Source organism: Neovison vison, chromosome 2, assembly GCF_020171115.1.
Source record: "Neovison vison isolate M4711 chromosome 2, ASM_NN_V1, whole genome shotgun sequence".
Lineage (NCBI taxonomy): Eukaryota > Metazoa > Chordata > Mammalia > Carnivora > Mustelidae > Neogale > Neogale vison.
Window position 1 is genome coordinate 26,730,479 of NC_058092.1, and position 63,133 is coordinate 26,793,611.

The following is a 63,133-nucleotide window of genomic DNA, read 5'->3' on the forward strand; positions in this document are numbered from 1 at the left end:
CCTAAGGGTGCCAACTTGTCTGAGGTTCCTAGTTCTTCATGTCAGAATGGAAATTACCATTCTGTAGTGCAGATGAAATGGACTAATGTACAGACTTCACTCCTGTGGGCTCCCAAAAGCCATTGTCCCTACCTCCAAAGTGATCTGTGTGTTGATGGCTAGAGGAGTTGCACAAATAAACTCTTTTCCTATATCCCATTATGGGATATAATTTATCACTTTCCAAAAGGCCCCTAGTGAGGTGAAGATAGTTGACGATATGATAGTAGGGACTCTAACATGGTCACTTTCTCTCAATAATTCCTACACACACACACACACACACCTGGCTCTGATCCCCTAGGATCTCTGGGATTCATCCCAGGCTCCGAGCACTTTACCATGCGGCATCCCTTGGAGTTGGGAGTCTGCCTCCATGTCGATATCCAGGAAGCACCACACCAGGTGCCCTACCTCGCTACCAAAGGCTGGCAGTTTTAGAGCCTGTGAAACGATGACTCTGTGCTCATCTTTGTTAGCTCTGCACACAAGGTAAAAGACTAGGAAGGAGTATCTCATGTGGCTTAAGAACCCAGGCAGAAGAGTCTGCCATACTAAATGTGTAAATTATAATGATTTCATAAAAATTTTAAAAATGTGAGTGCCTTTTGAAGCACCACTCTCTCTTCTAGGGAAAGACAGTTAAGTATGCAAAGGTGATTTACTATGACATTTACGATAGCAAAAAAGGGGGAGTAATCTAAGGGTGCCTGGGTGCCTGAATCCATTGAGCATCCAACTCGTTTTGTCTTTTTTTTTTTTTTTAAGATTTTATTTATTTATTTGTCAGAGACAGAGCACAAGCAGGGGGAACAGCAGGCAGAGGCAGAAGCAGGCTCCCTGATGAGCAGGGAGCCCAGTGCAGGACTCCATCCCAGGACCCTGGGATGGTAACATGAGCCGAAGGCAGATGCTTAACCAACTGAGCTACCCAGGCAGCCCATGGCCCACTCTTGATTTCAGCTCAGGTAGTGATCTCAGGGTCAAGCCCCCTGCTGGGCTCCTTGCAGGGGATGGAGCCTGCTTAAGCTTCTGTCTCTCCCTCTGCCCCTCCCCATCCTCTCTCTTTACTTCTAAGGAAAGACAGTTAAGTATGCAAAGGTTTACTGTTAAGTGTGCAACAGCAAAACACAGGGACAATCTAAATGTTCCTCAGTGGGGCCTTGAGTAAATACATTACAGTACATCCTTACGGTGGAATATTGTACACCCATTAACAGCAAGGAGGTAAAAGAGACTTGGAATCATGTTACAGTATGAGTTTTGAAAAGCAGGTAATAATTTATTTTGTCTCATTTTCATTAAAAAATATCTGTATAAAGAAATATCTGTAGGGGTGCCTGGGTGGCTCAGTGGGTTAAGCCGCTGCCTTCAGCTCGGGTCATGATCTCGGGGTCCTGGGATTGAGTCCCGCATCGGGCTCTCTGCTCAGCAGGGAGCCTGCTTCCCTCTCTCTCTCTGTCTGCCTCTCCGTCGACTTGTGATCTCTCTGTCAAATAAATAAATAAAATCTTTAAAAAAAAAATCTGTATAAAGGGGTACAGTTACTAAAAGGAATTAATAGTAGTTATTTTAGTGCATCATTAAAATCTGGGGTGATTTAAATTGCTTTTCTCTTTATTTTCAATTTTCACATGACGTGAGGAATGTTAGTATGTTTAACACGTATCCTTTTAAAAAAAGAGCAGTAAATGTCCAAGACAGAAAGCAGGGTCAGGGAGATAAGATGTCTGCTTCAATACTGGCCAACCCCAGAGGTACTGGTAACAAAGCAGTAGACTGTGTTTTTCACCATGTTCCTGCCCTGACAGTGACATGGCATGAAGAGGCAAGAAAGAGGCCCTCCCAGGATCCCTTGGATGCACTCGGAAGAGTCTTCTTCCTGATGGGTCTGATCACCTTCTTAGTTTGGATTCAGAGCTGGCAGATATCCAGCAGCAGCAGGAGCCCCAGGCAGATGATAGCTGGGATGTAGGTGTTCGGTGACTCTTTCAGAGATGCCAAAGTGAAGATAGCCCCTGGAATGGAAAGTGAGGTCCCTGAGACTCCCTGACCCACTCTAGCTCAAACCCTCCCATTCAACACCCCCACCCCCCAACACATACACAGACACACACACACATCCCCTAAACTAGTTGCACTCATCTTTCTGGCCTCCAGAAGAGAACAGAACCAAGAATCAGAGGCCCCTTGAACTAATGTAGCCACTCTCAGAGGGCGAGAAAGAAAGAGGAACAAGCCTGCCAAGTAGGAAGGGGAGGTAGGTAGATGGGCCTTTTAGAACAACTTCTGATCCTTCTCCCTTCTTAATCCTACTGGAGAGGAGGCAGCGCAGGGGTTAGTGGTGTAGATATGGGAAAGATCTGTAGATGAGGAAAGCTCCAGAGATGGAAAAGAAGGCCTGGGAAAGGGGTGGCCATGGTGACAGCAACGGTGACACAAAACCAGGGGATACAGACATGGCTGAAGACATCTGACCTTTTAAGCAGCAGCTGTCATTGTACATCAGCAGTTTGTGTGAGCCGAGCTGCTGGGAGGGGTTCCTCTAGTACTGCCTGTCACAGGGAAATACTCTGCCTTTTTGTTCAGGGACCCCAGTTTCCTTGCTTTCCCACCTGCCAGACACATAACTCCACGGCAGCTGCTGCTTCATCCCCTCGCCTAACGGTAGGGGTGAGGAGAGAGGGGTAGGGGCTTTTAAGTTACAAGACATCCTCACCATGGGGATACCCTGCAGCCAAATGCATCAATGAGGTAGGAAGTATGTTTGAGACAGAATCATGTTATAGTATATTAAGTTTAAAAAGCACCTGTCCTAGTCTAAAGACCATGGAAACTATAGTAGAGCGGGGAGTGTTCCTGGTTCCAGAAAAAAAAAGGTGACAACAGTAAAGGGAACAGCCAGATCTTCTATTACCCTCTACCAGAAGTCCCCATTTCCCCAGCACAGTTGCACCCCCTTACCCATCATGAGCACGGTCAAAAGCAAGTTACTGATCTCTTGCAGCATCGGTGGGCCCAGGACCAGCAGCAGCCCAGCCAGCAGTTCAAGCCAGCCCACAGCCTCTTGGTAGCTCATGGGATCCGGCTGGTAGCCGAACACCTTCAACGGGAATACCTCAGCGAACTGCACAAACAGGGCTTTCTAGGGGTGGCAGGGAATGCCTGTCAGCCACACTCAAAGGTCCACCGCCTGGGCACTCCACGGGGGCCTTCTGTGTCTGCCTCCTCAACTCCCCCAACAAAGGAGCTACCCTGCTAGGTCAGGCCCAGGGCTGAGGTCAGTCTGGAGAGGAGAGGGCCTCCCTGAGGGACTGAGCTTTGGAATCAGGAAACAGGCTTTACGCTCCAAGGAGAAGGGCCGGATGGTGGTGCAGAGGACTAGTTTTCTCACCAGCCTCTCACTGGACTAGACCCCAGCCCCAAATTCCAAGACCTGGAAGTTAGGCATGTCACAGCTTCTCCTTCTTGCTGCCTGGCCAGATTTTCTTGAGGATACTATGATGGGAATATTGGGAGGCTGGGGAGAGGATGAAAGGTTAATTGTTGCTTATTCAACAGATTCCACTCTGAATATGGTATGCTGGGCCTGGACCCCACTGCAGTAGACACTGAGCAGTTAAGGCGCGCAAAGAGGCTCATTGTGCTGAGTCAGGCTCTGATCTGGGCCATATGACGACCACCCGCAGGCCCGCTACCTTTCCCTGCACCCTTACTCCCCACCTCAGCTCTACCCTCCCTACCCTGCTACAACAAAGAAACTTTAAGCCCTCTGGCTCTGGGGATGTACTTCCCCAAACAATCCACCATCCTAAACCAGGAAGGAAGGGCAGAACCCAGGCCTGGGAGAGGGAGGCTGCAGGGATATCCAAGTCTGCTTTTTTGAGAGGCTAAAGAGACTGATGGGCCTAACCACAAGAAAGCTTTTCAGGAGTCTGGAACCAGCCAGGAGACAGGAGGAGGACTTGTAGACGTTCCTCTCCACCTCCATGGTAAGGGCTCTCCAGATTCTGATTCGGGAGAGCACCTAGATTGGCTCCTGCGTCTTGACTAGCTGTGTAACCTTTAGCAGATACACTTCACCTTCAGGGCGACTTTCCTACTCCACCAAGCGGGGAATAATAAATATTAAACCCGCTCCTCACGACCCTCCTAAGAACGCAGGCAAGCGAAGGAGGAGAAGGGGACGGAGAGGGTGCTGGGTCCCCCGCTGCATTCTATCTTCCACCCACAGGGTCCGGACGCATTCCTCTTCCCGCCCTAGGTTAGTGCGGGGCCCCCAGGGCTCTGCTGGAAGATCCGGCCCGCCCTTTCCGTCTAGGCAAGAGTCGGAGGACTCCGAGGAGCACCCTAGGAAGGCGCCTCCGTCTCAGTCGACGTGCTCTCCCCCTGCTCAGCGCCGTCTCGCCGGAAGGCAGTTGGGTCCGCGGGTCACCGGCTCGGGCAGGCGGGCAGACGGGCCGGAGACTGGCCGGGCGCCGGGGCCAGGGCCGGGGTAACTGCGGGGGACGCGGCACCCGCCGCCGTGCAGCCGCCCCCGCGTCCATCCGCCCGCCGCCCCCGCCCCGCCGCTCACCATCTGCTGAGACACGGGAGCCGAGATCTGCTCCGAAAGCTTGGCTGCCCCCGTTAGTGCAAAGAAGCCGCCCAGCAGGACGCGCAGAGCCGCGAGCCCGAGCGCCATGGCCGCCCAGGCCCTGCGGGAGCGAGTAGAGGGAAGAGGGCGCAGCAGGGACGGGAGGGGAAGAGAGGGGAGGGCAGGGCAGGGCAGGGCAGGGCTGGGCAAGGCAAGGCAGGGCCGGCCGAACCCGCCCCCTGCCGCCCGCTCTGTTCCTTCTTCCCCAGGGCTGGCAGAAGACCCGCGCCAAAGCCTCTGCTCCTCGCCTCCCGAGGCTGTTGCCACCCTCTTTTCTGGCGGGGCAGTCCCATCTCACAGATGGGGACACTGAGGCCCACTGGCTCAGCTGACTAAACGGGCCCCTTTGAATTCAGTCTCCTGTCTCCCAGCCAGTACGGAGTCAGTCCAACAGGAGGATCTACACGTGCCTCGCAGAAGACCGGGACTTCCTTCCGGCCTGAGCCTCCCTAGCTTTGCCAGCTGACACCTAACCTCCACGGGCCTCAGCATCTGTATCTGTGAAGGCAGAGGAGCCTCTTCGTTCTGAAGAACAGGCCTAGCACAATGCCTGGCACATGGAAGAGCTCAAAAGTTGTTACTAAGTTATGGAATCATTAGTAATAAACCAGTAACAAGTGGCTATAAATTGTTCTTTCCTATCTTTGTGTAAAATACATTTTCCCTTGAATTTCCCTCCGCTGAAATTAAAATGTGAAAAGTGTTTGAAAACTCAGACACTTGCAACTGCAGGAAGAGAGGCTTCCACTGAACAAAACCCTACAGGCCACTCCTGTCCCATCTGCTATTACCTGAGATCTGTCTAGACCTAGATGGACAAACTTGGTGGTGCGCCAGATTAAGTCAGCTGTCTGGTTTTTTCACTCCCTCCCCGTCCCCAGCTAACAATGTTTACATTTTTTAATGATACAAAAAAATTTAAAGGCCGCTCTCATGACACATGAAAACTATATTGTTTCAATGCTCATAAATAAAAAGTTGTACTGAAACAGCCACACTTGTTTGTGTATTGCATACAGCTGCAACCGCAGAACAGAGTAGTTGACACTGTATGGCCTGCAAAACCTAAAATATTGACTATCTGGCCTTTTATAGAAAACATTTGCCCAGCCCTGGTGGGGAGGGCCATAGAGACCCCTACAGGGGGCCTCAAATTCTCCTGCTGCTTCCATTTCTGGTTAGCCAAGCAGCTTGGATCTGAGTTTTTTACCTCCCCACAACAGGGCTGCCTGGCTGAAGACTGCAATGGCCCATGTGTTTCTAAAGGCCAAGAGGTTTTAACATCCAGGTGTGCCGAGACATTATAAATGCCTTTTGTTACCCTCATTTTTGTCCCTAATCCAGATTATCCAATCAATCAATCAAATAGCTAAATTTGCTACCTTGGACTAATAAAATTATATATAACTATTTATAAATGCATAATTATTAAATTCCTCAACAAAAAGAAAAAATATTACAATGCTTATTTAATCACTGAAAGCACATATCCACATTAGGAAATTATATTTTAGGGTACTTATACAAAATTTAACACAAAATTTTATAGACTCTGGTTAGAAGCAATAGCCATGTTACTATTCTTTCTCCTTTACTAATTTTTCTATCCTTGGAATTAATGATGTGACTGCAAGTCTTAGAGCAGGACCAGAAACCAATAAATTTCTTTGTTTTGACTCCGTCAGAGCAGAAAATGTAGCATCACATAAATAAATAGTTGAAAAGGGCAACAAAAACTTCATTGCCTTTTCATGGAGTTCTGGGTAAGATGTCTTTGCATTTACCCAAAACTGAGTTACAGACATTGATTTAAATACTGATTGTAATTCCAAATCCGAAGATAACTGTACTAGTTTTTCTTCTTCAAAGTCCGTGAGATTACTATTTTGGTGATTCATAAAAGGATTAATTATCCACAAATTTCCTGAACGCAAATCATCTTCTGGTGGATAACAGTCGTGGAATATTTGAGAAAGTCCTTCCAGGTGCTCAGAAATAATGCTTGCAATACCGCTCATATTTAAGTCTGATGAGTTTAAGAATTCAGAAAATGAAGGGAACATGTCAAAATCATTCTCTTGTGCACGCTTCAACCACATTTTTAACTTTTCCTTAAATATATCCATTTTATTATACAAATTGAAGAGGGTAGTCATAGTTCCTTGGAGACTTGAATTGAGTTCATTTATAAGTGAAAAAATATCTGATAAATAGGCCAGCTTTGCAACCCATTCCTCATCAAGAAAATACTTGGCCAAATCGGAATGCTTCTGATTTAAAAAAATTTCAATTTCATGTCGTAATTCAAATAATCTTGTTAAAATTCTCCCTCTCGATATCCAGCGTACTTCAGCATGAAGTGGTAAATTCACATGCTCAGACCCCATTTCTTCACACAAAATTGTTAACATTCGTGAATTCAAGGCATTGCTCTTTATAAAACTTAAAATTTGTGCTGACTGTAAAAGAATTTCATGTAAGCATGGTGACAACTTTGCTGCTGCTAAATGTTCACGGTGAATAAAACAGTGTGTAAATGCCACAGTATTCGTGGCAATTTCTTGAATTTTCGCTCTGAAACCAGAACACCTGCCAGCCATGCTTGCAGCCCCATCTGTACAGAGACCAACACAATGTTTCCAATTCAGAGATTTACTGTCAATGTATTTATTTATTAGTTCAAATATTTCAAATCCAGTTATTTGAGAAGGCATTTCAATGCAACACAGTAATTCTTCCTTTATATCACTGCAATCATAATCAATGAAACGAATATAGCACAAAAGAAGGGTGATATTTGATATTTCTGATGATTCATCTACCTGAAGGGCAAACCACTTGGACTTTCTGACTTTTTGAATCAGCTGGTCTTCAATGTCTGCAGAAAGTTCATCAATCCTGTGTCCAATAGTATTATTAGAAAGAGGAATGGTTTTCATTTTGTCTCCTGCACTTGAACCCAAAACCTCTGAACACATCTCTACTAAATATGGTTTAATTAATTCTTCAGCAATGGAGAATGGCTTCTTGCTGGCAGCAATTTGAAAAGCAATTAAATAAGAAGCTTTCACAAGTGACTTTTCAACTAGTAAACACTTTCTTAAAGAACTATTTTGACATTCCATTTCAAGAGATTTTTGTTCAAAAAAATCTACTGGTTTGTTTTCTAATTCTGAATGCTTTGTCTTCAAATGATGAGAAAGATTTGCTGGTTTCATGTTTTCAGTGGATAAAATTTCTCCACAAATGACACACTGTGGCCTTGGTGAACTTTCTTTTGATCCTGGACAGATAATAAAACCAACTTTTAAATATTCCGCATCATAAGTCTGGAAAAAACCTATTCTTTTTCTCTTTGCAGGTGGAGACTCAAGTTCCGCATCATGTTTCTCATTAGGCATAGGGAAATCTGCATGAAATATGTGAATCACTGTTATTTTCAAAAAGAAATAAGCCATATCTTTATGCCTTCCCCCACACATTTAAAATTTATATTTTATTACTATTTATATTTGTCAGAGGAATACACTAATTAAAGTTGAAACCCAAACCCCAATACTTCCATGGTGCCACTAAAAACTGAATTTCTCCTTGCCCAAAGCTTGGTCACTAAGTAAAGCAAAACTGTAGGCTGTAGTACATGAACTAGCAATGCTATGTATTCAATAGATTACTGGAATTAGGACTGAAGTCCACAGGATACATCAAATTAAGAAAAAATTATTTTACTTTTAAAATTTTCAGAAAAAGGGGCATCTGGGTAGCTCAGTGGGTTAAGGCCTCTGCCTTCGGCTTGGGTCATGATTCCAGGGTCCTAGATCGAGCCCCACGTCGGGCTCTCTGCTCAGCAGGGAGCCTGCTTCCCTTCCTCTCTCTCTGCCTGCCTCTCTGCCTGCTTGTGATCTCTGTCTGTCAAATAAATAAATAAAATCTTTTAAAAATAAATAAATAAATAAAATTTTCAGAAAAAAAGGAAAACAAATGTTTCAAAAAGTTAAATCTGATGAATCAAGATGAAGATATTGATATACTAATATTCATTGTGCCGTATTTTCAATCTTTCCGAATTCTGAAATTTTTCCAAATTAAAGTTGAGGGAAAAAGTAAAGGTTAATTGTTAGAATACCCAGTGTCAATGAGGGCAAAGAGAAATGGGTGTTTTCAAAAGCTGATGTAATTTTTCAATTTTGTTGAAAAAAGCCTTAAAATTCTGTGATAGTTTTTGAATCTGAAATTCTACTACTTAGGATCTATCCTAAGGATATAATTAGTCAAGTGAACAAAAAACCATTTACACAACTTAAAACTGTTTATAATATTAAATAACTAAAAGCAATCTCAATGTCCAATCTTAAGGGACAGATACGTTGCAATCTATGCATCCATTAAGAATCTCAATGTATATTTAAATGTACATTGGTATGGAATGTTTCTGAGGAGCACTGTCAAATGAAAAAGTAGTTCACAACAGTTTATTTTAAACAATCCAATATTTAATCTAGAAATTTTTAAAAAATGTGTAACCACCCACATACGCACATATTACTACCTTCCACATGCAAATGTGCATACAGTATAAATTCATGTACACAAAGAGTGCACCATTTTAACAGGAATATAAAGCAATCAAATTTACTCTGAAAAGAAAACAGGATTCCCCCTGACTCCTACCAAAACAAAGGCACCCTACATCAAAACTCATGATTATGTGTTGACAGACTATGCTTTTAAATACAGTATATTCTGGGTAGTAAAATTATTACTAAAAACAAAAATAAAAAAGTGCTTCGGGGGTGCCTGGGTGGCTCAGTGGGTTAAGCCGCTGCCTTCGGCTCAGGTCATGATCTCAGGGTCCTGGGATCGAGTCCCGCGTCAGGCTCTCTGCTCAGCAGGGAGCCTGCTTCCCTCTCTCTCTCTCTCTGCCTGCCTCTCTGTCTACTTGTGATTTCTCTCTGTCAAATAAATAAATAAAATCTTAAAAAAAAAAAAAGTGCTTCGGGCAGAGTAGGCTACAGAATTAACTGAAAATATAAAGGTAGTGGCAGTTAACATGGACTGGGGCAATAGTTTACAACCATTCCAGGTATGAATTAAAATAATTTCCCTGATCACCAGTATCTCAGACACATAGTTATACTTTTAGTAAATGACAAATCAACTTACAGTGTTTTTAAAAAGAGAACTAAGGTTAAATCACAAATGCTTTTAAAATCACTAATGCTTTTATATAAATATATATCTTAGTAGTTATAATAATTTGTACATTTGAAAAACAGAAGTACACACACAGAGGAAATGTTTGTCCACTCTACACAAAATGTTGTTTGTGTAGATAGACTCAATTTGGTAGTTATTAGCATTAATGAAAATAATTATAAAAGGAATAAATTAGATTTTCAAAGTCTGTGATCCAAGAATGAATGTTTTTACATTTAAGACTAAATGATTCTTTTTGCCTTTATTAAAAAAAAACAGAAACAAACAAAACAGAATAACTTTCTACATATAAAAAGCATAAAGATACATACCTGTCTGACATTCCTTGTGCTGTGTATGTGGTTTGCAAGAGGTGGCCTTGGTCTGTGTGACAGGCTTGCACAACACTGCTTTGTTTTTTAAAAGCCTGGAAGACTGGGAAGATAGAAGTTTCAAGGCATCTGTCTGCGTGATTCCCTAGTTAAAAAATTCAGAAGCCAAAAAGAGAGGTTTTTTAGTACCTTATCACTGATCATAACTCTATCAATTGAAAGGTGGCACAAAACAAAAGAAATATAATTCCTCTGAAAGAGCAATTGCAATGAAGAAGTTACTTTAGAAAATATATACTTATTCCTAATACTTCTAATCAGTATCTGTCCCATTTATTAATTTAAAAAAAACTCTGCCCATAGTAAGGATAATCAAAACAGTGAAAACAATCTTTGCTGATTAGCAACTGGCAATTCAGAAAAATTAGATCTAATCTCAAGCCATATGCAAAAATATATTCCATATTGATTAAAGACCTCAACATTAAAAAATAAATAAATAAAACTTTAAAATCACTGGAAAGGGGCACCTGGCTGCCTCAGTCAGCAGAGCATGTGACTCTTGATCTTGGGGTTGAGTTTGAGCCTTACATTGGGAGAAGAGATTACTTTAAATATCTTTTAAACCTTAAAAATAAATCAAATCAAAGCACTGGAGAATTTTCAAATAACCAGAACAAGGAGAAAGTATTCTCTTTTTAAAGATTTTTTTTTTTAAGTAATCTCTTCACCCAACATGGGTCTCCAACCTACAACCCCAAGATCAAGAGTTGTATGCTCTACTGACCAGCCAGGAGAAGGTATTCTTAAACAAAACAAAAAAGAGTTAAAAACAAAATAGAAAAAACTAATACATTTGACTACCTTGATTTGTTTTTAAAGAAGGTCTTTATACAAGAGCGTTGAAGGATAAGCAACAGAGTTGGGAGAATGTACTGAAAACATGTTTTCCATTCAGTAAATATTTACAGCATGTTTACTATAAACTAGGCACTCTTGTAAACCCTAGGGATACAGCAAAAAACAAGACAAAGAAAATCCTGCTTTTATGGGCTCTACATTCTGTAGGGAGACACAGAAGATAAACAAGTAAAGCAAATATACAACGTATAATTCCAGGTAGTGATTAAGTGTTATGAAAGAAAGAAAGAAACCAGGATAAGGGAATGGAGAGTGATGGTGCTGAGGAGAGGTATTTTTGGAAGAAACACTGGAGCAGAGAGCTTTTGAATACTCAAAAAAGCAAACCATGCAAAGGCCTGAAGTCAGAGGACTCCAGGCAGTGGGATTATAGATGCAAAAGCCCTCAACTGGGAAAGAGTTTAGTATGTTTTAGGAAGAGAGATGAGTATAAAACTGAAATAAAGTAAGCAGGGGCTAGAATGAAATGTTTGAAGGAGGCAGAAGCCAAATTACATAGGATCTGGAAGGTCTTCGTTTTAAAAACAAGAAATTAGGACTGTATTTTAAATGCGAAGGCAAGCCACTGCAGATTTTATTTACATTAACTTTTTTTTTTCTTTAAGATTTTATTTATTTATTTGAGAGCAAGAGCAAGAGCAAAAGCAGAGGCAGAGGGAGCAGCAGAGTCCCCACTGAGCAGGGCGGCTGATGAGGAGCTCAATCCCAGGACCCTGGGATCATGACCTGAGCTGAAGGCAGATGCTTCACCTTTAAGAGAAGGTGCCCCTACATTTACTTTTTAAATAGGCAACAGATGTAATAATTTTGAATTATGTAATGACAGAAAAGGTATTAAAACATATACATGAAGGGACACCTGGGTGGCGCAGTGGGTTGAGCCTCCAATTCTTAGTTTCAGCTCAGGTAGTGATCTTGGGGTGGTGACACTGAGCCCTGTCTCAGGCTCCATGCTCAGAGCAGAGTCTGCTTAAGACTTCTTTCTGGCATGCCTGGGTGGCTCAGTCACTTAGTGTCTGCCTTTGGCTCAGGTCATGATCCCAGGAGCCTAGAATCGAGTCCCACAATGGGCTCCCTGCTCTTGCTCACTCTCTGATAAATAAATAAAATCCTAAAAAAAAAAAAAAAAAAAAAAAGACTCCCTCTCCCTCTGCCACCCCTCTCCGTGTGTGCTCTCTTAGATAAATATCTTTCTTTTTAAATATATACATGAAAATTAAGTTTTCCATCTGTCTGTCTTCTCTATCCAGACTCAAACTTGAACACAACCACGTCCCCAGTTTCTTACACATCCTTCTAGAGATGCTCCCTGTAATTAAGTAAGTTGCTTCTGACTACAAATTGGCAGCATATTATCGGGGATAATATGCACTGTGCTTACAGCAAGCTATCATAGAGGTATATTTACATAACTTTGTATAAAGCTGCCCTAGGAGCAGCTTTACACACTGAATGTACCACAGGTAACCCGAAGAGTCTCTGCAGCTCAACAGTGAATGTTAAAAATATTTGCTATTACAAAGAACGCTATAATAAATATCCCTACATATAAATTAATCCTACATGTGCTAGTATATTTATAGAATAAGGTATTCTAAGTGCAGTTTGGTGGGTCAGAAGATTTTAATTATGATGGTACAGCCAAACCGCTTTCCACAGAGGCATATTGTATCAAATTATATGACCTTCAGCAATGTATGTGAGCCTGTTTCTCAACACTCTAGTTAACACAGTACTGTGAAACTTTTTGCTATTTCTCAAGAAATGAAAAAGTACCTAACAGTAGTGTGGCTAGGCATTTTGCATGTTTAAGAATTACTAGTTTTTCCTCTTCTGCGAACTATCTACTCCTGTCTTGTACCATGTTTTCCTCTAGGTTTTAAAAAAATTCTATGTGATGGGGCGCCTGGGTGACTCAGTGGACTAAAGCCTCTGCCTTCAGCTCAGGTCATGATTCCAGGGTCCTGGGATGGAGCCCCACATCGCATGGGTGGGGGGGGGCGGTGTCTCTGCTCAGCAGGGAGCCTGCCTCCCCTCCTCTCTCTCTGCCTGCCTCTGCCTACTTGTGATCTCTGTCAAATAAATACATAATATCTTTTTAGAAAGACCTTCTATGTGCATTTTTTGAATGAGCACTGTAACATAGGACGTAAAATTCAAAGATTTAAACAGGAAACAATGAAAAAACAGTAATTTCCCTTCTTAAAATTCTGCCTTGGTCATTCAGTTCTCCTCAGAGGCAACCAGTATTACTATTTACTGCCTGACTTCCAGAGTTTTTCTATACATATGTACAGGCATGTGGTGTGTGTGTATGTGTGTGTTTAAAATATAAATGACAGTATGCTGTATCATTTTGTCTTTTTCATTTATTATATATGAGACTGCTCTATGTACAGATATAGCTACCACATTCTTTTTAAGCACATAGTATTCTACTGTATGGATATAGCATATTTATTTTAACTACAGTCCCCAAAGAGTTGCTGCATATGCTTGTGAAGGGAACTCCACTTACCAGCCCACGTGACTTAAGTATGATCTAGGAGAGGGGTATATTTCAGGCCCTACCCATGTAGGCCTATTTTTTTTTTTTCCCTAGTTCACACAGTAACTCAGGATGAACTCAAAGTGGCTCTGACTACTGATGAAACAATTTGGTTGTTTTCAAGCTTTTGCTACTACAAACAATTGCTACTGCAATCATCCCTGTATATACTTCATTTCATAAATGTGTGAAATGTATCTGAAGGATAAATTCCTAAAAATGGAGTTCCTTGGTAATATGGTATTTACATTTTAAATTTTAACAAGTTTTACTAAATTGCTCTCTGTAGCAGTTTTACCAACTGCTATTGACAATATGTAAAAATGCCTTAACAGTGTTATCCATCATTTTTATCTTTGCCAATCTGATAAAACTGTAGTTCTAACTGGCATTTCTCTAATTCTGAAGTTGAATATATTTGCATATGTTTAAGAAGAATTTTTATTTCATAGTCTGTAAACTGAAGGATCATAGTTTTGCCCATTTTCCTAATGGGTGCTGGGTCTTTTTGTTGATTCATAGAAGCTCTTTACATATGAAAAAAAAAGCCTTTTATGACATTAATTGCAATCTTATAATGTTTTCCATGTCTTTTGATTTTGAAATGTAGCTGAATTTCCCTAAAAAAATCTTTTATGGCTTCTGGGTTATGTGACATATTTAGAAAGACTCCCCACTTCTGCATTTAAATTCTTTCCTGAATTTTTCCCTACTTTATTATTTTTTTATATTTAAGTATTTTCTCCATCTGGACTTCCTTTGGTGTAACTTGTAAGGTAGAAATCAAACTGCATTTTCTTCTATATGTACATTCAATTGTCATAACACTATTTACTGAATAATCTAAATCTCCTACTGATCTAAATGCCATCTCTATTATTTCTAAACTTGCATATATATTTAGGTCTATTTCTGGACATTTTTTTTTTAAGATTTTATTTATTGGTTTATCTGACACAGAGAGAGAGCACAAACAGGGGAAGCAGCAGGTAGAGGGACAGAGAGAAGCAGACTCCCCTTGGAGCAGGGAGCCTGATGTGGGTCTCAGTCCCAGGATGCTCAACCAACTGAGTCACCCAGGATCCCCTGGACTTCTTTTCTATTGAGGTGTCTGTCTGTTCATGGCTTCAGGATCAGTTGTTTTAACTACCTACCTTTACAAAATTTAGAGTTTTACTATTGTTTTGGAAACTAGCTCCTCCCCCTTTTTTACCCTTATTTTTCAGCATTTCAGTGAAGGTTTTAAGGAGTGGAGTGACACAATCTGATTTGCTTTAAGATCATCCTGCTAACAATATGGAGGGAAAAAATGCAAAGGGCAAGAATGGAAGCAGGAAGACAAGTAGACAGTCACTGAAACGAAGCAGAGAAAAGATGATGTTGCCTCAGACAAAGGAGGTAGCACCATAGTGGTAAGGAGTAAGGAACATTAGAAGGGAAAATAAAAGTGTTCTGAGGGAAAATAAAATTGTTCTGATTTAGACGTATTTTTGAGATGGCTATTAATCAGTTAAGTGTATATGTCAAGCAGGCAATTGGATATATGAATCTGGAGTTCAGAGGTCATGGCAAGAGAAATAAATCTAGGAGTAAGCCACCATCTACATGGTGTTTAAAACCACAGGACTGTATTGAATCTCTGGGAATGATGTTGATTAAGAAAAAGGTCAACGGAGGAATGGATAAGGAAGATGTGGTCCATATACATTATGGAGTATTATGCCTCCATCAGAAAGGATGAATACCCAACTTTTGTAGCAACATGGACGGGACTGGAAGAGATTATGCTGAGTGAAATAAGTCTACCAGAGAGAGTCAATTATCATATGGTTTCACTTATTTGTGGAACATAACAAATAACATGGAGGACATGGGGAGACGGAAAAAGGGGAGTTGAGGGAAATTGGAAGGGGAGATGAACCATGAGAGACTATGGACTCTGAAAAACAACCTGAGGGTTTTGAAGGGGTGGGGAGGGGGAGGTTGGGGGAACCAGGTGGTGGGTATTAGGGAGGGCACGTATTGCATGGAGCACTGGGTGTTGTGCAAAAACAATAAATAATGTTACACGGAAAAGAAATTTAAAAAAAAAGAAAAAGGACTAGTATAGGGGTGCCTGGATGATTCAGAGGGTTAAGCCTCTGCCTTCAGCTCAGGTCATGGTCTCAGGGTCCTGTGATTGAGCCTCGCATCAGGCTCTCTGTTCAGCAGGGAGTCCTGCCTCCCCCACTCTCTCTGCCTGCCTCTCTGCCTACTTGGGATCTCTCTCTCTCTGTGTCAAATAAATAAATAAAATCTTTAAAAAAAAAAAAAGAAGAAGAAGAAGAAAAAGAAAAGGACATGTATGCTGACCTGGAAATTGAAGAAGGTATTTTAAGAAGAAAGGGGAGATCAACTGTATCAAAATGTTACTGAAAGGATAGGTAAAATGAGAACTGAAAATGACCACTGGATTTGCAAAATAAAGGCTGATAGCAACCCTGACAAGAGCAGTTCCAGTGGAATGGTGCAGACAAAGCCTGACTTACGAGAGCTAAGGAAAGATAACAGGTAAGGGAATTGAGGCAGTAGGTAGAGGCCACCCTTAAAGATTTTCTAAAATGGAGAGCAGAGAAATAGGACAATAGCCAGAGCTCTATGCTGTTAAAGAATTTTTCTTACAGATATTAAGTATTACTGCATGTTTTTGTATCAGTGAAATTGAGTAGAAAGAGGTGTGGAGCAAATCCAGAGTATATAAGGAAATTCTATAAATCGATAAGAAAAAAAATTCAACATAAAAATAATGAAAAATAACAAGAAATTCAAAGAAAATTCAAATGTTCAAAAACTTAGAAATATAAGCAAACATGCTAGTAATTAGTGACCTGCAAAGTAAGACAGTAAGATATTACTAAACAGATTGACAAAAAAAAAAGTTTAAATCTGACATTAAATGATAGTGAGGTTGTGGGAAATGAGTACAATCATAAACTGCTGGTGGTAAAAGACTTCAATAGCCATTTTAGATACTAAAAATGCAAATACTCTTTGACTCCAAAATTCCACTTTTCCATATCTACAACTAGACAAACAACTGTACATGTGCACATGGAGACATATGCAAGGATGTTCATTGTAGCAGAGATTTTTTAGGTTAAAAACTGGAAGCAACCTAATGTTCTTCAATAGGGCAATGATTAAATAAAATGTGTTCTTATACAGCAGTCAATAAACTAATAAACAAATTCAGTAAAGTCACAGGATACAAAATTAACATACAGGAATCAGTTACATTTCTACACACTAATAATGAGCTATTAGAGAAAAAACAATCCCACTTATATATGCATCAAAAAGAATAAAATACCTAAGAATAAATTTAATCAAAGAGATAAAAGATCTGTACCCTGAAAACTATAAGACACTGATAAAAGAAACTGAAGAAGCTACAAATAAATGGAAAGCTATACCATGCTCATGGGTTGGAAGAATTAATATTGTTAAAACACCCATACTACCCATAGCAATCTACGAATCCAATGCAATTCCCATCAAAATATCAACAACATTTCTCACAGAACTAGAACAAAGAATCTTAAAATTTGTATGAAACCACAAAGTTCTTGACTAGCCAAAGCAATCTTGAGAAAGAAGAACAAAGCTGAAAGTATCACACTCCCTGATTTCAAACTATACTACAAAGCTATAGTAACCAAAATAATATGGTACTGGCATGAAAAGAGACACACAGATCAAATAATAGAACAGAGAGCCCAGAAATAAACCAGCCCATATATGGTCAATTACTCTACATCAAAGGAGACAAGAATACACAGTGAATAAAAGACAATGTGTTCAATAAATGGTGTTGGGGAAAACCCAACAACTACATGTAAAAGAATGAAACTAGGGACTCGTGAGTGGCTCAGTTGGTAAAGCATCTGTCTCTTAATCTCAGCTCTGGTCTTGATCTCAGGGCTATGAGTTCAAGTACCACAAGAATGAAATCAGACCACTATCTTACACCACATAGAAAAATAAATATGAAATGGATTGAAGACTTGAATGTAAGAGCTGAAACCAGGGGCGTCTGGATGGCTCAGTGGGTTAAAGTCTCTGCCTTCAGCTCAGGTCATGATCTCAGGGTCCTGGGATGGAGCCCCACATCGGGCTCTCTGCTCAGCGGGGAGCCTGCTTCCCCCACCCCCTCTGCCTGCCTCTCTGCCTACTTGTGATCTCTGTCAAATAAATAAAGAAAAAAAAGAGCTGAAACCATAAAACTCCTAGAAGAAAACATAGGAAGTTAGCTATATTGAAACATTTTTTTTAATATTAATATTTTATTTATTTATTTATTTGACAGACAGAGATCACAAGTAGGCAGAGAGGCAGACAGAGAGAGAGGGGGAAGCAGGCTCCCCGCTGAGCAGAGAAGCCAATGTGGGGCTCGATCCCATGACCCTGGGACCATGACCTGAGCTGAAGGCAGAGGCTTTAACCCACTGAGCCACCCAGGTGCCCCTATTGAAACATTTTAAACTTATTTATTTGCGAGAGAGCATGAGCAGGGGAAGGAACAGGGGAAGGGAGAGGGAGAGAGAGAATCTCTTAAGCAGACTCCTTGCTCTGCACAGAACCCAACAGAGAGGGCTCAATCTCACGACCCTGGGATCACAACCTGACCCAAACCAAGAGTTGGACACTCAACCGACTGAGCCACCTGGGCACCCCAGGAAGTTAGCTATCTAACATCAATATTAGCAACATTTTTTTGGCAAGAGAAACAAAAACTAAAATAAACAAACAGAATTACATCAAATTAAAAAGCTTCTACACAGAGAAGGAAATGATCAACAAAATGAAAAGGTATTCTACTGAAAGGGAAAAAATATTTGCAAATCATGCATCTGATAAGAGATTAATATCCAAAACATATGAAGAACACATAACTTAGTATCAAAAAAATAAGCAACCCAATTACAAAATGGGCAGAGGACTTCAATAAGCATTTTTCCAAAGAAGACATACAGATTGTCAACAGACACATGAAAAGATGATCAACACCATTCATCATAGGGAAAGACAAATAAAAACCACAATGACTTATGACCTCAAACCTGCCAGATTAGATATCACAAAAAAAAAAAAAAAAAATTACAAGTGTTGGCAAGGATGTAGGGAAAAAACCTTCATGCACTGTTGGTAAAGATGTATACTTGTGTAGTCACTGTGGAAAACGATATAGAGTTTCCTCAAAAAATGAAAAATAGAACTACCATATGATCCAGCAATTCTACTTCTGGGAATTTATCTGAAGAAAACGAAAATACCAAAGTAAAGAGATAGATGCACCCCAAAGATCACTGCAGCATTATTTACAATAGCCAAGATATGAAAGCAACCTAAGTGTTCACTGATAGATGGATGGATAAAGATGATGTGATACACACACACACACACACACACACACACACACACACACACACACCAGGAATGTAACTCAGCCATAACAGAGAATCTTGCCATTTGCAATAACACAGATGGACCTAAAGGGTATTATGCAAAGTGAAATAAGTCAGAGAAAGACAAATAAGTGAAATGAGTCAAACAGAGAAAGACAAATACCACAGGATTTCTTTCCCTTGTATATAGAATTTAAAAAACAAAACAAACAAAACAAAACAGAAACAGACTCATACATAAAGAAAACTGTTGGTTATCAGAGAGGGTGAGGTGGGGGGGCAGGCGAAACAGGTGAAGGGGATTAAGAGGTACAAACTTCCAGTTATCAGTAAGCCATGCGGATGCAATATACAGCATAGGAAACATAATAATACTGTAATGACTTTGTATGGTGACAGATGGTAGCTAGACTTACTGTGGGAATCATTTTGTAACGTATAAAATACCAAATCACTATGATGTCCCAATAAACTCCTGAAACTAATAGGATACTGTACATCAATTATACTTCAATTAAAGGAAAAAAAATTTAGGGGCGCCTGGGTGGCTCAGTCGGTTGAGCTTCTGATTCTTGATTTTGGCTCAGGTCAAGATCTCAGGATCATGGAATCACTTAGCAGTGAGACTGCTTGAGAGTCTCTCTCTCCTTCTCTGCTTCCCCCACCCTGTGGCTCTTGCTTTCTCTCTCTAAAATAAACAAATCTTTTACAAAGAAACTTGCTTTTTTTAAAAAGATTTTATTTATATTTTTTGACAGAGAGAGAGAGATAGTGAGAGAAGGAACACAAGCAAGGAGAGTGTGAGAGGGAGAAGCAGGCTCTCTGCTGAGCAGGGAGCCTGATGCAGGGCTGGATCCCAGAACCCGGGGATCATGACCTGAGCCGAAGGCAGATGCTTAATGACTGAGCCATGCAGGTACCCCATGAAACTTATATTTTAAAAGAAAAATAAAAAAGGTAAGAGGAAAAAAAAAAAAAACTAAGCAAGTAAGCCCAATCTAACAATGGTTAATTCTCAATGGTGTGACTACAGTAGAGCAGGAATTAGCAAAGTATGGAGTGGACCAAGTCCTGCCCACCACCTGTTTCTGTAAATATGATTTTTTTGGAATACAGTACTCACCACTCATTTATGGACTGCCTGTGGCTACTTCTGCTCTACAATAGCAGAGATAAGGAGTTGCAACAGAGTCTGTATGTCCTGCAAAGTCTAAAACATTTACTACCTAGATCTTTATAGAAAGTTTACTGACTTCTGCAGATTTTCTTCTTTGTACTGTACTGTATCTCACCTTTCCCTGAAATTTAAGACTATTTAAATAACTTGAGGGAGATTCACACTAAAGTCCCACAGAACCAAAGAAAAGATTCTAAACTATCAGGCTTTTAAACATTGTAAGAGTACTACATTACTTATCACTATACTTGCTATAGAGTAAACTGAAAATATTAATCAGAGCTAAATTGGTGAATTATAAAGGTACTCCATATAGGGGAAAGAATATATAGGGCAGTCATATTTAATACAAGAGATGAATTCCTGAAAACCCTGAATAATTCAAAACTAACTATCCCATACATATAGAAGAGGGATGCAGTCTCAGAACATATAAATCTACAGCCAATATAGAATGCTCTTATTTTTTTAAAGATTTCATTTATTTATTTGAGAGAGAGAGATGGAATACGCGAGCAGTGAGGAAGGACAGGGAGAGGGACAAACAGACTCCCCGGCCAAGCAGGGAGCCCCACAAGGGGCTCAATCCCAGGACCCTGAGATCATGACCTGAAATGAAAGCAGACTTTTTTTTTTTTAATTTTGAAGAGTTTTATTTATTTGTCAGAGAAGATAGAGTACACACAGATAGGGAGTGGCAGACAGAAGGAGAGGCAGGCTCCCCACCAAGCAAGGAGCTAGATGCAGAATTTGACCCCAGGACCCCAGGATCGTGACCTGAGCAAAAGGCAGTGGTTTAAATGACTGAGCCACCCAGGCATGCCTACAGAATACTTTTATAATGCATACTAATAACATATTAAGCATAGTATATTAGTAGAGTAAAAATGTAGTATATTAATACCTTAATTAATTATATGGTTATAATGGTTAATAACTATTAATTCTGTAACACAGCAACTTACTGGTTATGTAATTTTAAAATATAATGTATAATACATAATATACTAAATACAAAGTTAATTGTATTTCATTAACTAATGTAGTATTCTGCCTGAAAATAAATATTAGTTACCACTAACAACTTCCAACAACACAAGTAAGGACAGAGTTAAAAAGTATCAAATTAGGAGAAGCTCTCTCCCTATCAGGGGGAAGGCTAGTCTGAGTCCTTGAAAGACTTCTACTAATGAATGGATCTAATGTAGCTGGTTTTTTTTTCTCTCATTTTTTTTTTCACATAAGATTTTTTTTATCACTGAAGATTTCCTGATATACAGACACACTGTCCATTTTTCACCTTGCCACCATGAAACAGCAATCCACATTTGGATCATTTCCTTTAATATTAGCAACTGTTGCTGGAATATGGTCAAAAGCATATGCCAGTTACTTCACTGTTGGCTGTTGTGCTGAAGGCCCAGGCTAACTGCTGGGGCCCTGTTTTCCTAATTCTAGCAAGTTTTCCCTTATTAATCCATGGAGAACAACCCAAGCAAAATGTCAACATCCCTTTCACCAACCTTGCACAAATGCACCTTCTTTACCACTTTCACAGGTCCTCTATTAGGTGTGAGGCTGTCTTCCAAGTTAAAGCCTCTTTAGGTTATGATAAAGCTGAAATGTTTCTGATAGCTTCTGTTAGCAGATATAGTTGGCCTGCTCATTTTTATTTTCTTAAAACCTCAGTAGGCTTTAAAATTGGAAAGCCAGCCATGACTTGTAGTAAACCTTTTTGTCTCACTTTCAATTCCTTTCAAATCATCAAAAACACTTCATACCTTAACACAGGCGATGGCTTGGCCTTAGGGACACATTACGGCAGCACTGATCTTGCAGCCGTGTTGCTGGCATTTCTTCCCATTTATTCCATTATTTTTGTAAGGCTATATTTTTACGCAAACTAAATGATATGCCTTCTTTACTGATGCATTTGTTTTTTGAGCATTATCTCTACTATTCTGCAGGTTTCACTCTCCTAAATGAACAGCCTGGGGATTCACAGCCGAGGCCTGGCCTTCATCACAGAGTTTTAGAACATCTAACTTCCGCTCCAAAGATACTGAATTTGGGGCACACTTTTAAGCACTAGCACCACTACTTAATGTACCTGAATGACATTATTATATGATATATAAAAATATTCTTAATTGTACCAAAACAACCATTAAGAGAACAGCCAAATACAGTTACCAAAAACATTAACCCAAAATCTGATACATTAAGTTCGTAAGATACTGATAAAGGATCATGGGAATTTTGTTTCCTGCTAAAACAAGACACAGACAACAACGACATAGTTTGCAATCCTTTCAGCCTGCCAGATTTGAAATTATGCATTTCTTCCAAATATTTTTTTTAATTTTGGAAAGTTTCACAATATTTCAAATTTGAGACATAAAGTAGGAATTTAAATGTATTTTTACTATGCACTATTTTCAGCCTCACATAATTTGAAGATGCATAAAACAACACTACACTGAACTTTTTCAAGAGACTTTCTTTCTCTTTCTTTCTTTAAGTAGGCCCCACACCCAGCATGGAGCCCAACACAGACCTTGAACCCTGAAAGCAAGACCTGAGCTGAAATCAAAAGTCAGACACTTTGACTGAGCCACCCAGGCGCCCAAGAGACTTTCAAGTTTTAAAGAAAAATACTTGAATGTAGTAAAAGAGAAAAATAAGAAAAATAAGCAACCAGATGGAAATAACAAATACTTAAAGAAATTAAGGAGTGAAAACACAATGAAATGAATCAGAAACCCATTCTTATTAATGATGTAACCAACCTTAAGATCCCAAAACAAAATTAGTACATAATAGGTCACTCTTTTTTTAAAGACTAAGCTGCAAATAGAAATATATTCAGGTACGTATTGGAATGCTACACCCAAAATGATAATAAACACAAGTGGCATTATGAGGAAAAAGATTAACAATAAAACTTACATCTTCGATGATCTTTGCTGCCTCTTTAGTAATTGCACCTGTTGTAAATTAAAACACACATTATCCCCCAGAATATACAGATGTAAACACTGAGACCAAGATATTACTTTCCTCTTACTAAGGTGGGCCAGAGTCTATCCAGAATTTCACCAAAAAATGGTCCAAGGAAACTAGGCATCAATATTACCTGGGATGCCTGGTAAAGGAAAGATTCTTGGACTTCAATCTCATCCAGATATATTAAAATCACCAGTGATAAAGGCAACTACATTAAAACCACTTAGGTTCTTAAAAATATATATACATTTACATTCCATTTCCTTCCCTACTCAGGCCAACCTCCTTGGTACCCACTTCCCTCTGAGAAAAAGGGGCATGTTTCCTTATAGAAATATAAATGTAAATATTAGGAACAAGAGCTACTTAGATTAGAAAGCACTCACCTCTACAGTCTAACCAAATGCCTTTATATAGGTCATACCTTTTAAAACACTGTTAGTGTTCCCTGTAGGCTGGGTAGGAGGTACTTTTGCCAATGACACCACACTGGTTATAACTGGTGTTGTATTTTTCCTTGCAGAAGAGAGCTCCACTGAAGCACTCGGTGCCTTATAAATATTTACTGATTAAAACAAAAAGGTAAAACCTAGTATAAACAAAAGGGTTACACACATACACACACACACACACACACACACACACCCTGTTTAACAACTAAGTTTTCAGGGAGCAATGCAAACATCTAACTCTGTATAGAGAGTGATTCTGGTCAGATTAACATTCATTAGGACTTAAAGACAGGCTGATTCTCTAAAATTATAAACTTCAAATGCTACTTAACAGCTAAAAATGTGGCTACTAGCTTCAGAATCAACTGGCCTTTTCTATTAGTGAATATAAAACTCCTCCACCTAAGCCTGCTTCCAATACAAATTTAACATAATAATTTTTATAAATAAGTTGGTGAGGTACCTATCCATCCACTGGTTTTTTGCTAACCCATATTGTAAAATGAAAATTCTACCACTAACCCGACTAGTCTTAGGGAATGGATGATGACATAAAAGATTGGCATGTGGCATATGTGATTAAGGCGATAATCAATAAGACTGCAAAGACAGACAAAGGCCAGATGAAGCCCATGGATCCTATGAATTCAACAGCACTCTAGGCTTTGATTAGAGAGCATTAATACCAAATGTTTTGAACCTAACTCAGAGAAGTACTACTTCAAGGAGCTACTTTAAGAACATGCCACAAATGTATCTATTCATCTGGAAATTTTGACCATATTAGCTGCCCTACTTGCAAAATTATTTTATTCTTAGCTTAAAAAACTTTGCTACCTATGAAGAACTGGTCTACTTTATTTTTCCTGATATAATTAATGTGCTAGTTCCTTCTTCCTTGGCTACAAGCAAGCTCTGGATCAAATCTTATGCCAGTCACAGAAACTATATTAATATATAGTATATACATATGATATATATACTTATATCCTCTCCCTTTGTTCGCCCTGTTTTCCTCTTTTTTTCCTAGTTTGTTAACTGACTAACATTTATCTCTTATGTATAGATAAAATCAACCAAAAGCAATCAAATCTAATCTTCTATCAAATTAGTGATTATAACATTTATTGATTCTTTGGTGTGTTTGATTATGATAGCAAAAAGCATCAGGATTAACCTTCCCTGAAGGGCAATCTTTAAGAATTCTTAGAGGAAAATTTTAAGGAAATCCAGGCTATTTGAATCCAGTAAAATTTTGTTTTTATTATATTATTTACAACTGTCTGTGCTAATAGTATATCCTGGCACTGACATAATGATCCTGTTAGCCAAGTTTAATTTTACCTTTATTTTGTGAAAGAGGGTCATTCATAATTTGCCGATGACAAAACTCCAAGACACAAAACAAGTTACAGAAATGCTTGATGTTTCCTCGCCATTTTATGGACTCACTTAGCTTACCCTGTCGTTTACAGCCATCGCACTTGGCCATCTAAGAAAGAAATATAAGAAACGATAGGCTTAAAACCAAAAAATAATGAAAAGATAACACTAATCATATAACCAGAAGGTACTATGAAAACAGGATGTATAAGTCAGGTAAGATCACAAAATATAAGGTTTAAAATAATGTGGTTAAAAGTAGATATACTTGTTTGTTTCCACATAGATGCCCTCAATATATAGAATATAAAAATTATCTCTCAGGGCACCTGGGTGGCTTAGTGTGTTAAAGCCTCTGCCTTCGGCTCAGTCATGATCTCAGCATCCCTGGATCAAGCCCTGCATTGGGCTCTCTGCTCAGGAGGGAGCCTGCTTCCCTTCCTCTCTCTATGCCCGCCTCTCTGCCTGCTTGTGATCTCTGTCAAATGAATAAATAAAATCTTTAAAAAAAATTATCTCTCATTTTCAAAATTACTGATGAAAGAATCTAGAGCTAGGTTCTACAAGAGGTTAAGAAGCAGCATAATATAGTAGAAAGAATATGGATTTTGGAGTTGTAAAGACACTGACTCATTCAAAAAAATATTTAATTAGGTGTCCTTTGTCTTGAGCACTGATAGCTTCCTGGTCATATCGTTATGATAAAGACACACTTCTCCACCAAGATTATATTTTAGGGGGTAGGTAGACAAAAAAAAAAAACCACAAATGGTTTCAGGTGCTGTCCAACTATCACCTACCAGCTTCTTGAAGGGTACATTACTTATCCTCCTTGGATCTTGCTCTTTTTCCATATTCATAAACTGGTAGTAATATACCTACCTCTAGGATCATAGTGAGGATTAAATTACACTTATGAAGCATTGGGTGTGTATCAGTGGTTCAATTAATTGTAGCTTTCAGAGTTAGCCTTTCAAAAAAGTAATTTTTTAAAAGGTCGTGGGTAAGGAGGTCAGTCACAGTCATTTGACTTAGAGAGAACAAGGTCTGACTTCTAATTCATCACAGTAACCTTCTGAATGAGAGAGCCACTTAACACAACATAACTACACAAGGTTCTGACTTAAAAGAACTCACTTATAAACAAGGTCAATATGCCTCAAGAGAAAACAAAATATAAAAATAAAAGGACAAAGTCTCCAGAAACCTTATGCTCTTTACTCCCAAAATTTCACATTTATATTCGGTTGAATTTTGCTTTAGGAGCCCATAATTTACTTTAACCCAGTTCTAAACACTAAATTTTACTTCACATGATCCAAACATATTTTAAGAAAATAATTCATACTAACTTCAGAAAGCCAAAAAGGTATGTTACATTTACCTGATAAAACAAAACTGTAAATTTCGACATGCAATCTTCACAACAAAACTCTTCTAATTTGCCCTCCAGTCGATTTTCTACCAAATTAGGGGATGTCTGTGAGCAATAACTGCACATCTTACAGTAATTTCCCCATCGTTCTCCAAAGTCACGGGCAGAGAGGAATTTGCAAACTGAGAACCAGAAGGGATGAAAGAAGAAACATCAAACTTACATTAACCTGAAAGAGATAAAGTGAGTTTCCACAGTCTCAGGTACCAGCTAAGCTAACTTCTACACACTTGTGACACAACTATTTGCTTCTAGAAGAGGAGCAGGGATAGTCTCTATATTCACAAAACAAACTCATATCACTTTTTAAACATACTCTAAATATTAGGCCACCTATATTCAGAAACATCAGAGATATAAAAGTTTCTTAAGCCAAGAAGAAGTAATTGCTGAAGTACCCACTTTACAAGTAGGTGCAAGAAAAGAAAGATTTCTCAAGTCATTGCTAAACTTATGAAGAGATTTTTTAGACTCTATACTAATACCATTGACCTAATTATCTTCCAAAAGTCTTTTCTGAGTTTTAAAGCAATTTACTTAAGATTGCTATAATTTAAAACATCACCACAAGCCAATCATGATCACAAATGTATTACAATATTTAACAATTTTTTTCAGGGTGCCTGGGTGGCGCAGTCGGCTGAGCATCCAACTCTTGGTTTCGGCTCAGGTTATGCTCTCAGGGTCACAAGATCTAGCCCCACATGGAGCTCTGTGCCCAGCATGCAGTCTGCTTAAGACTCTTTTCCTCTGCCCCTTCCTAACCTGTGCTCTCTTTCTCTAAAATAAACAAATCTTTAAAAATTTTTTTCTTAATTGACATTACTGTTAACATTTAAAAGTGTAAACTTTAAAGTGACTTAGGTATAAGAAATAAACAAAAAGTGAATTAAGCATCAACTCAAGAAAAAAGCCTCAAATTATACCTCATAAAACAAAATCACTTGAAAATTAATTATAGATTAATGGTCCAACTCAGCATGAATTACTTTATAACAACAATATGCTCTGTGGATAAAACTGAACTTCCTGGGGCACCTGGGTGGCTCAGTCATTGTCTGCCTTCGGCTCAGGTCATGATGCCAGGATCCTGGGACTGAGCCCCACATTGGGTTCCCTGCTCAGCGGGGAGCCTGCTTGTCCCTCTCCCATTCCCCCCTGCTTGTGTTCCCTCTCTTGCTGTCTTTCTCTGTGTCAAATAAATAAAATCTTAAAAAAAAAAAAAAAAATGAACTGCTTGCTTCCTTTACCTTCACTACAGAATGGCTTATCAACCCCTGAGAATCGAACAGTCTCCTTTATAATTTTCTGCAGTTTACAGTAGTCACACATTGCCATAACTTTATTTTTCTTTTTGTATTCATCAGAGCAAGTCTTGCCACAAAACAGAAACATTTTACCCTGCAGAGAAAAAAAAAAAAAGTCATTGAGACCTAATTAAACAGTTGCTTCATCTTTAAGAAATCATTCTTCTTAACATTTCAAAGCAAATTAAGTGACTGTCAAAGATGAAAAGACAAATGCTTCTGATGGATACGTTTATATTCCATCCCTTTCATGATTTCTCTTTACCTTGTAGAAAAGGAGTTCTGGTTTTGTGGCAAACAGATGGCTACAGTGTTGACACTTGAGTTTAACAAGTGTCCGAGCTACAGCAACTTGCTGGGATGGGGCAGCAAGAGGCCGGAAACCGGCTGTGCCAGAGGCAGAGCTGCTGATGGAGCCGATGGGACTGGAACCGGAAGTGGCAGAGGCATTACCTCCTGCAGCTGACACTGCTGACCCAGAGGGTGGGCTTACAACCACTTGGCCCTGAGACGGGGGCGTCGCTGAAGAGTTTGTTCCTTTGGGCTTGTTAAATACATTCTGAAAGAACACAAATAAGGCAAAAGTTAGCAACTGAGAAGTAACGTGAGTTGGGTAATTTTCATTTTCTTGTTTTAATAAATTAATGCCCCCACAAATATTTCCTTGACACTCTATAAAGCAGTTCACAGAAAGAGTTTAAATGGCATACTTCCAGAATAGAAGGACTGAATAATACAATATCGTAAGGTTAAGGACTGGAATTTGGGCTTCCCGGACACCTCTAATATAGGGCTCTAACAAATTAAAGCAGACCTCTTCCTTCCCCCAAAATACCCTTCCCACTGGCAACCAGCCTCTGATGGCCATGAAAAGCATAGTGGCCACCAGTGATCTCTTTTGCCCTGGTACCAGGGACACTGTATCAGGGCCACCCAAGAGGGTCACTAACCTCTATTCTCTCCATCTTTTCAGGGAGTGAGGAACAAATGGGACAAGTAAATGGAGGCTTACACTTTCATGCCAGGAGTCATTATGTATTTGGCCCAGGATGAGAGGAAGGGACACCACAGCACCTACCTGAACCATAACTTAGTATCCATCCTTTTGAAAGGGAGAGAACCAAGGGCAAAAGTGGGAGGGAAGAGTAGTTTAGGTAGGGACCCTGGATAAGGAAGATGGCACTGAGACTCAGCAACTGGCTGAGACAGTTTGCAGAAAGGACTTCGGGGACCAGAGTTGAACAGAATTTTTTTCTAACTTAACCTTTTATAAATACAGACCTTCAACAGTTAACATACATAACATACATAACATAACATTGCCATAGAGCAATGCCTAAGAGAAGCTCAGGGGTAAAATACTACTTTAGCTCATACCTGGAAAGCCACCACACAACTGGAGCTGCAGAAGCTGTATATAGTTCCATTGGACATGGCTAGATGATATTGAGGGATTGCTGAGGTTTTACAGCTATGACATGAAACCTGAACACCTTGGTGTAACAAAAAATAAAAACCAATGACTAAGCTACATGATGAACAAATGATCCAAAAGTATCCAAAAGTACTCAGTAATATATAAAACCAAAATAAAGGAACTTTACAATAATCTGTGCTAACTGCAACTAATCACAGTGAAGTCCTACTTACACAAAAATTTGGAACTTAAAAGTTGTTGTTTTGTTTTTTCCTGGTCTTTCTTTTCATACAGAAACTACAAAATAAATAACCTCAATAAAAAAATCAGTTAAAAACTATTTTCAATTAAAAATGAGTTCTCTGAAACTAAATCTTGAGTCTCAATTTAACCACATAGATAAATTCCGTTTGTAAAAAAATGAAAGAAAAGCAACTACAATGTTCTTCAATAGTTACTAAATCTATAAATTTATTGAATTTTAAACATTACCTGAAGAAATAACTGTCTTAACTCTGTAAGCAGATAAGCAATTAATAGAGCAGAAAAGCTCGGTTTTTCCTGAGTCATTGGTAGTCTCAATCATTTCAGCTGAGGGCCTCAATGATTTCCCCAAGGCATATGGAGGAGTTTGAGCTGAATTCTATCAAGAAAATAAAATAACATTTAGATACCTAGCACAAACATACAAGTTGTGTAAGAAAAAAGAAACACTACCTACAAAGGCTGCCTTTGGCTGAAATATTTGAGCATGACTACAAGGCCACTCTATAGATTTTTCCGAAAGTTGGGATGTGGGAAAAATAAGTTCTTTCAGACAATGATAAAATGTAAACTAAAGAAAATTAGTAACTACTCATGTATATTAACAATAAAACACATTAAAAGTAATGAATTAGGTATTTGTAATGCACTTTTCTCATTACGAATAATCAATGCTGACCATGTAATCCATGAACCAAAGAGTCATCCTCAGCAGATCATGGACATCAATCTAGAAGATAACCTACGGGGCGCCTGGGTGGCTCAGTGGGTTAAGCCGCTGCCTTCGGCTCAGGTCATGATCCCAGGGTCCTGGGATCGAGTCCCGCTCGGGCTCTCTGCTCAGCAGGGAGCCTGCTTCCCTCTCTCTCTCTCTCTGCCTGCCTCTCCATCTACTTGTGATTTCTCTCTGTCAAATAAATAAATAAATAAAATCTTAAAAAAAAAAAAAGAAGATAACCTACGACCTTTAAGGTTACTTAACCAATAAGGCTCTTTAGCAAGAGGAAAGAGATGATGTTCAATATATACTAGAAGATCTTACAGAATTACCTGTTTTTCAAGCTGAGTTCATAATAAAATCTGCCTGTAACTTTACTTGTTTTAAGAAACAAAAATATTGACAGCTAACATTTATACAAATTACCAATATTATTATTTATTCAGTGCTCACCATGAGCTAGGCCCTATAGTAAATAACTTATATACTGTATCATAGAATCCTTTCAACAACAAAGTGAGATACTTTAAGAAATTATATTAACAAAAGGTTAAATTAATTTTAATTCAATTAACAAATAAACAGAAAAGTGGGAGATGAAACATTTCATCTCTATCCAAAGTTCCAGACTAACCATTACACCATACTGTCACTGACACAACATAAAATCTTTCAATAAGAAATTATATGGAGTAGGTATTTATCCCAAAGACACAAATATAGTGATCCAAAGAGGCACCTGCACACCAGTGTTTATAGCAGCAATGTCCACAATAGTCAACCTATGGAAAGAGCCCAAACAGATGTCCATCAACAGATGAATGGATAAAGGAATGTGTGTGTGTGTGTGTGTGTGTGTACAGCAGACTACTATTCAGCCATCAAAAAAATGAAATCTTGCCATCTGCAATGACGTGGATGCTAAGTGAAATAAGTCAATCAGACAAAGACAATTAAATGATCTCATCTGTATGTGGAATTTAAGAAACAAAACAGTGGATGATACGGGAAGGGAGGGAAAATAAAACAAGACAAAATCAGAGAGGGAAACAAACCATAACAGACTCTTAATCATAAGAAACAAACTGAGGGTTGGGGCGCCTGGGTGGCTCAGTCATTAAGTGTCTGCCTTTGGCTCAGGTCCTGATCCCAAGGTCCTAGAATCAAGCCCCACATCTGGCTCCCTGCTCAGCGGGAAGCCTACTTCTCCCTCTCCCACTCCATTTGTGCTCCCTCTCTTGCTGTGTCTCTGTCAAATAAATTTTTTTAAAAATCTTAAAAAAAAAAAGAAGAAACTGAGGGTTGCTGGAGGGGTGGGGGGTAGGGGGATGGGGTAATTGGGTGATGGATATTAAGAAGGGCACATGATGTAATGAGCACTGGATATTATATAAGTCAAATAAATTACTGAATTCTACCTCTGAAACTAATAATACACTATATGTTAATTAATTGAACTTAAATTTTAAAAAATAAGTTATATAGGGAATTAAAAAGTAGGAAAATATAATTTGTGAAGTTTCACTACATAATCTTTCGGATAAAAGAAGAAAATCATTTATGCAGTTGACAGAGTATAATATCAGCAACAAAATAAGGAATGGAATGGATTTTTGCAGGTACCTGGGTGGCTTAGTCAGCTGACCGGCTGCCTTCGGCTCCTGCCATGATCCTGGAGTCCCGGGATCGAGTGCTACATCGGTCTCCCTGCTCAGCCAGGAGTCTGTTTCTCCCTCTGACCCTCCCTTCTCTCCCGCTCTCTCTCACTCCCTCTCTCTCAAATAAATACAATCTTTTTTTTTTTTAAGATTTTTTATTTATTTCACAGACAAAGATCACAAGTAGGCAGAGAGGCAGGCAGAGAGAGAGAGAGGGAAGCAGGCTCCCTGCTGAGCAGAGAGCCCGATTCAGGGGTCGATCCCAGAACCCTGGGATCATGACCTGAGGCGAAGGCAGAGGCTTAACCTACTTAGCCACCCAGGTGCCCCAATAAATACAATTTTAAAAAAAAAAAAAGAACTGATTTTTGGATCACATATATAAAAATAACACAAACTTTATTCTTGAGGAAAAAGTAACCTAACTGCCAAAACTGGTCATTCCTAGAAAAGGGAAACTTTCAAAGATGAATGTCCACTACCAACTGCTCAGAGAAGTTAAAAATAAATCAAATTTGCTAACTGAAAAAAAAGTTTAATTATCATTTATACCCTTTTTTAGAAAAATAACTTTTTAAAGATTTTCTTAAGCACAGCAATTTTTTAAAAGATTTTATGTATGGGGCGCCTGGGTGGCTCAGTGGATTAAAGCCTCAGCCTTCAGCTCAGGTCATGATCCCAGGGTCCTGGGATCGAGCCCCACATCGGGCTCTCTGTTCAGCAGGGAGCCTGCTTCCTCCTTTCTCTGCCTGCCTCTCTGCCTTCTTGTAATCTCTGTCTGTCAAATAAATAAAATCTTTAAAAAAAAAATTTTTTTTTTAAATAGTGTCTTTTTAAAAAAAATTTTTTTTTTAAATAAAAGATTTTATCTATTTATTTGAGAGTGAGAGAGCACAAGCAGGGGGAGCAGCAGAGGAAGCTGGCTCCCCACTGAGCAGGGAGCCCAATGTAGGGCTCAATCCTGGGAACCTGAGATCATGACCTGAGCCAAAGGCAGCCATTCAACTGACTGAACCACCCAGGCACCCCTAGAGATTTCAAATCTTTCTGCAATAATTAACACAAATTAATCTACTTAGTAACCAAATGAATCCATTATGCATTACAACAAATAAAAATTAGCTAAAGTAGGGACGCCTGGGTGGCTCAGTCGGTTAAGCCACTGCCTTCAGCTCAGGTCATGATCCTGGGGTCCTGGAATCGAGTCCCGTATCAGGCTCCTCATCCAGCAGGGAGGTAGCCTGCTTCTCTCTCTGCCTCTGCCTGCCACTCTGCCTGCTTGTGCTCTCTCTCTGACAAATAAATAAAAATCTTAAAAAAGAAAAATTAGCTAAAGTAGTCTGATAAGGGATGTGCCAAAATAATTACAATTTATTCCAAACAGATTTTAAAATATTTATTTATTTATTTATTTATTTATTTATTTATTTATTTATTTTAAGATTTTATTTATTTCAGAGAAAGAGATTACACAAGTTGGGAAGACAGGCCAAGGGAGAGGGAGAAACTGATTCCCTGCTGAGCAGGGAGCCTGATGTAGGGCTTGATCCCAGGACCCTAAGACCATGTCCTGAGCTGAAGGCAGATGCTTAACCGAGACATCCAGGAACTCAAAAATTGTATTTTCTAAAAGGAAAAAGACATGCTTAAATCCACTGATTTTATCATCTATAAGTGGTCAGTTTATTTACAAGAATATGGGACTTTCTTCACTTATCAATATATCACAAAATATTTCGGATTCCTAGCAAAACATGAAATTCTGTTTGTGAATTTCTGACCATGATCTGGTTCGCCTGTATCATCTCACTACCATAATCACTTACACAACCAGAATCGATCCCACTTTTCTGCAGGGGAACTCATACACCAAGATCAACTGATCTTGCTTGTTTTGCATTTGATCCCTGCAGGGCCACCCTGGAAGGAGCAAGCCTACCTATGTGTGACAGATGGATCTTCATACCTGCTTATATGCTGTGACACTTGTGGAACTAAAAACCTTCTGGGACTGGCACGGGCCAGAGCTACTATAGCAGTAGCTTCCACAGTTCTCGCAACAGTTCATGGTGAGGTTGTTGGCGGAGTGAAATTTTGAAAAACAGGCATCACTACAAAGACCATGCACCACATTTTGATATTTAACTTCAAATCGAATCTAGGAAATAAAAACACATACACATCCAAAATCAGCAAAGCCAATTAAAAATCTCGGGTCTTTGAGTAGAGTCCCAATAAAGGTACAATGTGACTTACATCAGCATTCTTCTGACATATACTGCACTTGGTTGAAATGCTATTGGTATAAATGGTGACAACAGGTTTTTTCTTTAGCTCATAAGAAGAAAGACATGATTGGCTGCAGAAATCTTTGCTAGGAGAGGAATTTTCAAATCGGGTTGCGATCACGTCCTTTGGATTTAAAATGTCTCTAAAAATAAATAACAAAGGCAAAATGAAATGTGTTCTTCATAACTGTAATTTCTTCCTCCCTGTGAGCTAAAATAACTGTATTTATGAAGGGCAGCTACTGCATAGGAAAAAAACAGCTGGCCTAGGATAAGGCTTCTAGAAACCTGAGTTTGATGACTAGTTCTGTTACTTAGCTGAGGGACAATGAGTGAAGTAATTATTCTCTCAATTTTTCATGCATAACATGGGTTTATGATACCTAATTTATGGATGTGTTAAGGGAAAATTATGTTTAAAATATATCCAGCCAGATGTTCGTGACAAAAACAGTGAGGCTTCCAGCTCCAACCAAGTTTCATCCACAGAAGCCAATGGAAAAAGTGGCTACCCCACAACTCCAAACCACAAAACAGTTGTCCTCTTACTAGTCAGCAGCTGCCAAAGAGTGGAAACATGAGTGAGACAAGGAATGACATGTTTTGGGATTTTTTAATTGAAATGCAAGATCTGGGAAACAGATGAATTACCAAAGATTAATATAAAAAGTTAGCATGATATATAAAACTTAACTATAAATGAAGAGAGCAAGGAAACAGATAAAAGAGCTATTAAGATTTTGGTAGCAGAGGACAGATGGAAATAAGAATAAGACAGAAGGAGCACAAATAATTGAGTCGTTCTGTAAAACTCAAATTATTTTGTAAGAGTTCATGCTGTAATAACCACTGACAGTAAAAACAAAGGCTAAGTATTGCCATTTTCTGACCAGTGTAAAAAACTAAAGTAAATGGTCATTCATTAGAAGTACTAGGAGAGGCCATAAAGAATACCATGGCAATAATATTTTATACAGTAAAGTGTATTGAGTAATTAGTATGTACCAGACACTGTTCTCTTTATTCAAATTATCCAACTTAATTACCAGAAAAATTCTGTGAGTTAAGCATTATTACAATTGCCCCTTTACACATGAGGAGACCAAATCCGAAAAATTAAATAGTTTGTCAAGGTCACACAGCTGGTAAGCAGTGAAGCCAGAATACAAACTCTAGGCAGTCTGATTCCACAGTCCGTGGAGTTAACCATTCCACTATTCTGCCTCCTATCCTATGCCTTTATTATACAGAACTGTTCCACGGTAAACTATCAAAGAATAGTAATAACAACAAGGTACTTTAATTTTCTAAAACTCACCTAACCTTAAAAATAGCACAGTGAATCTTGGAAACCAAGTGGATATGCTTACACAGGGGTGAAGTTACTAATTTTTAAAAGTGATTTTTCTGGGCGCCTGGGTGGCTCAGTGGGTTAAGCCGCTGCCTTCGGCTCAGGTCATGATCTCAGGGTCCTGGGATCGAGGCCCACATCGGGCTCTCTGCTCAGCAGGGAGCCTGCTTCCACCTCTCTCTCTCTGCCTGCCTCTCTGCCTGCTTGTGATCTCTCTCTGTCAAATAAATAAATAAATAATCTTTAAAAAAAATAAAAAATAAAAAATAAAAAAAAATAAAAGTGATTTTTCTACTAAAAACAAAGCAATAAAGAATGTTATTTAATAATGTAAATCTGCCAGTGGTATAATATACATATATGTAAACCAATGAGAATGACTTTTTTAATAAAAATCTGTGCATGTAAATAAAAATGAATTCTAAATCTTGTGCATCCAAATGAAATTTATACCTTAACATTTATCTTAAAAAAAAATACATCTTCCAAAAACATGGCTTCAACATTTTTCTAATTTCTCTTTTATTTATAAGAACCCTAAGAACAACTTTTCAATGTAATAGTCAAATATCATGTTTAAGAGTATGACTCAGGAAAAAAAAAAAAAAAAAAGAGTATGACTCAGTTGAATTTGTCTACAATAGTCAACTGATAAAGGCATCAAACACCTTTTGGCAATTTGCAAAAAACATGGTATAAAGATAGATTTGTCACCTAACTTTGTCTAAAAGAATGTTTCATAGGCTCTGAATGTGATGCCCAATCAAGAAATCAAAAAATTTTTTGAGTAAGAGCAGCACTGTGGTAAAATGTGTCTGACAAGAGTGACTATTTTGAAGACAATAATATGCATTTGGATGTATAAGTTGTGCTATGTCCTTTAAAATTTAATTCATTTTATTTTGATATTTATATGTTGAAACATAGTATCTAGAAACCGAAAACTAAATTTACCGTTTCAGATCAGTTTGAGAATGTATAGAAGAGTCTGAGGTATTAAAAGGACATTTTAGAACAAAACTAAATTTGAATATTTATGCAAAATATTTTTAAATTCCTCTTTTCGTTGGAGATTTCCATTTTAACAAGATCTACTTTTAGATATATAAGCCCAACACCCAAGAAGACAAAGAAACTGTCATCTATTTCCAAAGAAAAAAATAGGAGCCTATAAATTCTGTTAATATACATAATAATAATTTTATTATTAAAAATAATAGGATCCCACTTATTAAGCATTTGCTATGTGCTAGGCCCTGGGCTAACCCTGTTTCATTAAAATCTGAGGAAGTAGATACTCTTTACTGACAAAGAAACTGAGGCTTAGGAAAGTTAAAAATCCAGACCCAACATCATATAGCTAATAAGGCTTTACAGCCATGATCAAACCAAGATCTTAACTTATTTCACTCTACATTAATGATTACTTACAATACAATGTATTCCAAGAACTACACTAACACAGAAGTGGGCAGAACATGCCAAATTTTTCAAACATACTAACGTAGAGAAAGAAATTTATGTGGCTTAGTTGCTATTTTTTCCTTTCTCTGCGCCTGTGTGACTATAAAGCAAAAATAACCTCCAACAAAAACTTACAAGGATATTTTAGATATAAACATTACTTTTGTAACCATTTAGACTTTACCTTCTAAAGAATTAAATAACTTATATAATATTATAAGACTACTGTTATTTTATTCTATACTTCAATAACTTTCAAGATAATAAATAGTTGTGAATGGTTGTTGTCCGCAATTATAGGATACATGAGTGCTCCTACAATTTCCACAATTGGTTTATTTTCCACAGTAAAATTTCAGCTTAAAGAGAGAGAAAACTGGTTTAGATGACACTTTTGATACCAAGTCTCTTATCTAACATCACAAAACTTGAGAATTTGCAAATTTCTCAATCAGCTAAATATTTCCATAGAAACATGCTATAGAGATTTAAAGTAGCAATAGCATTTTTGGTTCTTTTGTTTTGTTAACAATATCATATTTGAGCTAAACTATATACACACTAAAAAGATATAGAGTAAAGAGGGATGTAATTAAAAATTTTATACTTTGAACAGTTTGTGCAGGTTTTCTTGGGAGGAGGTGGTATGCAGAAAGATGAAGAATATCCAGTGATGCATCGCGTGGAGCAAAAGAGCTGAGTAGATCCTGTCTTATGATATGCGGTTTGCCCTTTATGAAGTATTTTTTTACAACCAGAACAAAAAACCTGAATAGCTATCGCTGGAACCAAAGGAAGCAATACGTTTGGGCCAGATGATGCAAGAGAAAACTGAAAGCCTGGGGTCAACTGCTGGGCTACAAATACAAAAAAAAAAGGGGGGGAACAGTTAGTATCGACACAAACAAATACACATTCTCCATTTTTTGATAAATTCTCAGTCTTGAAACCCAGTATTAATAAGGCAATAAACACTCTAAAACAGGGCTTTTTCAAACTTTTTAACCATAACCCATAGTAAGAACTGTATTTCACATTATAACTCAGGAGACACATACATCTGTGTGTATGTTTATGTGTGTAAAATTTAATAATTGAAACAGCAGTTCCATGAAATTATGTTTCCTTACTATATGCATCATACTTTAATATCTTATTCTAGTCCCACTTTTTATCTCTTCATACATATATATATATAGTTTGAAGTTTTAACTAATCACCACACTACAAACATGGGGCTCAAACTCATGACCCTGAGATCAAGGGTCACATACTCTACTGACTGAGCAGCGAGGTGCCCCTCTATTCCACTTTTTAAAATGTTAAGACCAGCTGCCCAGTAGCTTGTGATCTCTGTTGAATAAATAAATAAAATCTTTAAAAAAAAAAAAAAAGTACTGCTTTATCTTAAGGAAAAAAGGACTTACAAAAAGGAGGCATTTTCCTTCAATTCTACTAGTTAGAACATAACAATATATATTATATAACAATATTAATCATAACATCAATCATAATTTTAACTTATACAATTCTACTTCTTACCAAGAGGACTATCACCAACAGAAAACACAGCACTGATTTTCAGTTCACTTTCTTGAGTTTTTGGCTTTGGGACATGTCCATACTCCTTAAAGAAAAAAAAAAGAGAGAGAAATGAATACAGTCTCTAAATAAACTAGAAATTCAAGCAAAGAATTAAACTGTCATAACTCTTCTATATTCTAATCATAATCACATTCACAAATACCCCAAACGTCAAAATTTACAAGTTATAGATTAGATTTAATCCTCACAAAAAGGACCTTTCAGAACTAGAAAATCTTTCATGACAGTTGTAACCATTTTTCAAATGTAATCTCATATACAGGAGGCATACACAGCTATTTCAATGTTGAACACTACCCTTTTTTTAGACTGTGTTTATAAGGGAGCAATAAATAAAATTAAATCTGAATGATTCAGAGAGTGAATCCAATTAGTAATTTTAGCCAACAGACTTACAAACTGTCATATCTGTTAATGGCAGAAAAGACACAAGAGTTTCAATGCAATCTGTTCATTATACATAAAATCATCACAGGCTAAATCAGATTTAACCTAATCATACATTCTTTAAAATGCTTTAAGATAAAATATAGTCATAAAACAAAATTTTAAAAATACATATATCTATTTTGAAAAATGCTGTTCTTTATTCTGAGATCACAACCATCCTACTTTTTTTGGTGTTAAATACATATTTCAAAATAAAAAGTTAAAGAAATAGTTTTCTGAAACAATGATGATATAAACAGTAGTAGTATTTTTTTCTTAAAGATTTATTCGTTTATTTGACAAGACAGAGATCACAAGTAAGCAGAGAGGCAGGCAGAGAGAGCGCTGAGCAGAGAGCCTGATGCGGGGCTCAATCCCAGGACCCTGGGATCATGACCTGAGTCAAAGGCAAAGGCTTTAGCCCACTGAGCCACCCAGGTGCCCCAGTAGTTGTATTTTTAATATCTCTATATTTCGCAAAATAAATGACTGATAGGTCAGCTCCCAAAGTTACTTCAGAAATTGCATTGGACTAATTCATGCCAAACACTAAGTACAACTGCATTAATTTACCAGTTCCCATAGTATACATTATGGCACCAAATGAGCTGCTGCCAATCAGGCAGGAACTATGATATGGTATCTTCTTTACAGATGATGAAAGCAAAGCTTAGAGGTAGAGGTTTCAACAATTTGTCCAAGGGCACAGACACATTAAGTACACAGAAGGGAATCAAATCTAGGTCTCTCTGTTCCAAAACCCATGCTATCTCCCTCATAGATGTATAAATACAATATAAAAAAAAAATTAGGGGTGCCTGGGTGGCTCAGTGGGTTAAAGCCTCTGCCTTCGGCTCGGGTCATGATCCCAGGGTCCTGGGATCAAGCCCCGCATCAGGCTGTCTGCTCAGCAGGGAACCTGCTTCCTCCTCTCTCTCTGCCTGCCTCTCTGCCTAATTGTGATCGCTGTCTAAAAAATAAATAAAATCTTTAAAAAAAAAAGGGGGGGGGGCGCCTGGGTGGCTCAGTGGGTTAAAGCCTCTGCCCTCAGATCAGGTCATGATCTCAGGGTCCTGGGCTATCTGCTCAGCAGGGAGCCTGCTTCCTCCCCTCTCTGTGCCTGACTCTCTGTGCCTGACTCTGCCTGCTTGTCATATCTCTCTCTCTCTCTCTCTCTCTGCCAAATAAATAAATAAATAATCTTTTTTTTAAAAAAATTACTATAGGGGCGCCTGGGTGGCGCTGTTGGTTAAGCATCCAACTCTTGATTTCAGCTCAGGTCCTGATCTCAGGATCATAAGATCAAGTCCTGCATTGGGCTTGCACTAAGCAGACAGTCTGCTCAGGACTCACTCTCCCATTCCACCTGCCCCTCTCCTCACTCCCCACCTCTCACATGTACTCCCTCTCTTTCTCTCTCATAAATAAATATTTTTTAAAAAATTACTATAATGGGAATGCCTGGGTGGCTCAGTTGGTTAAGCATCTGCCTTTGGCTCAGGTCATGATCCCAGGATCCTGAGATGGAGTCCCGCATGGGCTCCTTGCTCAGGAGGTAACCTGCTTCTCCTTCTGCCTGCCACTCCCCCTGCTTGTGCTCTTTCTCTGACAAATAAAATCTTTTGAAAAATTAAATTAAATTAAGTTAAACTAAATTAAATTTTTTTAAATTACTACAATGAATTCAAACCCCAGACTCCACTGAAAAAGAAATTCTCCTGCTATAGTCACCCATTTCCTTTCACTCATTGCACCTATCACAATACATCATCTCCTATTTATTTGAGTGATAATTTACTATGTCTAATACCCTTTCTCTTTCCTCCATACACACAAAAGGACCATGCCCATTAATGACAGGGACCATATCTGTTTTCCCACCTTGGCACAATCAACATAACCTAACAAGAAGGCTATGGGTTCTGACAGCAGGCAGAAACAGATGTGATCTCGGCTCAAACAAGTTACTTAATCTCTTCCAGTTTCAATTTCCTTATCTATAAAATATATTATCTAATCCATATTGCCCTTAGGGGGGATAAATGATTTACTACAAATGCACCTTATAGCATTATGCCTTACAGATATACCAAAAGGTAAGCATAACTTACACACAAAAATTCTAGCTTTTATTATTTTCATAATTATGGCATTAAATAAATATTCATTGAATGAATGAATCCAAGTGGATGTTCTTAAACATTATACTTAAATAACAATATTTATTGGTACTTGCAAAAAGAAGTTAAAAGTAATCTAGATACACCCTCCTTTAATTTACCAGAAAGAATCAATATAAAACTAGTTTGCTTTATCATCAACTCAACCTCTAATATTTTTCTAACATGCCTGTTAAATGTCCCTTTTGATTTACAAAGTAACTGTTCCAAACCTTCACCACTAATAAATAAACCCTATAAATTTCCTGCTCCCTGTTATTTCAACTGTACCAAGAAAAAAAAAGAAACTAAGAACTCCCTTAAAACCCTGATTCCCTCCTCCACCATGCCTATAAATTGATCAACAAACTCTCCTCCTAGGTTACAGGAAAAAGCAATCTTCTTAACCATAACTAAAAACAGTACTTGCATTTGGGATCCCTCTGCCTCTCCCCTCTTTCAGCACTCCATATCATCGACATGTATCTTCCGCCCCTCACCACCTCCATATTGTTTTTTTTCTCTCAGTTTATGAGAAATCTATTTCCTAAAGAACTACTGCCCTCTTCTCTGCCCTTCCAACCAGCCAGAGAAAAAGAAAAGAAAAATAAAAAAAAATATTTCCCTTCTTCCTTACTTTGATTACCTCCTGAACCCAATGCTGTCAGGCTGTTTCAACTGAAACTGGTGTTTTGTTTTGTTTTGTTTTGTATTTATATATTTAAGTAATCTCCACTCCCAACATGGGGCTCAAACTCACAACCCTAAGACCAACAGTGGCATGCTCTTCCAACTGAGCCAGCCAGGCAGCCCCAACTGAAACTGTTTTTTTTTTTTTTTTTAAAGATTTTTTTATTTATTTGTCAGAGAGGGAGAGAGAGCACAGGCAGACAGAATGGCAGGCAGAGGCAGAGGGAGAAGCAGGCTCCCTGCTGAGCAAGGAGCCCGATGTGGGACTCGATCCCAGGACGCTGGGATCATGACCTGAGCCGAAGGCAGCTGCTTAACCAACTGAGCCACCCAGGCGTCCCCAACTGAAACTGTTTTAAGATTAAGCAATCACCTTGCAGTTGCTTACCCCAATAAACATTTTTTTTAGGTTTTATCTTACATGGCTTCTCAGATATATCTGACACTGCCAATGATTCTGTTTCACTGTCTTCTGGTTCTGTTACTTCAATTCATTACTATGTCTTATTATCCTTCATTGATCTTATATTCAGCCCTAAAGTCAATGGTTCCCAAATTCAGTGGCATCAAAAGCCCCTAAAGGTCTTGTTAAGACATAGATTCTTGGGCACCTGGGTGGCTCAGTCAGTTAAGCATCTGCCTTCAGCTGGGGTCATGATCCTAGAGTCCTGGGCCCACATGGTTCCTTGCTCACCAGGGAGTCTGCTTCTCCCTCTACCCCTCCCTCCTGCTTGTGATCTCATTCTCCCTCAAGTGCTCTCTCTCTCTCTCTCTCTCAGATAAAATCTTTAACAAACAAAAAAGTTAACAGACTGTTGGGCTTCCACTCCAGAGTTTCTAGCTCAGGAGGTCTGCAGCAGGGTCCAAAAATATAAATTTTTCACAAGTTTCCAGTAATGCTGAGGCTGCTGATTGGAGGGGACTACTATGAAGCCCCTCTGAAGCCCTAAATTAATCCATTTTCTAATTTTCTATCTGGAGCTCTTCTCTCCTCAACTTTTGTTCCCTGAAAGATCTCATCCACATTCATAACTTCAACTATCACCTATATAGGACTACCAGATTTAGCAAATAAAAATATAAAAGCCTAGTCAAATTCGAATTTCAGATAAACAACAAATACTTTTTTAGTAAAGTATGTCCCAAGTATTGCATATAACATATTTATATTAAAAAACAAACACTGTGGGGCGCCTGGGTGGCTCAGTGGGTTAAAGCCTCTGCCTTTGGCTCGGGTCATGGTCCCAGTGTCCTGGGATCAAGCCCCGCATCGAGCTCTCTGCTCAGCGGGGAGCCTGCTTCCTCCTCTCTCTGCCTGCCTCTCTGCCTACTTGTGATCTGTCAAATAAATAAATAAAATCTTAAAAAATAATAATAGTAATCACTGTTGGGGTGCCTGGGTGGTGCAGTTGGTTAGGCCTTCCTGAGTCTTGGTTTCTGCTCAGGCTGTGATCTTAGGGTTGTGAGATCAAGCCCCATGTTGGACTCTGAGCTCAGTGTGGAATCCACTTGGGACTCTCTCTCCTTCTCCCTCTGCCCCTCCCCCAAGCTCACATTTTTTTCTCTTTCTCTCTCAAATAAATAAAAAAAAAAAATCACAGTAACCTGATAGTCAAATTTACCTAGGCATTCTGTATTTTATCTGACAACACTACACCTACAGGCAAATAACTTTCAAATCTCTAAATGCCATATCCATGTATGCAGATGCCTCCCAATGCAAGTTACCAGTTGAATTTCCCACTAGCCTCTTAAACAGATCCCAAACTGGACTTATTATTTCCCCCCAAATCCCGTTCCTTGCCCCTCAGTAAACAGTATCACCAAAAATTCAACTTACTAAGGACAGAAACTTCTAAGTATTCTAGGGACTCCTCCTTGACCCACATACCTCATATGCTATCTTTAAGTTTGATCAACTCTACCTAAATATCTTAAATCTATTCTCTTTTCTTTTCTTTGTTGTTGAAATACTCAACCACTAGACATACCACATTCTCTCACCTCTCTGTGACTTGGCACATACTATCTTCTCTGCCTGAAAACATCAACTGTCACGATTCAAGTGTTGCCTTGAAGCCTTCCGTTCCTCAGATTCAACAGACTCCAGGGCTCCTTCCCATAAGATTCCCAATATGCCTTACACAATTTGCTGTTACAGTATTTACATAATACTGTGAGTTTGTATCTGTACAGAGGAGGCACAAAGCAAGAGAAAGAATACAAATTTGAAGCCAGTTCCTATTCCAACTCTGTTGCTGCCTTTGAATTTGGTAAATTACTAACCTTTCTTTTCCTCAGTTCCCTCATTTTTTTCAGTTCCCTCATTTGTAAAATGGGATGAAGATACATCCCTCCTATGGCTATAGAATTTAAATGAGAATGCACAAGACACGACTAGCATACCTTTTGGTGAGGTGCACTCAATAAATAATTACCTCGCACAAGACACGACTAGCATACCTTTTGGTGAGGTGCACTCAATAAATAATTACCTCTTATTCCCACAACTCCCCCTTAACAGTATCAATTCCCTTGACATTAGAAGTCCTGTCCTTTCATCTTTGTAGCTCTTCTGTAGACAAAATAACTAACACAACTTAGCCTGCAGTATCCTGGGGAAGGTTTTGGGATCTTAAACCAGACTGCTTAGGTTCAACCATGTACTAGTTGTGTGACCTTTAACAAGTTACTCTCCGTGTCTCAGCAACTTCATGGGTAAAGCAGGAAGAGTAATAGTATCTAACTCGTAGGGCCATCCGCATCAAATGGATTAATATAGGTAAACTACTTACAACAATGTTGAACAAGTGCTATGAAAATTACAGTAAGCAGGAATTAAAAACTCAAGGAACGAATGACAGCTCAACTGTAACTTGAGTATCCAGAACAGACTCTAGGTAGAGGTATTCCCCACTTGTCAAAAGTTCATGTAGTGCCACTTCACTTTCACAAAAGACACTAGTACCTGCTTTTGCTAACCAAAAGAAATCTGAAGATTTCTCCTTTTATGAGAAAGGGCAAAAAGCAAAAACAGCCTTCAGCTTTGTTTTGCAGCAAGCAGTTACAGAGGCAGTGTGCATCCCAAGAAGCAAGAAGCGAGAGCACCACCACCAAGCTCCTTTCCCAGAAGCACACTCAGCCCCTCAGCATCTACCATCTCAGCTGCTACAGCTCTGAACTATGTGAGCATCAGTGCTTTATCTTGGTTTCTTTTGTGTATCTGTTAGTATCACAAAGGTATCACAAAGTTATCACAAAGGCTTAATCTAGTAATGCTCAAAAATTTTGACATAAAGGGGCGCCTGGGTGGCTCAGTGGGTTAAGCCGCTGCCTTCGGCTCAGGTCATGATCTCAGAGTCCTGGGATCGAGTCCCGCATCGGGCTCTCTGCTCAGCAGGGAGCCTGCTTCCCCCTCTCTCTCTGCCTGCCTCTCTGCCTACTTGTGATTTCTCTCTGTCAAATAAATAAATAAAATCTTTAAAATAAAAATTTTTTTGACATAAAAATTAGTGGTAATCACTTCATTTTACACCATTTCATTAAAGTTTTTATTTCTTGCTTCCCATTTTCCAAAATTCAAATGCAACTTGGAAAACATCATACACTATTTGTTTAATTGGCTTTTCTATCATAGCCTGCCCTCTCAATTATGAAAAAAATTATAGCCTATTCACCTTGAATAGCATTAATACAAACCAAAGAGAACAGAGTTGGCCCTATCTATTTAAATTTAAAATGTGAGCCATTGGGATGCCTAGGTGGCTCATTGGTTAAGTGTCTGCCTTCGGCTCTGGTCATGATCCCAGGGTCCTGGGATCAAGTCCTGCACTGGGCTCCTTGCTTAGTGGGAAGCCTGCTTCTCCCTCTGCTTGCTGTTCCCCCACTTGTGTGTGCTCTCTCGGACAAATAAATAGATAAAATCTAAAAAAAATAATAACAATAATAAAATAAATAAAACGTAAGCTGTTCGGGCACTTGGGTGGCTCAGGTGGTTAAGCGTCTAACTCTTGATTTTAGCTCAGGTCATGATCTCGGGGTCTTGGCTCTGCACTCAGCAAGGAGTCCACTTGTCGCTCTCCCTCAGCTCTTTCCCCCAACCCAGCTCACTCTCTCTCTCAAATTAATTAATTAATTAAATCTTAAAAGAAATAAAATCTAAGCTGTAGAGGGATGTTCATTACCACAATTTTGATATTGAGAAAGAACATTCAACTCATAACACAGCATTTGTTAAATTTATATATTAGAGACAAGGCATCATGAAAAAAAAAAAAAAAAAACTTGGATCTAGAATTTTTAAAAACTGGTTTTGTATCCCAACTTTGCCATAGGACTCTGGTTGAAGTCCCTTGTCCCTCAGGCCCAGTTTCCTCATCTGTGAAACACAGATTCTTTTATTTCCATTACTGAGCTTGTACCTTCAGCTAGTCATTGCACTAAAAATTGAGGATGCCAGACTCTGTTTGAAAACAAAATTCAGGGGCACCTGAGTGGCTCAGTGGGTTAAAGCCTCTGCTTTCGGCTCAGGTCATGATCTCAGGGTCCTGGGATCGAGCCCCACAACGGGCTCTCTGCTCAGCAGGGAGCCTGCTTCCTCCTCTCTCTCTGCCTGCCTGCCTATTTGTGATCTCTGTCTCAAATAAGTAAATAAAATCTTTAAAAAAAAAAAGAAAGAAAGAAAGAAAACAAAATTCATTGATCTGCAGATGCCACAGCAAAAGTGAAAGCAATATACAATAGAAAAAAAGAGAATGATTAATTCTACCAAGTGACCAACTGTTACACTGTATCTCAAAGAGGAGAAAAATTTTTGCCAAGTTACCTAGTTTAGAACACCACAAGCAGAAGAAATGGCATGTGCAAAGGCAAGAAAACAAAACTCAACAGAATATGACTTCAAGTAAATTGCAGATAGTTTGCAGGTAAATAGATTCGTAAAGGTGGAAAGGATGACCAATGACACTGAAGACAAAAACACCAAAACATGGATAGTTTGGATGTTACACTAAAAAGTTCATGCTTTATCACACATGAGGAGACCAGGTCTTTAAAGGGAGAGATGTCATCAGATCTGTAGAGCTACAGTAGCATCATTACACTGTGTTTTGCTGGGGACTGTGACTGAAGGAAAAAGGATGAGTAGGAAATTGTTATAAAAAATTCAAATGAGAAAAAATGAAATAGGGATGAAAAGACAGAGACAGTAAATACTTCAGAGGTAGAATCCACAAAACTTGGCAAACAAATGGTTACTTCTGGAAGAAGAAGTAGTATTTACCATGTGGGGGCAAAATAAATGTCATGGATGCCATCAGCCCCCACCCCACATCCTGTAGACCCTACCTCAGATGCTTCTTAGCACAGCACTCTAGGAAGACATAGAGTTGATGAACGAGACAAAAACCTATTTGGCATCCCAGTCCTGGAATAATACTGCCTTTGAGATGGTATGAGAAATAAAATATTACCATTATTATTTATTATTTTGTTATTATATTATTTATATTTTTAGTATTATTAGTTTGCTTATGCAGTAACTCAAGAGTATCAAGCAAAAGAATTGTGCAAGAAAAGGGGCGCCTGGGTGGCTCAGCGGGTTAAAGCCTCTGCCTTCGGCTCAGGTCATGATCCCAGAGTTCTGGGATCGAGCCCCGCGTCGGGCTCTCTGCTCAGCGGGGAGCCTGCTTCCTGCTCTCTCTCTCTCTGCCTGCCTCTCCGCCTACTTGTGATTTCTGTCAAATAAATAAATAAAATCTTTTAAAAAAAAAAAAGAATTGTGCAAGAATGACCTGGATGGAACTAGAGGGTATTATGCTAAGTGAAATAAGTCAATCAGAGAAAGACAACTATCATATGATCTCTCTGATATGACAAATTTGAGATGCAGGGCAGGGGGTAGGGAGGGAAAAAATGAAACAAGATGGGACCCGGGAGGGAGATAAACCACAGGAAACAAACTGAAGGTTGCTGGAGTATGAAAGGGGAGGGATTGAGGGTGGCTGGTTATGACATTGGGAAGGGTATGTGCTATGGTGAGTGCTGTGAATTGTGAAGACTGATGATTCACAGACCTGTACCACTGGAGCAAATAATACATTATATGTTAATTTAAAAAAAAGGGGGGGGGGGCCCTGGGTGGCTCAGTGGATTAAGCCGCTGCCTTCGGCTCAGGTCATGATCTCAGGGTCCTAGGATCGAGTCCCGCATCGGGCTCTCTGCTCAGCGGGGAGCCTGCTTCCCTCTCTCTCTCTCTCTGCCTGCCTCTCTATCTACTTGTGATTTCTCTCTGTCAAATAAATAAATAAAATCTTAAAAAAAAAAAAAAAAGAACTGTGCAAGAAAACAAAAATCATTCTTTGCCAAAACAACTAACCACGTCTCTATTGTGATCGCCACGTATTTCTAATCTGGGTTCCTAAGGGTACCTAGATGATCTTTCTGAACACGTTTATCTTACCCTCCCACTTAAAATCCTGCCATCTCCTCCCATTGCTCTCTTCCCACTGAGTCTTCCCATAAATACCAAAATTCATAACATGGTCCCAAAGTCCTACATAATCTGGCCTCAAACTACCTACAGAGCCTCATCCTAGAAGCAGGATAACAGGCTGGATTTGAATCTAGTCTGCCATTTATGAACTATGATCCCTGGTAAACTGCTTGACTTCTTTGTACTTTGGTTTTCTCATCTGAAAAATGGGGATAATGATATGGTTGTGAGAATGGTGCCTGGAATAATCTAAGCACATATAAATATCAATAAGTTAATATTTATAATATCACAAATTATTATGATATAATATATACATGTTTACATATAAACACTATCTATTAGTGTTGTTGTTATGATTGACATTACCATCATTGCTATTTTCATACCTTTTCTGTTCCAGGCTCACTGGTCTTGCAGTTCTTCAAAACAACCACCCACCTTTCCAACTCAGGACTTTCCTATACGCAGATACCTCTGTCTGGAATGCTCTCCATGTCTTTGCCCAATCAATTCATTCTTCATAATTCAGCTTAAAGATCCCTCCCTCGGGGAAGCCTTCCCTACCCAGCCTCTGGCCCCAACCAAAACTAGATCAGATTCCCCATTTTAGGCTTTTCTTACATAGCACTTTTCATAGTTTGCAATTATAAATATATTATTTTATCAGTTACTTGTGTAGTATCTATCTTCCCTACTAATCTATAAGCTCAGTGAGGGGAGGGACTAAACTGACTCCTCAATCCCCTGGCATAGAATAGAACACAAATACTTACAGAATGAAAGGAAACTACTGTCAGATCCAAGAGAATTAAAAAAAAGTTACCAAGTATAGAAAAGCGATAATACATTTTACTTTCTTTTTACAAGAAAAAAAATACGGTTACCAAGATCTTTTCTCATTTAAAGAGGAGAAAAACTGATTTACTCATCTAATGGGGAAAAAATTGGGGTTGTTTTAACATACAAGCCAGAAACTGCCTAACTAAAAATCTGTTCACCAGTTAGAAAAGAATAAAAAAAAAAATTTTTAATAAAATGAAATGCTTACTTGAGCATTGTCAGGTTCTTCTTTAATTTTGTCCAGAAGCCCCTGCTGTGGTGCCATTGCTTTGCCACATTCACCATCCAAAGGTTCTTTCATTCTAATTTTTTATGTAAAGGAATTCCCCAGTCTAAAACTAACAGATTTCTTCTTGATAAAGGATAGCTGGACTCCTAAAATACAACATAAAGGATTGGTACTCAGGTTTATTCCTTTTTTTTTCTCCTTCATGTTTATCTATATTAAAAGCTCTGTATTGAGCACAGGCTTCAGAGCCTTTGAAAATCAACTCTTCTGGGACCATGACTATTCACCCTCTTACTGCCTTCTGCTCTTCTAATAGTTATCTTCACGTAAGAAAAGTCTTCTGGGGCCACCCAGGAGGATCAGTTAAGCAGCCGACTCTTGACTTCGCTCAGGTCCTGATCTCAGGGTCCTGGGATAGAACCCCACTCCGACTCCAAGGGCTCAGAGCTTCGTGTGGAGCCTGCCCAAGAGTCTCTCCCTCTTTTCCTCTGCCCCTCCCCCTCCCTCTCTAAAAATAAATAAATAAGAAAAGTCTTCTGAAAAAGATCCCCCCTCTCTAATAACTTTAAAGACAAACACTTTGGCTTCTCAAATGTGGAAACTTACACGGGGAATCAGACCAGCTGGCCAAGATGTGGGAAGAAGTTACCAAGCACTAAGGGGAAAGAACTCAGAAGTACAATTCCTGACTCCCGGAGAATTAGTACTTGGAAGCCCACCTCAGCTTTAATTTCCCAAAGTGGGGCACACCAAGCTCCATACCTCTAACTCAGCCTTTATGGAAGCCTCCATAAGGGCCCCATTTCTCGGCCTAACGATAAATGAGAGCTCCAGATGCCACCATCAGCGAACAAAAGCTACGCCCTTGTTTAAAGTGGACCACCTGCACCTTCCAGGGTCTCCCTGGGGGTCCATGCCCACGAATAAGCCCCTCTAGGCTCTGCTTCTCAATCGCTTCCCTGTAAACAAGAAACTCTATTCGCTATCCAGCAGATTTCCCTTCCCCTAAGAATAAACGTACTAAACCTGAGGAAAAAGGAAGCTCCCCCAAAGTTGTCCTTATCCAAATAGTCAAGCCAGGCATGGAAATGGGCAACTGGTGGAAAAGCCTGTGGGGAAGAAGAGATGAGAACTTCTGACCACTTGCCACAGTTACAACAATCTACGGGTGCTCATCCCTCCTTCGTGTATGGTATCGCTGCGAACGTCTCGTCCCCACCAATAACCCCCGCGCCCGTCACCGAATACGAACGGGACAACGTTGTATCCGATGGAGAGAACGCGACCCGCAAATCCCTATCACCACGTCCCTGCGGCGAAATCCGCACGGCGTAGCCGCGCAGCCCTCCTGGCGCCGCCCCCGCCCGGTGCCCGCCTCGTCACGTGGCGCGCCCGCCGCCCCGCCCCGCCCCGCGCAGCCCCTGCAGCCGCCACCGGCCATTCTCACCTGCAGTCGCCTCGCTGCTCCCTGGTGAGCGCCGAGTGGGTAAAGAGGATTAGGACCCAAGGCTCCCCGCGCCGCGACGAGGTTTATTTTCTCTTATTGGAATTCTTCCGCCTGAACCATCGCAACGCAACACTCGGCCAACCGCGCGTGCGCAGCCCTGGTCTCCGCCCCTTCTTTTCCCGTCATGCTCTGGACCTGAGCTGAGTGGATCTTCCCAGGATTCCGTTTTCCTCAAGTTATGGTTGACTTCTTAAAGAGACCAAGACCCAAGGGTGAAAAGGTTAAAAAAAAAAAAAGAAAAGAAAAGAAAAGAAAAAAAGGATTCGGGGCAGAAAGTTGGGGGCATTAGCACTATAAATAGTCTGCATTATTCTTTAATTCCCATTTCCAGAAAGATAGCCTACTAAGGAACATAGGAATAATTAATGGCTGACATTTATTAAGCCAGGGGCTTGCTAAACACTTGGCATGCATCATTCCACTAAATCCTCAGCACAACCCCAAGAGGTAGTTTTCATCTCAGAGATGTAAATGAATAGATTAATTAACTTGCTCAAAGCCAAGATTCAGTATTTTTCATTCAGAATTGTTTTTTGATTTGTGACTGCTGTGTAATATTCCATTTTATGAATATGCTACAATTTATCTATTATTGATGTACATTTGTGATATTTCCAGGTTTGGGCTATTAGGCATAATGCTGCTGTGACTTCCCGTCTTTTGCTGCACATATGCTAGGTTTATACGCAGCAATGAACGTTCATTCCTAGGTATATCTAAAACTTACGTGGATAACGTCAAGAAATTTTAGAAAGTGGCTTTTCAGTGGCACTCCCACCAGCCATCTATGAGAGATCCAATTGCCCCATATCCTTGCCAATAACTGCCACTGTACATCTTTTTAATTTTAACCATTCTGGTGGGCGTATAGTGGTATCTCATTATGGGTTTTTTTGTTTGTTTGTTTTTGGCTTTTTAAGATTTTATTTTATTTTTTTAAGATTTTATTTATTTATTTGAGAGAAAGACAATGAGAGAAAGCATGAGAGGGGAGAAGGTCAGAGGGAGAAGCAGACTCCCGGTGGAGTTGGCAGCCGGATGTGGGACTCAATCCCGGGACTCCAGGATCAAGGCCCTGTGCTGAAGGCAGTTGCCCAACCAACTGAGCCACCCAGGTGCCCCTAAGATTTTATTTTAAAGTAATCTATACAACCAAAATGGGGCCCAAACTCACCACCCAGAGATCAAGAGTCTCTCTTTACACAAACTAAGCCAGCCAGGTACCCCCTCATTGTGGTTTTTAATTTGCATTTCCCAAATTTCTGATGAGATTGAGCCCGTTTTTATGTTTGGATACCTGGATATGCTTTTATGAAGTGCCTGTTCAAGTCTCTTACCCATCTTTGTATGTGTTGTCTGCCATTTTATTATGGACATATATTCTAGGTATGAGTCCTTAGTTGAATATATGTATTGTAAATATCTTCTCCCACTCAGTGGCCAGCATTTCCACTTTATTTTGGGTGTCTTTAACAAACATAAAAGAACTTTATGCTTAGTGTTTCTTGTGTCCTGTTAAGAAATGCTTTCCTACCAAAGATCTTAATTAATTTCTGGGATTGTAATTACTTTGTATTTCTCATTTCTGCAATCCACTCGAAGTGGGGATTTGTGTATGGTGTGAGGTAGTCAGGTTTCATTTTTCACATGTGAATGTTAAATTGATTAAGTATTATTTTCGAAAGTTTGTCCTTTCCCCTATTGTTCCATATTGTCACCTATGCATAAATAAGTTGTCTATAAATGTGTGGATTTACTTCAGGACTGTATAATCTATTTTATCTCTCTTTGTGGTAATATCACACTGTCTTAATTTCTGTAAGCATTATAGTAAATCTTGGTATCTGGTAGAAATAACTCGTCCTTCCCATTATGTTCTTCAAGATTGTCTTGGATCTTCTTGGTCCTTTGCATATTCATATAAATTTTATTTTTTTAAAAGATTGTATTTATGGGACGCCTGGGTGGCTCAGTTGGTTAAGCAGCTGCCTTCGGCTCAGGTCATGATCCCAGCGTGCTGGGATCGAGTCCCACATCGGGCTCCTTGCTCAGCGGGGAGCCTGCTTCTCCCTCTGCCTCTGCCTGCCATTCTGACTGCCTGTGCTCACTCTCTATCCCTCTCTCTCTGACAAATAAATAAATAAAATTTTAAAAAAAAGATTGTATTTATTTATTTTACAGAGATCACAAGTAGGCAAAGAGCCAGGCAGAGAGAGAGAGGGGAAGCAGGCTCCCTGCTGAGCAGAGAGCCCGATTCGGGCTCCATCCCAGGATTGGAGATCATGACCTGAGCTGAAGGCAGAGACTTAACCCACTGAGCCACCCAGGTGCCCCAATAAATTTTATTTTTTTAAGATTTTATTTTTAAATAATCTCTACACCCAGTGTGGGGTTCGAGCTCAGAACCCTGAGATCAGGAGTCATCTGCTTCACTGACTGAGCTAGCCAGATACCCCTATATAAATTTTAGGTTCTGCTTGCCAAATGTGACCAAATTTTCCTCATATATTTTAGACTGAGCCAGAATTTTGTTTAGTATTTATTGCACTGATGCTATAGACCTGTCTTGGAGAATTGGTGACCTCAGGAAACATAATTAGTTAAGATGAGGTCATATTGGAGTAGGGTTGACCCTTAATAACGCATGTCCTTATAAAGAAAGGAGACAGAGTCAGACACTTATGGAAAGGACACCAGGTGACAATTGAGGCAGAAATTGAAGTACTGCAGCTGCAAGCCAAGGAATGCCAAGGATTAATGGTAAATACCAGAAGCTAGGAAGGACTCTCCCATCCAATTTCAGAGAGAAGGTGGCTCCGCTGATACCTTGATTTTAGACTTCAAGTCTCCAGAACTGTAAGACAATAAATTTCTGTTTGTAGCACTTTCTTATAGCAGGCCTAGGAAACTAATATGGTTGAACCTTCCAATCCATGAAAATAGTATATCTCTCCATTTATTTCTGTAATTTTTCTTGATAATGTTTTATAGTTTTTAAGTATAGAGATTGCACATCTTTTTTAGATCTACTCTAGATCTTTGATAATTTATGGGTTTTTTAAAAGATTTACCCATTTATATGAAGAGAGAGTGGGGGGAGGGGCAGAAGGAGAGAATCTCCAGGCAGACTCCCTGCTGAGTGTGGAGCCCAGTGTAGGGCTTGATCCCACACCCATGAGACCTGAGCTGAAACCAAGGGTCAGACGTCCAACCAACTGAGTCATCCAGTTACCCCTTTTATGGTATTTTAAAGGGTAAAATTTCATTTTCTAATTGTTTATTTCCAGTATAAATTTAGAAATACAATAGACTTTTCTATGTTGGTTTTGAAGCCAGCACCCTTGCTAAATTCATTTATTAATTCTAACAGTTTATCCATATTTGTAAAAATTTTCTAAGTTTTCAACTATATAGAGAATAATGACAAATTTATCTCTTCCTTTCTAAGCATATAAATTTTTATCCCATTTTCTTGCCTTAATGGAAATGGTGATATTGGGCATCTGTATCTTCTTCCTGCTATGTTGTTTTCAATACAAACTCATAAATATTAAATTTGCTTTAGAATTTTTGGATTAAATATGGAAAACTCTTTGCAACTTCTTTCATCAAGAGAAGGAGTTTGCTTCCTTATCCCTTGTTTCTTGGTTGGCTTTGTGACTTATTTTGACTGATAGAATGTGGCAGAAGGGATATCCTGTAAATTCCCCAACATAGACTCAATAGGCTTTGCAGCTTCTGCTTTGACTTTCTTGGAACACTCTCACCACCGTGTCAAGATTAGATGGGTTAAACTACTGAATGATGAAAAAAATCATGTGCAGAGAGTACCCCTATAGCCAGCACCAAAGCCCCATACATATAAGTGGAACCATTTTAGATCCTCCAGGTTGATAGATGACTGCAGCCTTGTGAGTGAGCCCAGGCAAGATAAGCAGAAGAATTATCCAGCTAAGCCCAAATTATAGAGTCATGAATGAATAAACAGTTCTTATCATAAGCTAGTAAGTTTGGGGTGCTTTGTTATTTAGCAGTAGATAACTGTTACAGGACCAATATCTAGAAATGGAGTACTGCCATAACTGAAATCTAAAACATGTGACATTGACTTTGGGACCAGGCAGCCAGCAGAGTCTAAAAGGACAAGGAGTCTGTTAGTGGAGGCCAGAACAGCAGTGAGGAAATTGTTACTGAAGGCTGAAGGAAGTCTAACCAGTGCAAGGCAGCAGCAAAATCTTTTGCAGCACTGCCACCTGTAACAACATGGAAGATAGAAAATATAAATTGTGAACTTGTAGATCTGGCTTAGGAGATTTCTGGGCAGAATATATAAAAGTTTTGGGGCGCCTGGGTGGCCCAGTGGGTTAAAGCCTCTGCCTTCAGCTCAGGTCATGATTCCAGGATCCTGGGATTGAGCCCCACATGGGGCTCTCTGCTCAGCAGGGAGCCTGCTTCCTCCTCTCTCTCTGCCTGCCTCTCTGCCTACTTGTGATCTCTGTCTGTCAAATAAATAAATAAAATCTTTAAAAAAAAAAAAAGAATATATAAAAGTGTTGATTTAGGGGCACCTGGGTGGCTCAGTGGGTTGGGACTCTGCCTTCGGCTCGGGTCATGATATCGGGGTTCTGGGATCGAGCCCCAAGTCAGGCTCTCTGCTTGGCGGGGAGCCTGCTTCCCCTCTCTCTCTCTGCCTAGCTCTCTGCCTACTCGTGATCTCTCTGTGTCGAATAAATAAATAAATAATCCTAAAAAAAAGTGTTGATTTATTTTAGTCATCTATGATAAAGCTTTGCAAAAGATAAACAAGTTAAAGAAGGAACTTTTTTTTTCAAGCAGAAATTAGACAAAATATAAAGGGTCCAAGACAGTCTCTCCAGCTAGCAAAATATCATCGAAATAAACAAATCTCGGGGAAAAAATCACATATAGGACATTACAGGTAAAATGCGGCCTCAAGGTCAAGATCAACTCAAGAGTGCAGCTGTAAGACCTTGAAAGGAGTTAAACAGTACCTCATAGAGCTTTTCATCTAGACAGAAGGACTTCTAAGAAACACAAGGGCATTGTCCCATAGCAATCTAACATACTCAGAGTAAAGAGTGTTCTGTCTCAGAAAGAAGAATGGAGGTGGTTTGGGGGCACAGAGTGAATCCCCATTAAGATCCACAAAGTTTTTAAGGAAAGCATTTGGGCAAAACCAAAACCTTAAACTTTAGGGATTATGGACAGTTTGAAATGAAAAAGATAGCTATAGAAGCTGAGAAAGCTACTCAGCTGCAAATATGGACCATTTCTTATGGAAAATAAAGGTTTCTCAGAGAAGAAAGCCATGAGCCCAGAGGGAAGAACCAAAATCCTCTGGAGAAAATTGATTATGAGGCCATTCCCAGGGAACAAAACAATCAAAGAATGTCCCAAAGAATGTCCTTGTCCTTGGAGTAGGAGAATCTGACAAGAGGTGCCCAGGTAGTGAATTAACTTTGGATCAATGACTGTTATATGCTTTCTGTTCTTCTTCCTGAACAGAAGCATTCATTGGAGTCACAATGTCTCTCTATCATCAGGTGTTTTTGGTGTGTGGGGAGCAGAGAGCAAGGGGAACAGATAACTTTTTTTTTTTTAGTTAACAGGCCTTTGGATCGAAAAAGTTGCACCTGAGCAAAGGCAGTAAATGAACTATCTTAGAGGAATAGTTTCTTCTTCATAGGCCTGATTTAGATGGTGAGATCCTGGACTTTGATCCAATGCCATAATGACTTGAGACTTTCGGTTGAGAAAGTGAGTTTATTTTGATTGGGAAAGGACATCAGTTGTTATGTCCAGAAGGCAAACTGTAAGAGATGGTTTCCAAAGATGGCCACCAACAATTCCTCCTATCTCTGTATGTGTATGAGGTTTCTACTAGCAAGAAGTGGAGTCAGTTTCCCAGCCACTTGAATCTGGGCTGCCCTATCAACTACTTTGACCAACAAATTGCAGGGGAGTAACAGTGTGACATCATGGCATAGGCTCTAAGAGAACTGGCAGCTTCTGCCTTTGCTGTCTTGGAACCACCATCATGTAAACAGTTGTGGCCATCATATTAGAAAGACCATGTAGAGAGAAGGAGAGACGTCCCTGGGCTTCCCTGCCAAGGTCCCAGGGATGTGGGTGAAGTTATCTTAAGTATGCCAGCCAAATTCCTAGCTGAAAAAAGTCAACATAATTTGGAGCAGAAGAACTCCCCAGCTGGGCTCAACCAATCACAGAATCATGAGAAATAACAAATTGTTGCTTTAAGCCACAATGCTTTTGCTACAATACAATAGAAAACTGACACACTAAAATAGTTTACATCTTTTGGTTTGATGTTATTAGGAGTTCCCTCTGGGTTCTCCTGTGTTTTGTTTCAAGAATCCTCATTGTATCCTTCTATTTCAAATTCCCAGTTGCAATATTATGACATGTTTACAGTACAGATTTATGATCATTCTTTCTTTTCCTCTCCCTTTCTTCTACCTTGAAAACTAATTAGAGTATTTTAATTATTTTCCTCAGATAACGTTATAGATTATGTATTTTTTTAAAGATTTTTTCTTTATTTATCTGACAGAGATCACAAGTAGGCAGAGAGGCAGGCAGAGAGAGAGGAGGAAGCAGGCTCCCTGAAGAGCAGAGAGCCCGATGCGGGGCTCGATCTGGGACTCTGGGATCATGACCTGAGTCGAAGGCAGAGGCTTAACCCACTGAGCCACCCAGGCGCCCCGATGATGTATTTTTTAAACCCCTGTGTGTTGAAGACTATTTTTATAACAAAGAAACCCCAAAACTCTACCTCAAATAAACTAAAGTTTAGGGGAACCTGGGTGGCTCAGTCAGTAAAGCTCTGCCATTGGCTCAGGTCATGAGCCCAGGGTCCTATGATTGAGCCCCACATCAGGTTCCCTCCTCATCAGGGAGCCTGTTCTCCCTCTGCCCTTACCCCCCTCACTTATGCACTCTCACTCAAATAAATAAATAAAATCTTTAAAAAATAAAATAAAAAACAAGCTCAAGTTCATCATCCATATCACCATTCAAGGCACATGCTCTAGGTCATTAGCGGTTGTGCTTCTACATCACCATTTATGAACAGGGGATTCTCCCACCTTGTTCCTCCATCACTGAAACCAGTCGCAGGTCCATCTTCCTGGGAGTATGGAGGAAGCACACGTAGGTCTTACATTGCTGCCCTCAAAAATGCCACATAAAACTCTGAGTCCATACTAATAGAGGCACTTGTCCACACAACCATGTGTAACAGCAATGAGGTGAGTGGAGGGTGTGGTGCGGAGAGAATAGTGTTGTGTTCCATCTAATTATAATCCCACAGTAAAAGTGACATATTTGGTCATGAGGTGCTGCCAAGTCAAAGCCAGAGTTGCTGGGAAGTGATAGGCAGCTCTCTAGCTCAAGAGCACAGAGCAGGTAGATGAGTAGTAAATGCAGAAAATCCTAACGGAAACATGAAAATGAACATTTGCTTACAAAGGAAAGAGAATCAGACTAGCTTTGGCCTTCTCATCTGCAATACTATGACAAAAACTAAAAACCAAGAATGTTACAGATGGCCAAGACTGTTAGGGCCAACTAATGACATTCCTGGAAAGACTGTGCAAAGTATAATGTAGATTGCTAACTTTCTAGTGAATTTCAGTCTTTTTTTTTAAATTTAGAGATTTTATTGTTTTGAGAGAAACAGTGAGAGAGAGCACAAGGGAGAAGAGGGGAAGCAGGGAGCCCGACTCGGGACTTGATCCCAGAGCCCTGAGATCAGGACCTGAGCCAAAAGTGGACGCTTAACCACCTGAACCACCCAGGCGCCTCAGTCTTTTCTTCTTTTGTGATTAATTCTATCCACCATAGGCAGGCCAAGCTTTCTGCGACTCTCCCCTTCTCAGAATTGCCCGGCCAAGAAGAGGAAGCCCATAGCTTCGCTGGGCCTGCGGGCAGTAGAGGAAGTGTGTAAAAATTTGGGCCAGTGAGTGTTTATTTAGTGATGAGGTTAGGTTTTAGCATGCTTATCTGTGAAAAATATATGAAGACAAACATTTATAGTAATGTTCATATACAGGCAGGAGTGTATGTAAGTTTTATGTGATTTAAATTACTGTACATAAGGGTGTGCATGTACAAGAAAGCGATAGGAGTTGGGGGTTGATTAGGCCATGCCATTATTCCAAGTGGCCACCGGATGACCTTGACCAAGTCTAGATATACAGGCAGGTTTCTGAGCGCTGTCGCTCTCTGGTACCAGCCCTGCATCCTCCCACAATCTCATATTTCAGAGGTGGAAAGCCCTTTAGTGGTAATATAGCCTGAGGCTTGCACTGTTCTTGAATCCCAGTTACAGCACTGCAGGGGAAGTCTTCAGTCTCTGCACACCTTTAAAGACAGAGTTAACTCCTCCCTAACAGCTCCTTTGACAGTGGACAACTCTGCCTCCAGAAAGGTTGTGATCATAAATCCTGGCTGAACCCTAGGAAGGGAGTCCCTTCTCCTTCTGTCCTCACCCCCACTTATATAATTCAGCTGTGGGGTACCTCCCTTCCTTTTCTCAATCACGGTGCCTAAAGTTACCAGGGATTATTGAGCCAGAACTGGTACTAAGCACTAGAGACATAGAGATGAATGAGTTAAACCTTAGCTTTTTTTTTTTTTAACTTTCTCATTCTTGTTTTTTTTTGAAGATTTTATTTATTTGACAGAGAGAGATCACAAGTGGACAGAGAGGCAAGCAGAAAGAGAGAGAGAGAGGAGGAGGAAGCAGGCTCCCTGCAGAGCAGAGAGCCTGATGTGGGACTCGATTCCAGGACCCTGAGATCATGACCTGAGCTGAAGGCAGAGGCCCAACCCACTGAGCCATCCAGGTGCCCCTAAATCTTAGCTTTTCAAGTTCATGTGCTAGAGGGGCAGCAGACATGGAAAGACTATCAACAAGAATTAGAAGGCATGAGTAACTAGGTGGGGGAGGAAGAGAGGTGGCTTTCAGGAGAGACTCCCTGCAGGAGGGAAGACACCTGAGCTGAGTCGAAGGCAGAGTCAGGCCTAGGAAGCCTGCAGTCAGTACTGTCTTTTCTACCTTCTCACTCCAGCTGCATCCCTAGCTCCCCACTCTCATCTCCTGCTAACCCCAGAAACCCAGAGAGGAGAAAACTGGCTTAGACATCCCTGAGGCCCGAGTCAGCCTCACGCAGTTCCAGGAGGTGCTAAGGGTGGGAGGGGCCACCATGTGAATGCAGCAGTCCTCTAACTGCCCGGTGGGGCCCAGCCCTGTGTCTGATTCCCCTCTGGGAGAGGCTCAGAAGGAGGAGACAGGCCCCTAGCTCAGAAAGAGAGCTTTACAGGATGGCGTGCTAACCCAAGAGGCAGCCCTATGCCTGGCCCTGGCGAAGGTCTAGACCCCTAGATCAGAGAATAAGAAAGACCGTGGGCCTGGCCTGGCTGACCAGCTCTTGCTCCAAGGGCCCCTGCTATGCGCTTAGGACTCCTGACTATAGCTTTTGGCAGTTCTGGCAGGTGTAAGTGTGTTAGCACCCTGGAGACTATGGACTCTATGGTTACTCCTTGTACTCTGGTTGCATAGCCCAGCTCAACACTTGTCATGGATTCTCAGACTAGAGAAGGCTCTGGTGCACTAAGGAAGAAGAAAGGAAGGAAGCAAATGACTTCCTTCTGTACCAGGCATGACACAGGATGCTTCACACAGATTAATATATTGATACCACAAAATCTCAGTTTTAGCATGGTCATAAGAGAGGATACACATCAAACAGTTAACACTTACCTGCAATGGGTAGAATATTAGAGGACTTTGTTTCAATGTTTTATCAATAATGTATTATCAGAAATAAAATTTTTCTAGCAGCCAGAATATCTGATTATTAAGATATATATCCTATGTCCCATTTTTTTTTAATGTAAGGCATCAGTCATTAACATTAAAATACTGACTTCTGCTCACCCTCTCATTCTTCCCCTGCTGAGACAGTGACTTCTCTAAATGAAGAGTCTGGAAGGAGAAATTTTGTGCAGTCCGTCTCTTCTGCTATTCTTTCTACATGGAAGCTGGTTGTCAACAGGGAACTAGTTTCCTTGGCTCTTTCCTGCCTTAAGTCTCACAGGGGCAGGCCTGCCATGTGAGGAGTCTGTATCTTCCAAGCTAGCCTTTTCCATTAATGAAGGTGCTATACACCTTTATTTGCCATTTCCTGAATCTCATTTCTCAATTGGTTTAAAAGTTAGTGGGGGGCGCCTGGGTGGCTCAGTGGGTTAAGCTGCTGCCTTCGGCTCAGGTCATGATCTCAGGGTCCTGGGATCGAGTCCCGCATCGGGCTCTCTGCTCAGCAGGGAGCCTGCCTCCCTCTCTCTCTCTGCCTGCCTCTCTGTCTACTTGTGATTTCTCTCTGTCAAATAAATAAATAAATAAATCTTTAAAAAAAAAAAAAGTTAGTGGGGAAGAGGAATTCTAATTATTGGACCCCTTCAAACTCCCATTAGTACAATGGAAAGAAAACTGAATCAGGAGATACAAAGTCAAGTTAGTGATCCTAGGTCTGCCACTTAGGAGTTGTGCCCTAGGGCAAGTCACTTACCACTTAATACCTCAGTTTTTTACCTAATGAAGGAGTCTACATTCTTGATTATAAGCAACAGAAACTGGATCTGATTGTTTGTTTGTTTGCTTGTTTGTTTTTATTTTAATTCCAATATAGTTAATATACGGTGCTATGTTATTTTCAGGTGTACAATATAGTGATTCAACAGTTCCATATATTACTCAGTACTCGTCAAGGTAAGTGTACTCCTGGGCGCCTGGGTGGCTCAGTGGGTTAAGCCGCTGCCTTCAGCTCAGGTCATGATCTCAGGATCCTGGGATCGAGTCCCGCATCGGGCTCTCTGCTCAGCAGGGAGCCTGCTTCTCTCTCTCTCTCTCTCTCTCTCTCTCTCTCTGCCTGCCTCTCCATCTACTTGTGATCTTTGTCAAATAAATAAATAAAATCTTAAAAAAAAAAGCTAAGTGTACTCCTCTTCTTCTTCTTCTCCTCCCCCCTCCCCTTCCTCCCTTTCTGTTCCTTCCCCTCCTCCTCCTCCCTCTCCCTCCTCCCTTCCCCTCCTCCTCTTCCTCCTTTTCCTCCTTTTCCTTCTTTCTTCCTCCTCTTCTTTTGAGGTGGCTCCACACCTAACGTGGGGCTTGATTTATGACCCCAAGATCAAGAATCACATGCTCTAATGACTAAGCCAACCAGACACCCAAGCTCTGGTTGTTTTAAGCTAAAAAGGGAAGATGGGTTGGCTTACAAAATGGTGAGAAGCTCTAAGAAAAGTTATAGACAATAGACAACATGAAGGACCTCCCAAGATCTGTCAGCAAGAATAGCTTGATCCATGTCACAGATATTGCTAAAGTAAACTTTATGCTAAACATTCTGTCTTCAAGTCTGGGTAAGTTAAATACTAAGACAACCTCCCAAATTATAGAGGTTCTACACTGTGAAAGTTTATTTCTGTTTCACACAGTAGTCCAACATGGGTGCTCCAAGTCTAGAGGATTTTGCTCTCCTCCAGGTATTGTCTCAGGGACCCATAATTCTTCCATTTTGTGTTCCTGTTCTCTTCTATCTCTGTGGAGTCTTCTCCATTCAGCCAATGGTTGGGGAAAGAGAGGGCAAAGATCACATTTGGGATGTTTATATAGGTCAGGTCTACATGTTGAGCATTGTTTCTATCTATGTTCCATTGTCCAGAATTCGAATCACATAGCTGCACCTAACTTCAAGGAAAATATAGTATACCTGTATGCCCAGGAGGATAAGAAAATGGGGTTTGACGAACATTTGACAATCTCTGTCAGGATTCAAAGTTCTAAGAATGATCTCTGATTGGCCAAGTTTTGGTTACATGCTTTGTTACTGGCCATATCAAGAAGAAAATATGGGAAGAATCTATCCCTCTCTATTTCTACTGTGAGGGGAAACAAACAGAGAAATTGTCCTCACAGTGGAGAATTACCCTAAAAGGGAGATCAGGATGCTTTTGAACAGGGGAGGGTTGGGTGCTAGACAGCCAAAACTGACAAATGTCTGGTATATCTGTAATCAGCATGGATTACACAATAAGGTCT

At 39.8% G+C, this 63,133-nt stretch overlaps 2 protein-coding genes across 7 annotated transcripts; both read right to left on the bottom strand.

The window, feature by feature from the left end:
* Positions 1-1,489: 1,489 nt before the first annotated feature.
* Positions 1,490-4,777, bottom strand: TMEM35B (transmembrane protein 35B). Of its 2 annotated transcripts, XM_044236359.1 has the most exons (4): positions 4,616-4,777; positions 3,004-3,184; positions 1,939-2,057; positions 1,490-1,528 (listed from the first exon to the last, which is right to left on the bottom strand). In XM_044236359.1, the coding sequence occupies exons 1-3, from the start codon at positions 4,721-4,723 to the stop codon at positions 1,954-1,956; spliced, it is 393 nt and encodes a 130-aa protein (XP_044092294.1). In that variant the 5' UTR covers positions 4,724-4,777; the 3' UTR covers positions 1,490-1,528; positions 1,939-1,953. The 2 variants fall into 2 exon arrangements, with proteins under 2 accessions (XP_044092294.1, XP_044092293.1); XM_044236358.1 differs by lacking the exon at positions 1,490-1,528 and having other exon boundaries at positions 1,636-2,057.
* A 1,349-nt stretch (positions 4,778-6,126) lies between these two features.
* On the bottom strand, positions 6,127-51,050 carry ZMYM6 (zinc finger MYM-type containing 6). 5 transcript variants are annotated; one of them, XM_044237769.1, is made up of 17 exons: positions 50,932-51,050; positions 49,772-50,593; positions 49,464-49,630; positions 38,579-38,663; positions 37,644-37,893; positions 34,190-34,364; positions 33,900-34,091; positions 29,786-29,936; positions 29,254-29,369; positions 28,142-28,435; positions 27,820-27,970; positions 26,519-26,691; positions 25,096-25,243; positions 23,724-23,864; positions 23,243-23,280; positions 10,204-10,348; positions 6,127-8,084 (listed from the first exon to the last, which is right to left on the bottom strand). In XM_044237769.1, the coding sequence occupies exons 3-17, from the start codon at positions 49,554-49,556 to the stop codon at positions 6,253-6,255; spliced, it is 3,984 nt and encodes a 1,327-aa protein (XP_044093704.1). In that variant the 5' UTR covers positions 49,557-49,630; positions 49,772-50,593; positions 50,932-51,050; the 3' UTR covers positions 6,127-6,252. The 5 variants fall into 5 exon arrangements, with proteins under 5 accessions (XP_044093704.1, XP_044093706.1, XP_044093702.1 ...); XM_044237771.1 differs by lacking the exon at positions 49,772-50,593; XM_044237767.1 differs by lacking the exon at positions 50,932-51,050 and having other exon boundaries at positions 50,511-50,811.
* Positions 51,051-63,133: the final 12,083 nt, after the last annotated feature.

Bases quoted from the DNA above. Each gene is read 5' to 3' on its own strand.
- TMEM35B (XM_044236359.1), bottom strand. From the start codon at position 4,723: ATGGCGCTCGGGCTCGCGGCTCTGCGCGTCCTGCTGGGCGGCTTCTTT. The intron at 3,185-4,615 runs GTGAGCGGCGGG...TGCCACCCCTAG, and splicing joins CTCCCGTGTCTCAGCAGATG to AAAGCCCTGTTTGTGCAGTT. The intron at 2,058-3,003 runs GTAAGGGGGTGC...TTTCCATTCCAG, and splicing joins TTTGACCGTGCTCATGATGG to GGGCTATCTTCACTTTGGCA.
- ZMYM6 (XM_044237771.1), bottom strand. From the start codon at position 49,556: ATGAAAGAACCTTTGGATGGTGAATGTGGCAAAGCAATGGCACCACAG. The intron at 37,894-38,578 runs GTAAGAAGTAGA...TTGTATTTGTAG, and splicing joins TGTTGGTGATAGTCCTCTTG to CCCAGCAGTTGACCCCAGGC. The intron at 23,865-25,095 runs GTAAAATTAAAC...TGTTTTAATCAG, and splicing joins CCCTCTTTCACAAAATAAAG to TAAATATTTATAAGGCACCG.